Below are 60,948 nucleotides of genomic sequence, written 5' to 3'. Positions count from 1 at the left end.
AAAACATTTCGTTAAAGTTTAGAGACCTTCGACTGAGAAATTGGTAAGGTACATATGTTGTAGGAGCTGCGACAGCCCACGTGTTTTGGGTACCTGGGCAACCAACATCGGAACCACTTGCCTACCTACGTACTCCAAGCCACCTCTGCCTTTCGTCCATATTTCCGATCCTGACCTTTCAATCGCGTCATCAACCACAAGCTTGAGGCGCCTCCCCAACATCCATTCTCAGAGCAAAACAGTACTCCACTGTCAGGAACATTTCAATAACACCAAGCTACCCTCAACCTAGCACTCTCCAACCCCAAGATGCCTCCCAAGAAGACTGGAAACGTTGCGGCTGATGGTGTCGACGGTACCGCGGCTGGAGCCGTCACCGCCCTGGTGAGTCCTCCAAATATCTACCTGTTCTTGGAGACTCTTGATAAGGCATCCAGTTCAGCGAGATGAGTGCGCGCGTCGAGCGCGCCTTCGAGAGCCCTCACTTCTGGCTTGGTTCAATGAGCAAGTCCTGACCTTGACGTTGCTTTACAGTGCCACATGATCATGAGCTGCGATGAATTCAAGGCCGACAATACCAAGCTCGCTCCACGTAAGTGACTCTCAAAATGAGCCATTCCTTCCTTCCCCCTTTTTAGAGGTGGGCATTCCACGCTTAGGCAGCATCCAATATGCTTGCCTTAAGACTGAGGTGTTACGCCAACCCATCTGTACCCACCCGCCTTGATTGCCTTGTTCTTTGTTGTTCATCAAAACGGACGAGTCTTGCTAACAGCCGTTAGTTTTTGGTATGTCCGGGCCCAAGAATGTGTAAGTAAATGCCATCAGCACACGCTCCCACCACAATTTCCTTGCATGCATCTCTTGTGCCCCGACTGTTCTTGGCTGACTGACATTACTCGCACCATACAGGCCCCGGAAGATCAACTCCATCGTCAACCCGTACGGATTCAAGTTCAAAGATGGCAAGATGATCTCTCAGTCCAAAGCTCAAGATGGTGCAGCTGGTCCCAGCGACGACACCAGCGCTGCTGAGGAAGGCAAGGACGACAAGATGAAGAAGGCCACAAAGGCCCCCAAGCCCCACGCCAAGGCTCGGCAGGGTCCCGCGAAGAAGCGCAAGCTTGCTGTCAGCTTCCCCGACGAGGATGACAGCGACCATGTCAAGGAGGAAGATGGTGAGGAGGTTTGAGGGTGTCGGCCCGGCCAGGTTCACAGCTCTCGAGGGCTTTACCAGGGAAGTCATGCAAGGAGAAGGCTTTTACCAACCAACTGCTTGAGGCTTCCTTGCTCTTTCGACATCATGCCTCCTGAGCCAGCGAGGGGCGAACCATGAAACCTGCTGATGGAAGGCGGGCAACGAGGAACGAAAACTTGGAGTAGGACCTTGGTTCTGGCAATTGTAGTACAAAGAACACAGAGGAGTTTCCGACAACTACAACTCGCATACCGGGTCTTTACTTAGCATAAGTCCTTCTTCATCTGGCAGTCAAGACTTTGACACGCCCGAGATGCTCCTGGCCATAATTGCTCCCCGATCATCCACGATATTGTGTGGTATCTTGTTCAGGAAACAATCGTGACCATGCTCTGAAGTTGCATCCCGCACTAATGATGAGTGCGGATCTGGCCGATGTTTTGCCATCGTACAGGGGCAGGCCCTTGTAACGGACCCATTATTAATTGAGAGGATAAGAGAGACGTCGTCACCATTTATTAAGGCCCCTGTGACCACACTTTCTGGCCTGATGTTTCCCGGTCTGAGCTTTCAACACGAGGCGGTTGTTAAATGCATTTTGGTCGTGTCTGCTGCAAAGGCCCATTTCACTAGATGGTAACGCAACAGACAGTCTACAGCAAGATCCTCCTCCGCAAGGCTCGGGGTGTACATTTCTGCTTCTGGAGCCTTACCTCGTGGGCGAAATGACCTGATTGGTCCAAGGAGCTGTCAAATATTAGACGATGCACCTAAGCGAGTCATCGGGGCGTTTGTGCTTGTCGATTTACGGCATTTGAGACCCACTGCTTACGATTTGACGTCCCTGACAGAAATGTTTCGTTTCACCTTTCTTGCTCCCAACCCCCTGCCTGACCCGCATACAAAGCTGTTAAAAGACGCTGGGGCTTTGTTCACGCATCCATAATGGTTGTATGATCTGCCAATGGGATCTCAGGGCAGCATTGCAGACCCCTAGCGAGAGTGGAATCGGACGAACACCAAAAATTGTGGAAGAAAGAGCCGCGTGGCCCAGTGGCGCGGGATGGGGACAAGGGCTGCGGCTCCCTATCACCGCGGCCACCCTGATCCGTTACTCGGCGAGTGTCTGGTTGTCTGGCACATCGGGCATAGATTTGTCGCCTGTTCCTCCTGGGACAATGGAGACTTCGTCGTCAGTTTCTCCATAGACGTTCGTCGGAGTCCGTCCTTTCCATTCTTTCTCTCCCTCTTTCATATCCGTAGGTCGGAAGGTTTCATGCACGCTAATTTCAGAAGCTTAAGGGACGGGCCGAATAATTATTCGGCATCTACTGCTTGAAGACATGTTGATCCGGAATTATTAGACTTACCTGATGTTCTACTGTACAGAATAGCCGAATACACTCGTTCACATTCCTGCTTCTCTATATACACACATTCGAAGTGCTCTCACCGGCCGTCTTTGATCTTTTTTCCATCGTCGTGCCGCTCACTTCTGAGAATTTGAAAGAACATCAATTCAACATGCCTCAGCCATCAGCCAAAGCCTGGCTCTTGGCCATTCTATCCTTTGCTACTGGCACATTGGGTGATGCCTCCTCCAATGACACTGAGCAGCTTCTGAGTTCTGGTACAAGTATGTTACTACACTCCCTCATTCTCATAAACATTTGCCGATGGTTTATCGCTTATTCAAGCTTGGCGAGTGGCAGGATGCTTACGACAAAGCCTCCGCCTTTGTTGGCACACTGACTACGTCCGAGAAGATCTCCCTCATCACGGCCGGTGATGCCGGGAACTTCAGCGCCATGAACATGTTGGATTCAGCGACCAACCCGCTGGCTTACGACCTGGCCCGCCGGGTTGGCCATGGCCATGACGTGGGACACAGAAGCGGCTTACGGTCAGGGCAAGGGAGTGGGTGCCGAGTTCAAAGGAAAAGGCGTCCACCTTGCCTATGGGCCGACCCTCCAGCCCTTGGTTCGGTCTGCTTGGTGTGGCCGCACGGGGGAGTCGTACGGTCTGGACAGCTACCATGCTGGCATTATGGCCGGCGCCGTCGTCAAGGGCATGTCTGCCGCAGGAGTTGTCCCTTCAGCCAAGCACTACATACTGAACGAGCAGGAGACCAACCTTCCAATTCTTCCGATGACGAATCCGGTGCCTACAGCGTCCAAATCGGAGACAAGGCATTCCACGAAACTTACCTCGCGCCCTTTTACGACACGGTGAAGAACGGTATGGGAGGAGCGATGTGCGGCATGAACAAGGTAAACGGTACCTACAGCTGCGAGAGCCAGGACTTGCTGGCAAAGTATCTCAAGGTCGAGCTGGGCTTCCCCGGAATCGTCCACGCCGACGTCTCGGCACAGAAGACGGGCATCTCCGCCGCCAACGCGGGAATGGATCTGTCATCCAGCTCACACTGGTCCAACGGCACGCTCGGGGTCGGCCTCACAAACGGCAGCTTCACGTCGGAACGGCTCGACGACATGGCTATCAGAAACTTGATGGGCTATTATCACCTTAATCAAAACCAAGGCTATCCCACCCTGGCGGAAAAGACGGAACATCGAGACGTCAGGGGGAACCACAGCGCCCTCGCCAGGAAGTACGCATCCGAATCAGTCGTCCTCCTGAAGAACACCAACAATGCCCTGCCACTTAAAGACAAGACCAGCATCAGCATCTTCGGCACCCATGCCGCCCCGCGGTACGTCGGCGCCAACACGGCCCTCTCCGTGTACGACGGCGAACCCTCCACGATGCAGGGACATATGGCCACCGTTGGCGGCTCTGCGATGGGCTCACTCGCATACGTGACGACGCCGGTGCAGCTGTTCGTCCAGCGCGCGGCCGCGGACGGCTTCATGCTGCGGTGGTGGCTGAACGACACCGTCTCAGAGACGAGCAGCGGCATGGCGGGCGGCGAGGGCGCCGACCGCACGGAGCTGTACAACACGGAGCAGGACACCCTCGTCACGGCGGCGGCGGAGAACTGCAACAACACGGTAGTGATGATCAACACCGTCGGCCCCCGCCTGGCGGACGCCCTGGATCGAGAACGAGAACGTGACCGGTGTGCTCTATGCCGGCGCGCTGGGCCAGGAGTCGGGGAACGCCATCGACGACGTGCTCTTTGGGTCTGTGAACCCGTCCGGGCGGCTGGTGCACACCATAGCCAAGAACGAGAGCGATTACAACCCGGACACGATCATCAGCGACGGCGAGTTGGAGCTGAACTTCACTGACGGGAACTTCATCGACTATAAGTACTTTGATCAGTATAACATTACGCCGCGCTACGAATATGGCTACGGTCTCAGCTACACCACCTGCAACTACTCCGAGACCGTCTCAGTCGAGTCTAACAACCTCAAGTCTGGATACGCGACTGGGGACAGGGCTATTGGTGGACGAGAGGACCTATGGGACATCGTTGCCACCGCCAAAACGTCCATCAACAACACCGGCAGCGTGGCAGGAGCCGAGGTTGCGCAGCTGTACATCTCCTTCCCCGCTGCTGCTGGTGAACCTGTTAGGCAGCTCCGTGGGTTTGACAAGACTACGATCCAGCCTGGCGAGGGCGTGGATGTCACTTTCGACCTCCCGCGCAGGGATTTGAGCGTTTGGGGCGTGGCGGGACAGGAGTGGGAGGTCGTGAAGGGTGAATATACACTCTATATTGGAGCTAGCAGTCGGGACTTCAAGGCAACGGCCACTTTGACCGTCGCGTAAGGGCTGAACCTTTCTTCCAAAGTACATAATTGGGATAGCAGAATAGCACGGGGCCATGTACATGAAATCGCCGTTGATAGATGCAATGTCACGCGGAAACAAGTTGCTCTTCGCAGCTTTTGTTGACAACAGAGTGTGACCGAAACAAAGGGAGCCCAAAACTGGTGACATTACCATCCTCTGCCAGCCAGCTTCTCCTCCGCTCGCATGTTGCCGCAGTTGATGCCGACCATGGCCTCACCGAGACCAGTGCTGCACTCAGCCAGCACCTTGGGATCCTTGAAGTGTGTTGTGGCCTTGACGATGGCCTTGGCCCTCTTCGCCGCGTCTCCCGACTTGAAGATACCGCTGCCGACAAAGACACCGTCACACCCGAGCTGCATCATCAGGGCAGCATCGGCAGGCGTCGCGACTCCTCCGGCGGCGAAGTTCACGACGGGCAGGCGCCCCAGCTCCGCAGTCTGCTTCAGCAGGGTGGCGTCGGTGCCCAGCTCCCTGGCAAGGGCCCGGATGCCGAGCTCGCCCTCCTTGGCCAACGTCGCCTGCGCCCGGGCGATGTCGGCATTGACCTGCCGCATGTGCCTCACAGCCTCGACGACGTCTCCCGTGCCGGCCTCTCCCTTGGTGCGGATCATGGCCGCGCCCTCGGTGATGCGCCTGAGGGCCTCCCCCAGGTTCCGGCAGCCGCACACGAAGGGCACGCTGAAGTTGTTCTTCTCAACGTGGTAGGCGACGTCCGCGGGGGTGAGGACCTCGGACTCGTCAATGTAGTCCACGCCGAGGGCCTCGAGGATCTGGCACTCGACAAAGTGGCCGATGCGGGCCTTGGCCATGACGGGGATGGTGACTGCGTCCTGGATCTCCTTGATCATGGCCGGGTCGCTCATGCGTGCGACGCCGCCGTCCTTGCGGATGTCGGCGGGCACACGCTCGAGGGCCATGACGGCACAGGCGCCGGCCTCCTCTGCAATACGGGCCTGCTGGGCGTTCACGACGTCCATGATGACTCCGCCCTTGAGCATCTGGGCGAGGCCGGCCTTGACGGCGAAGGAGTTTTTGCTAGCGCCATTGGCACTGCCGTTGGTAGCCGGGGTGGCCAGGTTGACGGTGGTGTTGGAGGTGCCGTTTGAGGTTGCCATGATGAAGGAGGAGGGTGTATAGTGGGGGCTGAATCACCGAGAGATGTTGGGGCACGGGCTGGGGGGGACCAATTCTGGTGTGCAGTGTGTGACTACAGAAGGAGGGGAGCAGTTCTTGTTATGGCAGTGGTTGACATATATCGGGGGTGTCGGTGGAGACAATGACTAGTAGACTGCGATCTGATTTTCTAGAAGTCTTCGGTGCAGGGCTTGCCGTTATTAGGAAAAGACAGGGAAGAAGTCGAGTGCCAAGAATGCGACGCTTTGCGTTCAAGTCCCCTTGACTTTTTTCGCCACCATGCGGCGAGGAAATGGCGTCTGTGAAGGTTGGGCAGTCGCGGGCGACGAGTGTCTGGCCAGTCGACGTTGAGGCTCAGGATACACAAGGATCCGCACGATTCAGAGGGTTGCAGCAGTGAGCACTGAGTTGTCGGTCGGCATGCAAGGTGAAGCTGGGTGACACCGCTCGAGACGCCCTCCACGCGGTCAAACGCATATGATATAATATAATTGAGCAAGTTGGACGGACGGTGCCAACAACAGAGCCAAAGCCTGATGGGTACAGTCAGACCTGCTTTGACGGCTGATGACTCAGAGACACCAAGTGACAAATGACCAGACGACAGCCCGATGTCGGGACCACAGGGGCGGCGCTGCAGGGCGTCCAAGGCCATCGATCCGTGCCTACCCATGATATAGAGTTCAGATCTTCGGCACTGGCGCAAATGGCCCCGATCAAACGGCCTAGACAGCAAAAACGCCCCCCCGGAAACACTTGGCTAGCCCCCAGCCCGTGCCGGGCCACGGATATAAGTCACCGTCCATGCTCATTGGCGGCGAACCACAACAACATCGACGCCCGTCACGACTCGTCTGCCGCTGTCATCGTCGAAGGAGGGAGTCCGAGCCGAGTCAACCCACACGTCAGCCGTCAATCTTTCCCAGAAGGTTCAGACCTGTTCATAAGAACTTGTCCTCCTTGGGATTTCCTTGGGGGGCACCCAATTTGACCGTCCTGGTTATCATCCAGGCTGATTCTCGCCAGGCCCCAGGCGGACGACTCCACGAAACAATGGCGGCTACTGTCGGTGTCCTGGCCCTCCAGGGAGGCTTCCTCGAGCACCTCTCCCTCCTTCACAAATCTGCACAGCATCTCGCCAGCACATCTTCACACACGGCGAAAAGGCCCTTTGATTTCATCGAGGTCAGAAACCCTCAGGACTTGGCACGCTGCGATGCCCTCATAATCCCAGGTGGTGAGAGCACCACCATCGCTCTCATAGCGGCACAGTCAGGGCTCATGGAGCCACTGCGAGAATTCGTCAAGTGAGTCGTCCACGCCACGCGAACTCCTGCCCCCCCCCCCCCCCCCCCCCTCATTCTTTCGCGTGACCCTGGGAAAGCGGCCCGGGCTGACGGCGCCACAGAAACGCCAAAAAACCTACCTGGGGCACCTGCGCAGGTCTTATCCTCCTCGCTGAGGCAGCGAACGCCGCCAAGAAGGGTGGTCAGGAGCTTATAGGCGGCCTGGACGTCAAGGTGCACCGCAACCACTTCGGCCGTCAGATCGAGAGCTTCGTGGCAGACGTCCATTTGCCGTTCCTGGCGCAGTCGGACCTGCTGACGGGCTCGGACTCCGCGGCCCCGTTCCCGGGCGTCTTCATCCGCGCGCCCATTGTCGAGCAGCTGCTGGCACCCGGCGCAACTGTGGATTCTGTGGAGCCTGGGGCTACCGTTCGTAATGGAAATCCCGAGAAGGCGGAGGTCGAGATTCTGGCCGTCTTGCCGGACAGGAAGAAGAAGGTCAAGGGGAGCGCGGTGGACAGCACCACCGAGGTCCACGGGGGCGAGCTCAACGACATCGTTGCTGTCAGACAGGGCAACATCATGGGCACCAGCTTCCATCCCGAGCTGACCGAAGACATTCGCATACATGTTTGGTGGCTGGAGCAGGTGCTCAAGAAGCTTTCATGATGTTGGTGAATCAGGAAAGACGAAGTCGAGAACATTGAACCACATGTAGCCTGTCGCCTCGTCGCGACACGTGGCACGTGTAATACCTTGGATTTAGCGATAGACTCATAGACTTCGCATAGCTCCTTAGAACGAGGTTCTACACTTTCTGCATCGCCAATGCCCACTGGCCAGATTTATGCGGATGGTGAGCACCCTTGCAGCATCGAAGTTGTCTGAGCTGGTGTCCCTGTTTGTACGTGGATGCTGTCAGATACAAACCCTCTCGTCTCGCTGCAAAACCAGCATTCCTATACAGATTCCAGGTCGCGTTGGGCCCAACCCGTGCCTCTCATCTCTAGAATTTTACCTAGGGAGACAAGGCTTTTGCATCTGGCAGCCCAGATGCTTTTAATTCTTCAATACTGCTGGTCCGAGAAATAGAGGCATAGTCTCCATTCAGCAAGCAAGTACCTATTGATAACGTGATCAATCATATTGCCTTACTTCGTTGATAGATTTGCCATCTCTTCTAGAAGCAGTTTGAACAAGTCCTGGCTAGAATACTGGGTAAGGAAAAGTTGATACAATCGAATGTAAATTTAGGCCACGAATTGATATCCGAAGCTGTTGATACTACTCATGGAAGTACATATCTGCCTAGGTAACTTGAGCAATGTGAATTCATCCAAACCTGAAGACGAAGTTGACTATATCTTGCCTTGAATATCTGAAGGCACTACCAGTGATCACGACCCAAGAGAATATTCAGGGATTTTGATCAAAGTCGAATCCCATACCATGAACTTGAATGCATTCAGTAATGGGGACATGAATGTGTGACGCCTCAAATGGTTCAGGTGAGTCTGGATTGCCTTGGCTGAGAGGGTGTGAAATATTCAAGCAAGTTCCTGCATGAAACTACGTTTGATGGCCACCTCGTTAATGTGCACCTGCCGTATCAACTCAAACTCACTTCCAGTACCATTTACTGCCAGCGAATCAATCGCTATCGAACACAAATCTTTGCCCTCTCTCATCCTCGAACCTACCTTTCTCCCATCCACAACCACTTCTTCCATTCACAGCCAATTCTTCTATCTACAACACCTCTATCCACCCTTTGCACAACCTATCCCACTACCAACACCAACTGTGCTTTCTGAACCGGAAAAGATGTCTCTCAAGCCTCCCATCATGCAGAACCTCTTCTTATTCTTCTTGATGGCCATCATTGCCAACATGGCGATGGTCGCCTTGGCCTCGCCTCTTGCGGCTCGTGGAGATGCTCCGCCTCCCGAGGGAGAGGGCCTCACCTGGTGCACAAAACAGGATGACAAGACTTGCACCGTAGGGTAAGCATCATTCTTCTCCTTTTACAGTTCTCCGTCTGTCGTGTTTTGGAACACTGCAGAATGCATCACTCGGGGACTCGTAGCAGGTGATTGACATGTAACAGCATCCACAACAACTTCGACACTCTCGAGATCGATGCTTACATCTTCGACAAGGACTGTAAGGAGTCACTACCAACCCCTATGGCCTGTTCGTAATTATGTGTCTAATCTTAACCCCCACGGATTCTAGGTAACGTCTACGCCAGCACCGACGAAATCCTCACTGACTCGCTCTACAACATCAACTGGAAGGATGGCTCCGGCAAACAGCACACCGGCTCCATATATGTCCACGACGTTACTGGTGGTAGCGATGAGTTCTGGTTCGACGGAGGAGACCACTACGCGGATGGCTGGACCTACGAGAACCCCCTGCCTGTCTATTACGAGTACCGTGCATTTCGGTGTGAGTGAGCACTCATAGCCGGGGGACCCACGAGGGAAGAAAATGGGGCGATGGAGAGAAGATGAAGTCTGCCTCGCATTGGAGACGCACACGCTACACCCTCGGCGAACGATAGAACCATGTCCTCCCCGGCGACAAACACCAAACGGACTGCTTAGGTTGCAGATACACCAATGAAGACAAGACTGCGGTGAAGGCAAATTCCTCAAGATATTCGCGATATATTGTGAAAGACAAATGTGAACACCGCTTGACCAGCCTTTTCCCCAGCCACCAGCAGCTTTAGCTTCAACCCAACTCTTCAGATCAACCACAAGCCGCCCCCCAAACAAAAGAAGTGTCCGCACACAAAATTTTGTCTTTGCCCATGTTTTTCATTTACTTCCTACATACTATACCACCTCCCCCCCACCCAGTCAGATCAGATACTCACGCCTTGATCCCGGTTCACCTGGTCACTGGACGGTCGGCCCAGGCCGTTCCTAATGGAATCTTCAACCTGCACCAGTCTCTTCGGCAGCGCAAAGCCGATACCGAAGAAGACAAAGATCGCCCACTTCCATCTGAACGGGTTGAAAGCCACAGAGAATGTGAACCACCAGATCAACTCCAGGTACGTGAAAAAGTCAAACGCCCCGGTAGGGCTCCGGGCTTTCAGTATTTTAGTCATGTCGATCCACCGCTCCATCCAAAATGGACTCGGACGGGTGAGGGGGTCGACGAGGAACATGAGCAGGATCCGCGTGTAGATTCCAATGTGCCAGTTGCCTACCGTGCCGATCGCCGACAAATAGGTGCAGTTGATGGCGCTGATGGAAGGGTGGTTCGGTGGGAAGGTCTGGAGGTACCAGTTGGGCGCGCCGTAAGGCTCGTCGAAGCTGTCCCTCGGGAGGAACGACAGGGAGGGGCGCTGGAAGCCAGTGGCGAGGACGATCATGTCTGCTTCGATGATGTCCTCGCGCCCAGGCCCGCCAGCGGGAACGCCCTTTGCCCGACGGTTTATCTTCACTCCGTCCTCCTCGAACCCTTCGATGTCGCACCTCACCCATTCGGCCTTTCCGGAACGAATCCTGTCCATCACGTCCGTGTTTACCATGGGTGTGTCCATGAAAATTCCCTTGTTGTAAGGGGCGATGTCTTGCAGGTCGCGGTAGAACAGCTTCTTGAGGAACATCTCGGGGATCCAGGAGAACACGGTTTCTTGGCCGAAGATGTTGAAGGCGAGGAGCATGTTCACGATTGGGTTGCGTGGGATGATCCACTTGTCGGACCGGGCAAGGACGAAAACCTTGGCGGCGTCTTCATCGGCTGCGTACTCCAGGGCTTCAACTGCACTTGCTCCACCACCAATGACCACCATGACCTTGCCCTTGGCGCTCTTGCCAGTCAATTGACTGGAATGATAAATTGGGCCGCGGTAATTCTCCATGCCTGGGATATGAGGTCCTACGAACACAGTGTTAGTGGAATGTCACTTTAAAGTTGTGGCTGTCCACATACGCTTGGGATCGCCACAAGTGCCGACAGCAGCAATAAGACCGTCGAATCTCCCATTGGAGGGATCATTGATTATCCAGCGGCCTTTCTCATCTTGGTAGACTCTGTTTGCCTTGAAGTTGAATACTGTCTTCTCGTCCAGGTTATATCTCTTCCACAACTGCCTGACCTGGCTCAGGATCTGCTGGCGATCCGGGTAACCTTTTTCCCATTTTACGGACGGGTGAAATCGATACATCAGAGAGTGGATCTGGAGACTGGAGGTGTTGTTGACCCTCTTGAATACTGTCAGCTTTTGGTCATGATTGAACCTCAAGCAGGGCGTCGGAGGGCCCACTCACACTCCAGATACCGCCTAGGTTTTCCTCCCCTCCGGCCTCAAATATCGTGACATCGAAGCCATGGCCAACACAGTGTGCTGCGGACGTCACTCCGGTGATACCAGCTCCAACGATGGCTACCTTGGGTCTGCGGAGGGGCTTGCTGCTGTCCGGAGGTGCTGGAGAGAGGATCTTGTCTGTGAAATACTGGAAAATTTGGAACCAGAACAGGAAGGGATGGAACAATGGGTTCTCGACCCTCGACTCAGTAGGCATGTTGAGTGCTTCAGGGGTTTTGATTTCCAAGCTGAGGTTGACAACAGTGTTGACGAGATGGGCAAAGGAGCAACCAGACTAGGAATTGTTACCGTCCAGGACAGCTTTATACCGCAGACTCACTTTTGGTGCGCCCGGCCCATGCCATCAATTAGGGATCAGCATCGGACGTCAACATTGGCCTGTGATTGTCGCACCATTGGAAAAACGACAGCTGCAGCTAAGCTGTCGACCTAGCTAGACTAACAAGGTCCGCTACCAAGCCTGGAATTTCGATCCGAAGAGCACGACGTCATTTGGCGTGGGGCCTGATGGTTGTCTGATGCAACCGCCCCAGGTCAATTTTGGCATGTGAAGGAAGAGCCGCATCCACGTTCACCTGTCCGACAGTCCGACAGGCCGACCGGGAGATCGACGGGGGTCGCTGCAACACTGCGACGCTGCGACACCCACCCACCCACCCACCACGCCTGCGGGCACGAGGCGGGAACTCAAGCTTTCGACAGCATTGTCTATGGCCCCACGACATCACTTGCGTTGCAGTTGTGCCTTGGGCCACGTTGAAAGCGCGCCTTTCTCTGTGCCTAGACTTGGAGACGGCAAATCTCGGTATCCGAGCGTTACTCGACCAGGCCCAAGCGTAACATGCACAATGGGTAGTGTAGCTCGATGCAATGTCCCGAGGCAAAGGCAAGGAGCTAGTAAGCTTGTCTCGCCGCTAATGGAGCGACAATGGCATAGACGTGTCCTTCAGAGTCCAATCCGACGAGATCAAAAGAGAGTCCGTATGCAGGACTTTAGGTTGAGACTGCCCGTTGGTTGGTGAAATCGTGAGCCTTTTCAATTTCCTACTTTGGGTCCCATCCAACCCGATTTGACATGGGAGGTCAGATGCATCCTGAGTAGCCAGCCATCCGTCTCCCACGCAATGTCTTCTCGTGCGAAGCCGACATTGCTTCCATTCATCTCCTCTTTCCTCCTCTGTCCCGCCGACCAGACTCGAGGACTTTGAGCCGCTTTTGGTAACTTTCGCGAGCCTCTCCACTGCCTCTGGGGCCATCCACAGTATCGCGACCTCTCTTGCGACTCCTCTCCAAGAGAGCCTTTGTGCCCCGCCCGCCTTCTTTCTTGTTCGTGATCTTGTTGATTCGGTCGACGCCCATACCAAGATCCCGCCACTCTTCGCCGCCGTAGTCCATGCGGCCACTGCTTCCATCACGCGCGGCCTTCTGAGCGCGCTCCTTCTTGCTCTCCTTTGGCAATCGCGTGAAGTTCCGCTCTTCGTAGTCGCGACGCTCATCTTCTTCCTTGCGCTCCGACGCGGTCTTGAGTCTCCTGCCAAATTGGGCGATGTTCGTACCGATACTTGGCTGTGCAACAGGCGCCGCGGATAGCTCGTCGGCCACAAACTCGTCCATGGTCGCAGATTTCATTGGGCCCCGTTCCCTCTTCTCACGCCTTTCAGTGGTGGGCATGACTGTAGGGGCGACCTTGGGTGGTCGATAGACGCCGTCGCTCTCTTTGCCGTGCTTTCCAGCGGCGTTGGCGGCAGGACGCCGGGCCATGGCGCCGAAATTGGGAAGGGCATGCAGCGCGAAGTTTGGTGCGGGTACCGAGTCTTCTCCGCTCTGATCCTCCTCGTCAGAATCCTCCTCGCTAGACCCAGACTCAGATCCAGACGCTGCGGCTGCTTGCGCGGCCTTCTCGTTGCGCTCTGCATCGTCGGCAGCGCGCAGAACTTTTTCGATCTGGTAACGCAGCTTTTCCTCCAGAGGCCGGACTCCTTTCTCCAAGTATAAGCGTAGCTCGACCAGTTTGTTCACAACTTCTCCATCGTCGAATTGTTTGTTTTCGTCCTCTAGACTGCTCTGTTTTGACTTGCGCAGCTTGACCAGGATGAGGAAGATTAGGTTCTGCAGGTACGAGAGCAGGAGCTCGTTCTTGACGTCGAGTAGGGAAATACCATCCTTGGGCGCTTCAACCGATGGTATCTTGGAGGTTGCTTCGAAAACCGAGGAGAGGGATTGCGTTAATGAGTCCAAGAGGACTGGCAGTGTTGTTGCTGCCGCCATGCTTGCAGTGTAGAAATGTTTGGTAGTAATCATGAACTCTCCAAACTTTTTTTTGCGATAAGATTTCTGTAGCAGTAGCTTGCCTGCCCTTAGTACATAGCGCCCAGGTACGTACCAAGGTACGGCCAGTGAGAGGCTACCCCGGCCCTGACTAAGCCACCCCAAGGCTGAACCGGGCTCCGCGTCACAGGGGGTCGGGTCGCTAGAGCTGCCATCGATCGAAACGCTATGCAGCGCCGCGCAGTCAGTAGTTTGGTGAGAAGTTGACAACTGGCTGAACGAGAAGATTCAACAAACCGTCATCAACGCTGCGCTGACTGATTCACTGCATTTTCGACCGCAGCTCACATATGTGTCTGCCGCAGCCATTGAAAGCCATTGAAAGCATCAGATCTCTTCAGCATTGAATACGCTGGCATGCTCGGCGACACACGGCTCTGAGCATTGCGCCCCTCCCTCCCCCTTCCCTCGAGCTATCTGAAAGAGATCCACCACTCGAAGAGGCACGTTCCACATCCAGCCATAGCTCTCTACGCCTTGGCGCATTGCCTGCTTTGTATCTCTCAACGAGCACAGAAGGCTGACCTACATTATCATCAAGGACACCGAACGCCCAAGATGCAAATACCAAACCTCGCGTCGTCCTCGGCGGCGGCGCTGCTCTCCCTTGTCGCCCTGCCACAAATCGCGTCTGCCTTCTATCTGCCCGGCGTGGCCCCAACCTCATACAAAAAGGGCGATGTCGTGCCTCTATATGTCAACACAATAAAGCCGATCGCTCCTCCGGGAGACACAATGCTGCACTCGGTGGTAGCGTACGACTACTATCTTCCCATATTCAAGTTCTGCCAACCAGATGGGGGACCGCAATCTGTAGGCGAGAGTTTGGGCAGCATATTGTTCGGCGACAGAATCATGACGTCGCCTTTCGAGCTCAAGATGGCAACCAACGAGTCCTGCAAGGCCCTTTGCGACGTCAAATATACCCAAGCTGCAGCGAAATTCGTCAACGAGAAGATCGAGTTGGGCTACAGTTTGAATTGGCTGGTGGACGGACTCCCGGCCGGCCAGGACATTACCGACGAGCTCACCCACACGGATTTCTACAGCCCTGGGTTTCTGATGGGCGAGGTGTCTAATAACAAGCCTACTTTCAACAACCACTACGACATCATCGTCGAGTATCACGAAGTGGGCGGAAACCCAAACCAGCTGCGCGTGGTGGGAGTTATCGTTCAGCCTCGTTCTCTCGAGTACGGCGACAAGGAGCCCGACTGCGCCACGGAAAAATACGAACCAGTTGTGCTGTCTGCTGACGGGCAGACCAACGTCAAGTTCTCCTACGGCGTCTTCTGGATCAAGTCCGGCACCGCTTGGGCCACTCGGTGGGACAAGTATCTGCACGTCTTCGACCCCAAGATCCACTGGTTCTCGCTCATTAACTCGGCAATCATTGTGGTGTTCCTGGTCATGACCGTCATGTCCGTACTCGTCCGCACCCTGCGCAAGGATATCGCGAGATATAACCGCCTTGACTCAATCAACTTGGACGATCTGAACGGGACATCCGTGGTCGAGGATGGGGTGCAGGAGGACTCAGGCTGGAAACTGGTCCATGGCGACGTCTTCCGCACACCATCCCACCCTCTTCTGCTCTCAATTTTCCTCGGAAATGGCGCGCAACTTTTTGTCATGACTGGCTTCACCATTTGCTTTGCGCTGCTCGGATTCCTGTCCCCGTCGAACCGCGGCTCGCTTGGCACCATTCTGGTCCTACTCTACACCATCCTGGGCTTTGTTGGAGGCTATGTATCCGCGCGGGTGTACAAGTCCCTTGACGGCGAGAAATGGAAGCTCAACATCGCCCTCACACCACTCCTCGTCCCCGGAATAGTGTTCTCTATTTTCTTCGTCCTCAACCTCCTCCTTTGGGCGAAGCAATCCGGTGCCGTGCCATTCACGACGATGCTTGTCCTCGTTCTGATTTGGTTCATCATTTCAGTCCCACTCTCCTGCACAGGTTCCTGGTTGGGCTTCAAATCCGCCCCGATCGAGTCCCCGGTCCGCACGAACCAGATCCCTCGACAGATCCCCCCGGCCACTACCTACCTCAAGCCAATCCCCAGCATGCTCCTCGTCGGTATCCTGCCATTCGGTGCCATCTTCGTCGAGCTGTACTTCATCATGAGTAGTATCTGGTTCAGCAAGATCTACTACATGTTTGGTTTCCTCTTCCTGTGCTACGGCCTGATGATAATCACTTGCGCCGCAGTCACCGTTTTGATGGTATACTTCCTGCTGTGTGCGGAGAACTACAACTGGCAGTGGAGGTCCTTCCTGGCGGCGGGCACTAGCGCAGGCTACATCTTCCTGAACGCGATGATATACTGGATCACCAAGCTCAGCCTGGGTGGTTTCGTGGGCAGCATGTTGTACATTGGGTACAGCGGGCTGATCTCGTTCTTATTCTTCATCCTGACTGGTGAGTTCACATGTGCTACGCTTGGTTCATTTCAAGTTGCTGACAGCCTGCAGGTACCATTGGATTCTTCTCTAGTTGGTGGTTCACGCGGAAGATCTACTCTTCTATCAAGATCGACTAAGCATTTCAGAGGTTTGCCTGAGTCGTCAACGCTTAGTCGACCAGGAAATAGGTATCATTTGTATAGTATTTGTAGACTGTACCAACAATACGAGGGAGTGCAGCTCATGTGCCTGCCCACGGGCACATGGACGCTTCGGGCTCAAACGAATGGCACGAGGGTGCAGTCACGACAAGAATAGCTTGGCGTCAAGGTCGTATATGGTTATTCAAAGCAATTCAGGCGTGGTAGACATGACATTGGCCATGATAGCAAGATATGAAGTGGCCCAATACTTTTGCGATCGCGATGATGCTATTAGCTTCCTCACCTGCAATTACTGCGCTGATTGAAATCTTTCGTAAAGTTGGATTTTGAATAGATTGTTAGCCGCAGGGCCACACTGCCCAGTTTAAAGATCCGAGTACTCAGTCGTCGTCATCGTCATCCAGATCACCACCCATGAACTGGAACTGCTTCTTCTGGGGCTCGGTCGAAGCACCCGCGCCGCCGGGCGACGGTCCACCACCACCCGTGCTCCCCCTCCGCAGCGCCTCCTCCTGCTGCTGGCGCTCCCTTTCCCGCTGCCTCTCTCGCGCGATGCGCGCCTGCTCTTCCCTCATCTTCTTCAGGTTCTCCTCCCGCTCTAGCGCTTCCCTCTCTTCCTGCTCCCTCCGCTCCTGCTCCTCCCTCTGCCTCCGGGCCTCTTCCTCCGCGGGGGTCGTAGCCGCGGGGGTCAATGCCCTCCTCGACGAGGTTCTGGATCGACGCGAGCGCGCCGACGCGGATCTTGTCTTCTGTCGCCCACGGGAGGAAGACGTGCCCCGTGAGCGGGTCGAGGAACTGCGTCCACTCCTCGGGCAGCGCCGTCGCGCCCGAGTTGGCCGTCGTCTGGGTGCCCTGCTGGCCCTGGGACTGCGACTGGGCGGCGGGCGTCGGGGCGCCGTTGGACGCGGCGTTGGGGTTCGGGGTCGAGCCGCCTGGCACGGGCGTCGGGGCTGCCGTGGTGTTCGGGGTGTTAACCGCCTCACCGGTCGACGCCCCGCTGTCGGCGTTGGCTGCTTCGAGGCGGGAGAGTACGCTCGCTGGGGGCAGCGTCATCTTGCTGATCCTGCGCGCGTAGCTGAGCAGCTCCTCGTAGTTGACATCGTACTGCGGCCCGTCTGGCGCGGCGGTCGTGCTCGTGCTGGTGATGTCCTTGCGAGTGTTCCACAGGGTACGTATCGTGTCGCGGATCTGGGCGTCGAGGGCTGAGGAGGATGCTTTGAGGGATTCTAGGCGGCGGTAGTTATTTTGGTGGGTTTCCACTGCGAGGAGGGCGGATCTGTTAGCTATGGGGAGGATCGAGCGCGAGGACGGTAGGCAGAGGCGGAGGCATACGTTGTTTCAGCCCGTGGCCCAACTCATTGTCGGCATTTGCAAGTTCGACAGCCTGTGATGCCTGGGGATTGTATTTTGTGATCGACTCGACCAGCGTCGCTAGAGCTTTCTCGACCCGTTCGAAGCGAACATCGACGATTTTGTCCATTGTTATAAGTGCGCCTTGAGTGCCCCACACGGTGTTCATGCGACTGCCTCGAGGCGGCTCGTCAGTTTAGATTGCAGCCTCTCGTGGAGCGAAGAGGTTGAGTTGGAGCTGGAGCTGCCATTGAGTCGCGGTCGAAGCTTCCTGCGAGCAAGCTGCCGCCCGGGCCCCACACCCTGCAAGCACGGGCTGCTGCAGGGCAGCTTAGGCCCAGAGACCGGGATGGCGCTAGAGTGGCCGGCTCGGAATTGGCGCCTCAGGCACGAAAAACCCAATTCCCGGCTCGACCCGGTTTGGAGGCTCGCGCGCATCCACTGGCATCCAGTAGTCGTCGCGACATTTCCAACCTCGTCGACGACACTTCACCGGCAGAGCAGACACACTCTACACGCCGTGACACACACACACCCAAAATGTTCCCTGTATGTCCCACGCCATCAAGCCACTCTCAACCGCTCCATTGAAGCGGTCCAGCCCGCAGTCCGTGTCGCACGACTCCTACTGACGATCCCACGATGATGCAGACTCAGATCCGCCGGGCAGACCCCTACCCTCAGTACCGGAGCCCCTATGGCCCCAAGTAAGACGCCCTCGCCCGAGACGACGATGCTTTCGCAGCAGAATACAGCATCACCTCTGTCTACGAACTGCCGCCGACGCCGTTGATGCGTTCCGACATCTGGAGGGAGAATTGGTGGCTAATGAATGGTGGCAATTAGATACGGCTTCCAGCCCCACGTCGCTGGTGTGACTGGCAAGCAGGCCATCTCACTGTAAGCAGATGCTGCCCTTGTTTGCCTTGTCCGAGCCCAAACCGGAGAGAGTGCAGCTGGTCTGCTTTGAGGATGCCGAGATCTGGGAAGTGGCCTGCTGGGTGAGGCCAGACCCGTCAAGAGCGGGAAGCTGGCATCCAATGAAACTCTTTAACTTTCCAAGCTGGGGCTTTGGCCCTATGAGGGCATTCGCATTGGCCAAGTCAGTTGGGGCTAACACGACATGAACAGTGGCACCAAGGCTGCAGGACTCGGCGGTGTTGCTCTGTTCGCAGTCATCTTCTACGCTTCTGGAATCCCCAGGGTACAGCGTGATATCCTCCAGGTATGAAAAGCCTCCGAACATCTCCCGGTTTTCTCTGCTAACAAGCCCATAGAGAGTGCCTTTCCTCGGCAGCTACTTCATCAACGAGATTCCCCCAGAGGACAACGTAAGTGGCCCCGAAATCTGGCACATAGAGTTTCTGTATCAGTTACTAACAGTAGACAGCCCTTCTAATCTGAAGCTGAGAGGAGCTGTGGGAGATATCAGAGGAGCAGTCATAGAAAATGGCCTTGCAGGCCTGGTGTAAAAAAGAGCATATGCAATAGAATCAAGACACAGACGAGCCCTTTGAGACATTCCTTATCAGTCTGTCAGTCCCGTGATGGCACCGATTATGGTGATGAGAAACAATCCTGAGAGCTCATGATCTTTCCACGGCCACGGTCGCCGAGCTTTTTTTGAGCCTTAGACAGCTTGTGACGACGCCGGCCTCGTCAAGGCTGGAGCCATTTCCCATGGCCCAATCTGACCACAATATATGGAAAATTGGCCTCAACTAATAGTACGCTTTTGTTCGTCGCTGTCGTGTTTTCCGTCGCGGTTCAGGGGGCCATTGTACTGTAGCGGCTAAAGCTCGGGTCAATGCACGGCCCACCTTGATGCTGTCCTTACAGAGTACGCTGACTCTCAACTGAGCCACGCGTCGACAATTCCACAACATCATTGTTGAAGTTGTTTCCAACTATTGTCACTCCTTACCGGGCTCCATGCAAGATGGAACCCCTGGTAGCATTCCGGAAATTTGTCATTCTTGCGATTCGTCCCGCCGCTTACAGCCTCATATGTGTCTACCTCTTCCTCGTGCACCACCTCTCAAGGTACGGGTGGGATCGACCGGCCGTCAAAGTCGCCCTGCTTGCCGCACCATCTCTCACCGGCCTTGCGTGGCAAGCAGCCGTAGCCATAAGCGTTCCAGAGCCCTATCTAGTAAGTACGGGCCCCAAGTCAGGTTCTTTTGGATCTCATCACTGATATTCATCAGGACGAAGTCTTCCATATTCCTCAGGCGCAGAAGTACTGCGAGTCAAGATGGCTCGAGTGGGACGACAAGATCACAACGCCCCCTGGGCTGTATGTGCTTCCCAGCCTGCCCTCTCCCCCCTTCTGTCCCATTACCACCCGGTCGTTGACGGCATCGGCCTTGTTAACACCTTTCTAGATATGCCGTTAGTTTGCTGATTCACAGAACCTTGTGGTTCATGAATGGGAATTGCTCCGGGACTAGCCTTCGGATGACGAACTGGGTGGCCATAATCGTCCTCATCTTCACCGCGGCCGATTGTCGACGGCTGATCGAGACGAGAGTTGCCGAACGGGGCGAGCGCCGCCCCCGGCCGTCGTCCCTCAGCTTCCATGCGATCCATACCGGCATGAACACTGGCCTATTCCCGCTCTTGTTCTTCTTCTCCGCACTGTACTACACCGACGTCTTCTCCACGCTCATGGTACTTTTCGCCTTCCAAAATCACTTGGAGCGAGTGAGCCCGAAAGGAACGCCGTGGCGGAACGACTTCTTCGTGGTGTTCCTCGGCGTTGCTTCTCTCTTCATGAGGCAGACCAATGTGTTCTGGGTCGTCGTTTTTCTGGGTGGTCTGGAAGCTGTCGAGGCTGCCAAAGCTGTGCCCGCTGCTAGGCCTCAGCCTCCGGGCCAGGGAGATCTGATGGCACACATTAAATACTTCGCTTGGAGGTCCTCACTGGGAGATATCCATGATCCCGCGTTGGACCAGGCTTCTTTGGACGGTGAGTTACTGTCGCAAAGCGTTTCGCCCTCTCTTTCTTCCGTGGTCGTGCCTGTCTGGATATCTTCAACGAGGCAATGCTTGCTCAGGATTTCAGCCCTAACACTTTCTTTGTGTAGATGCGTTCTACTGCGTTGTGAGCATCGCCATTGCAGTCGTCTGTAATCCGCTCCGGGTCGCCAAGCAGATTTGGGCCCATGTTACTGTCATGGGTCTCTTCGTGGCATTTGTCATCTGGAACGGCAGTGTTGTCCTAGGTATGTCCCTTATGATCTGCTCGGCTCCTTGGATTCGTCTAATAGCTGGACAGGAGACAAGACGAACCATGTCGCGACAGTCCACTTTCCTCAGATGCTTTACATCTGGCCACTGTTCGCTTTCTTCTCCGCACCTCTTCTCCTACCTTTCTTGCCCTGGCCATTCTCTTTCAAGCCCGGACCCAGCGCCTCAGGAAGCCCTCAAAAGCGATCTGAGACACAGACACCGCAGAAGTGGTATGCCACATACTTGAGCATTGCAGGCTACTCCTCCTTGACCTTGGCGGCCCTGGTCATCGTGCACTTCAACACTATCATCCACCCTTTCACGCTGGCGGACAACAGGCACTACATGTTTTACGTGTTCCGGTACACCATACTCCGTGGGCCGTGGGTGCGCTATGCCCTCGTCCCGGCTTACGTCCTATGTTGGAGCATCTGTTGGAAAGCGCTCGGAGGGTATCATCCCACACACGAAGCCGTGGATTCCGCCAGGGAGGATGCACACAAGCAGGAGAGTGAGAGTAAGAAGTCCCGCACGAAAAATGTCAAGATCAAAGACTCGCACACGGATGCCGTTCTCTCTGTCGACCCCCCAACGCTCTCGACATCCCTCCTCTGGCTCCTCGCCACCGCGCTTTCCCTCATCACCGCGCCGCTCGTGGAACCAAGGTACTTCATCATGCCATGGGTATTCTGGCGGCTCCTCGCCCCCGCATGGCCCGCTTACATACCCTTGGTGTCATCGAGGAGAAGTGAGGGCGGTCCGGGCCACCTGGTGGACTTACTGCTATCGATTGGCCAGAAGTTCGATCTGCGCCTGTTCGTGGAAACGGCTTGGTTTCTGGTGGTACATTTGGCCACGGCGTATATGTTCATCGCCAGGCCGTTCTACTGGAGGGCTGAGGATGGCTCATTCCTCGATGGGGGCCGCGTTCAGAGGTTCATGTGGTAGAGGGGGGCCTAAGAAGGGAGTCTGGCCAGCTCATTACCAGGTATATATCCCTGCCATCTTGTACATACCACTATGAACATATCTATTTCATGCATTGTGGGGGCGTGCTGTCCTCTTGTTACTCCGCCAGCTGGTCATGTAAATTGGAAAGCCCTCCAATCACATTCGCTAATTCTGCATGTTTATGACTTGACGTAAGGCATCAAGCATTGGGTCATTGGATCCTGACCCAACGTCCCGCGCGCACTATCCTGAGTATTCGGTCTTCAGCAAATACGGGCGAGCTAGGGCTATGTAGGTCCCCGGCACTTTTGAGCAGGAGGCTGTTGGCTACACGTATCCGCCGGTGGGTTCGGCTGGGTATAACGCAGTCGGACTCATCAGCTCCAAAGCACTCTTTCCTCATCGTATGGCAGTAGAGGTTTAAAGAATTGATCCAATCATTTGAATGATGTCACCTCCAATAGCCTTTCTTGGTCGGAAGCAACCCAAGAGAGAACCCAGCTAGGGAGCGGACAGTTTCACTGGTAGTAGTCAACTTCACATTACAAGGAACACTACAGCGTTTTGACCTAGAGCACACTGAGATTCCATGGAGTATTTTGTCCCTATCATTGTAGGTTGCTATCTATTCTACGTATGGTATGGAAGTGCTCTTCGAAATACGTTTTGGGCTACCCTACCTCCTTCCCCCCTTACACGAGCGTGAAGGCAAACATCGACAAGCCCACCACAACCCACCCCATGGCGCTCATACGCACGGAAGGAAAAGCACCAGACAGTGGATAATCTACCTTCCACTCTATAAGAGGCGTGAAATCGCCAGCACAAGTGACGGACCCGGAAACTGTTGCCATTCGGGTAGGGTCTCTGGTCGTCCGCATGGCCGCCTCCACCATACTGATCACGTCCATGTTGCCGATCCTAAGAGCATATCCAGTTAGCTTATGCGCTTATGGCTATCCGCTGAAAGCCTTGGAGAGGGCTGGGGGGTGGTGATCAAATAGCGCGGAACTTACTCAAAGTGCGTATTCAGCGCGTCCTCACGAGTGACGGTGAATTCACACGTGCCACGGGTGACAAGATCGGCCACCCCGAAGTCATAATTGTAGCCGTTGACCTTCCAGTATCCGGGCCTGGTCTTCATAAAGTCGATGAGTTCCTGGCAGTCCTCTTTCAGAATGTCCTCCCTCCCGTCCGGTTGGGCGTCCGTGTTTCCGCACAGTTCCTGCTCGTCATCTTCATCTAAATGATACCAGGTCAGGGACCTGGCGAGTGCCTCGGATTCTGTGAGATTCAGCGCGTCTATGGTCTGATTTTCTGGCGTTGTGGAATTGCCCTGGGCCGAGACCCCCAGGGCAATGGTTAGAGAAGTGAGAAGTGCGCTTGTTAGCTTCATGTTGAGCTTGTGTTGTCGAGCTCCTGGCTTGGTAGTTGTTCGGTATTGGATGATAGTTACGGGAAGCACGTTTTCTTTCTGATTAGATCGATACAGCAGTCTCAGGAGCTTTGGGCGGCTATGAGATGGCCTAGGTATTTATAGCAAGGTCATGGCCCTGCTTGGAGCCGTGGCTCTCCTCCGTGATTCTAGTCGACGCTGTCATCCCAGCCGTGACACACAAGCTCATCCTTATCACTTCGTTTTCGACGTTGCTTTATCTCCTAATGTGCCAGTTGTCTTATGCACATCTGTCTTTACCTCACACCGTTGGGCTGACAGCAATCTCGGGAACTCAGTAACGCGGAGAAGGAGCTGAGATTGTTGTCTTCAAAGCTAGTAGTATCCCAGATTCGCTTTCAGAATTCAAATCACAGTGATACTCTGACTAGCACGGTGCATTCAAATTGGTGGATGATACCAGGCCAGTGACTATATCAAGGAGTCTTCAGGGCCAGTAGCAGATAAATCCGGCTATTTTCCGTTTCGATAAAGACGAACACTACACCTAGAACGTGGACTAGCCAGTTATATCGCGCAGCTTTTAGGTAACAATAAATGACTATCGAACAACACATATCACTCACGGTGGGATGCGGTATGGGAAAAGCAGCAAATACAAGTCTTCTCACTTGCAGGGTGGTCCGGGAGGATCTCCTCAGACTTCACACTCTTACTCTACACAGCATTCAACAAAGCACATCTTTGTGTCTGCCGGACCGTTCCCAGGATGATGGGCAGGCGAGTGCTCGCCGAGCAGCAGTGCTCACTACGGCCACTGCCCCTTGTGCCTGTCACCATCACATGACCTTCAAGCGGCGGAGGTAGGAAATGTCATGAGAAACCCAAGTATGCTTTTGTGGAATCGACGATGTGTCTCCGCCCATCACTCTATCCTATCATAGCAGAGGTGTGTGGTCTGTGAGACCTATTTGAGGGACACGGGGAGATGTCCTGTAGATCCGTCCCTGGAGCCGCAACCGCGGTTCACTGATTGTTTGCCTCACGATGAGCTATGCTCCAACCCATGTTTAATCCCTTTGAGTCCCATCCCATCCAGTTCCTTAACGCCCAGTACTCATGAATCAGAATGCCGCGATGTTATGCAACGTTTTCGCCCGTGCAACAGCAGTCGACCGCCCTTGTTACGGAGCTTTCTCTTTTTCTGGCCCCCTGTCTCGCATCCTTGGTCACACCAGTTTCATACCCACGGAAGTAATTGCATCCAAGGATCTTGGTTTAGTCCTGCGCTTTTTTGTTTGTATGTCGTAAGTCCTCGACCATCACTCATAAGCTCAACCGGTCGATGCTGAGCCTGTCGCCGCTCCGCACCCTCCTCACCATGCCCAGCTTGAAGTACTTCTCCTCGCCGGCGGCCGTCTTCCCGCCGATGTACATCTTGTCGGCGCCGAGCACCTCGCGGAACCCCTCGGTGGAGCTGTCGCTCCCGCGCCGCCGCGGCTGCTGGGGGATGGGGATGCCGCGCGGCGACGTGACCCCCCGGGCGGCGGCGGCGGCGGACTGTGACTGGGCGGCCGCCGCCGCCTGCGCTGCTATGCCGCGTGATGTGGAGGGTGCAGCCGTCGAGACGGAGTAGGATGTTGTCGTCGTGGATGAGGTTGGCTGCTTATTTGCTGACGACGCCTGCGCTGAGGATTGTGGCATCGAGGATGGAGGCTGTTGGCGGAAGGCGGCGAAGAAGCTGGAGAGGAAGGGTCGCTGGGGGGACATGGCGATGGGTTGGTGGTGCGGGATTTGGGTGATGTTTCGCCTCGATGGTAGATGTCCGGACGCGCGGGGCGAGTAGCCGCAGTGTCGCAAGACAGGGACTTGTCGTGAGTGGCGGTTGTGGTTATAAAGGAGGAGCAGACGCCTTGCTATGGTCCAGGCCGTCCGATATGGGAGGACTGGTGGGCTGCAGGCGTCGCTGAGGCCTCGTGCGGGACTATGACGGGTGTCTCGTCTGGCTTGTGACTGCGATGCGGGTGGTGTTTTCCCCTGAGACAGGAGAGCACAAAGCAATCATCGGCAGGCAGGCTGCAGTAGATATGTCGTTCAGAGTGGCCGTCCGGGGAGGCACAAATGGTCGGGCCAAGGAGGGGAGTATGGCTGAGGTTACTTTGATCTCCGATCCGTTCGCAGAGAGACGAAGCAGCGCGGGCAGGATGAGTCTTTGAGCAGCGGGTAGAGCAAAGAGCGCATGTTGACGTAAGTAGATAGTAGCAGTAAACGGCTATCTGGGTGCCGTCGGCGTCTTAGCAATAGTCTGGGGCACCACTGGGGCACTGGGGGGATCGGGGAGTGGGAGTGGGCCCTCTGGGACTCTTGGCCGTTGCCCGTCGGCCAATCTCGGGACACGCGATGACAGCACCTTTCTGGTTGGATGGCAGGATGGCAGGCTCGGTCAATGGTGGGGCCACTGCCCTTCCTCGTGGCGGGACCGCCTCGTTCGCGGGGAAGGCGAGGGCCAAGCAGCCTGCAGGACTGCTGCTGCAGCAGAAACTCTTGTCTGCAGCTCGATCGCCAACCGCCCTCAACCTTGGGACCGAACCCTAGCCCTGTCCCCGCTGCAATTTGCTGGCTGAGACCAAATCTTGGTGCCGTGATGTGATGCAACTCAAGATCAACTATGCATTTTACAGTAGTAGTATAGATACATCATCAATCTAGTGTGGTTGCAGCGAACGAGGAGACGGCGCGAATGCTTCTACTTCAAGCACATCCACCATTGACCCCCCCACCAACCGACATCGTCGACCACTCCGGGTGAGGCTGAATCGAGACTGCTGAAGGCAATCGAAGGACATCCGCACGCGAGGCACACGCAGAGACTGAGGAATGCTGGGGCCTCCATGTCTCACCCCGCAAAGATGGAGCAGGCCTGGGCAGCACGCACGCACACCACACATCACGGCAGCCATCGCCAGCCAGATTGTTAGTCGCGCCATCTGCGTGCGACCATGGCCTGATTCCGGCATTCCGCGTGCCTCTTCCATCTGGTCCAGGAGGGTCGGTTACCCAGCCTGTTGGTTCACCCCGCCTCGCTTCCGATCCCGCCGCTCTGGGTCACCCAACGCCGGCTCTCCTCGGGTCAACTCACCGTCAGCTGTCCACCGGGCAGACGGACGACATTGCGGATCCACAAACCACCACAACGGACTTCCGCGCTGCCTCGATTCGGAGAGAAAGCTCCTTTGTCGCGTTACCGAGGAGACACACCGCGAGGAAGCCTCGCCATTTCAAAGCTTCGGACAATTCCTCAATCCAAAGTACGGGTGTACACTCTGTCAAGCTGTCCGGTTGTTACAGACCAGGTGGTAGCCAGATGCCTTTTTCCTTCTCGTCTTGTTTATCTCCTATGCCCTACAAGCCACACTGCCTCCTCCACATTGCAGTTGTCAGCCGTCGAGCGTGACACAGAAACCCCCTTGCTGTGACATGCTCCGCGGCTGCCCATCTTGGCGTGCTTGCTTGCCCTGTCAGACTACATGGTCGAATTATGGAGCGCACAGCAAACAGACAGCTTCTGGCAAGCATGACGAGTCTGCTGCGTACCTGCAATCAGTTATCTTGTGGGAGTCAGTCGACTGTTTCGGGTCCGGGTCGGGGCCAGTGACGAACAAAACGCTCTGCGTTTCAGCCCCATGGCGCTCACCCCATACCAGAGCAGAGCCCAGCTGCTCAGTTGGCAGTACCCCGACTTCATGGAAAACATTCCTCGAATTTAATCTGAACCTTTGAGTTCTTGTTCATCTCCTGCCTGGCCCTAGTGAGCTACTTTGCCCTTGACTTGAAACTAATTCACGCTACGCGTGGTGCTGGGGCCGACATTCAGTGCGCGAACCGCGAACCAAGAACTTTTCTTCGTTCAGACGAATCATCCGTTCTCGCCCTATATAGACTACAACAAGCTCTGCTTGCCCCAAGCACTCTCATAACCTTGATTAGCATTCTTTCTCCCACTCCCACCACTTAGCCAAGGCACAGCTGCCGGCCGCCGGACGACGATGGCTACGAGGCAACCGGAGTACTCCAACATTGGGAGTCCTCATCAGGAAAACGTGCGAGACGATGCAAGCACTGATGCGAGCGAGTCACTGATGGGCCACGGGGAGAAGAGCTGGGACGAGCTGCGTGAGGCTGGCCGCCTGAGGCAGAGCAGGTGGCAACGAAGCCGCGCCGCTGTTTTCTCATGCCAGGGTCTGCTCAACACCCTCCTCTTGTTTGTGATCCTTGGCCTGCTCGTCGACCGGCGTTACCACCAGGAGAAGTATGGTCATTTCGAGGGCAGTGGCGATATCTCTGGATTTGCGCCTCAAGGTAAGCGACTTCGCCCGGATGCGGTGCTCCTTCCTGGCGCATCAAATCTGCCTTTATTGACAGGGTGAAAAGTCTCCCAGCAAATAAAGACCTTCGTGCCTGACCTTGGATTCGTCCCGGAGAACGGAACAGAGTTCTTCACGGAAGAGGTGAGGCAGAAGTGGCTCGGCATCGTACCGAAAGGTCTAGGTTACGTCGAAGTTCATGACCCTTCCAAGTACGACAACCTGCCGCCACGCCCGCTCGAGGGCCCGAACATCAAGAACACGGTCTACACTACCAGCGTCACACATCAGCTCCATTGCCTCTACAACATCGCCCAGGTCTACTCGGGCCTCAACTCGGATCCCAGCCTGATACCCGAGCAAATGCAAGGACATCTACCTCACTGCTTCGAGTACTTGCGGCAGACCATTATGTGCTGCGGCGACACGGCCCTCGAAGGCCAGCAGACTACCTTCCCCGAGGGTTTTATCGGCAGCGACGGCTGGGATGCCAAGCACGTATGCAAGGACTACGACGCAATCTACAGGCACCTGGAGGAGAACCGAGCTGACAACGAGGTCTGGATCTAAGCTGCTGCGGCATCTATCTCCATGACATTTCATCTCACCCTTTTTTGTGCGTTTCTTGGTCTCTACTGGGCCCAGCATGGCAGGCGTTTGGGACATTTTGGGCGGGTGGATCTTACAGGTCGGATTCAACAATGAAGAGACAGGGAACCCTTGGACGGGAAGCCTCCTGGACTTGTAGGAGCAACATCATACCATCATATCAGCTGCTGGCTAGCTTAATATCACACCATTTTTCTTGCCACCTGCGAGCGACCAAGCCATGCTATTGTTCGTGTAGTCGTCCCAGGCTTTACTCTTTCATTCGATCTCAGGACTGGTATCTGGGAGCCTTTTCCGAGCCAGTTCGGCTGAGAGCCAATAGCCATACGCGCAGAAAGGAAGTCTGGTGGGAGCTCGACATGTCAGCCAACTGTTTTTGAGGAGTAGATGTATACAAAAGGACGGAGCCGGATCCACTTGATCTTCAGGGCCAGCATCAGGCCTTCATCTTCACGCCAATCTGGTGGTTTCAATACAGGTCACAGCCTGCGCGTCCAAGTATGACCTTTATGACGCTTAGATCTTGCTATTTCCTAAAGCCTTCGTCTTGGCCTTGTACAGTTTGACCAGCTGGCGAACAGAAAGATCCAACAGAACGTCCTCCGAACCGCCCGGAATCCTCGCACCGGGCACATCTCGCCATATCACTGCAGGCATCGCACGTCAGTCAGAGCTCCAAATCCAATTATCGGTTGCCGAACGCAAGGGGAGGCGCGAAGACAGCACTCACTCTCGATCAGCTCCCCCTGGCCGGATCTCGTATACCCATTGCCCCCAAAGAGCAGCATCGCCGTGTCGGCACACTCCTTGAGCACCAGCCCGGCCTGCGCCTTGAGCAGGCCCGTCAGGCCGCCGAGCTCCCGGTCGCCGTCCTCCTGGGGCATCTGCGTCAGCTGGTACGCGAACTGCTCGACCCATGCCCACTGGGACTCGAGCAGGGCGCCCGCCTTGGCGAGGCGGTGCCTGACGACCGGCTGGTCCATGAGCGGCCGCCCGAACGCCTCGCGCTTGAGGACGTACTCGAAGGCGGCGGACAGGGCGACCCGGGCCTGCCTGGTCACCCCGACGGCGATCGAGAGTCGCTCGTGGTTGAAGTTGGTCATGACGTATCTCATTCCCTGGTTGCAACAGTTCGGTTAGTCTCTGGCCCACCGTGTTCCTCGGCACAGGGGCGATGCCAACAATGACGCAGGAGGACTCTCTAGAGGACCTACCATTCCTTCTTTCCCGAGGAGGTTCTCGACTGGGACCTTGACATCGTCGAGCTCGATGTATGTGGTCCCCGCAGTCAGTGAGCCGCCCACCTTGAGTTGGCGCATTGTGACGCCAGGTTGATTTTTGAGAGGCACGACCAGCATCGACAGTCCTGCGGCCCCTGAACCCTCGGGGCCGGTCCTCACCGCCATACTTGCCCAGTCCTGAAGGCTCGAAATTTAGTTAAATGCGAAACTCACGGGCGCAACGGATTCTGATGAGTTTGGAGGTCCGCTCACAGTCCATATACCATTCGTAATCCACTTCTTTGTCCCGTTGACGATGTAGTGCTTCCCATCTGCGCTCTTGACAGCCGTGGTGGTGATCCCCGCGACATCGCTCCCGGCATCCGGCTCCGTGATGGCAATGCAGCTTCTCTTCTCGCCCCTGAGAAGCTGCGGTAGGAACCGCTCCTGCAGCTGCTGGTCGCCGAACTTGAGGATAGGCGGCACGCCAAACGACATGCCCGTCGTGATGCTCGCGGCCGGCCCCACCACACCAGTCCTAGCCATCTCATCCGAGTAGATGAGCCCGTGCAGGTAGTCAAAGTCCTCGACCTTGAGCCCGCCCAGCAGCTCGTGGATGCCCAGCCTCTTGAGCCACGCGACGGGCAGCGGCGCCGGAAGGCACGGGATGAGCATGTTGGCCTTCGCGAAGGTGTCGAACAAGTGGGCCGGGACTGCCTCGGCCTTCTCCCACTCCATGGCATCCTTCATCAGGTTCTTCTCTATGAATGCCCTGATGTCTGTTTGCCACTTGCGGTGGGTCTCTTTGAAGATTGGTGAGGGCAGGCCGAGGAGCCACGGTGGCTCGGAGAAGGGAACTGGCGTGGTCATGTTTGAATTGGCGCGTTTTCGGAGCAATCGGTGACTACTGTGATGAAAAGGTCCTGGATTTTGAATCAAGAGGCAGAGTTCCGAAGAGTTCATGAGGCTGAATTAAGTACAAAGTGGTCGAAGCCCAGTGTACTGGCTGGATTGCGGGGAAAGTTGCCGAGGTCTGGGAACCTGCGGACATACACCCCAAGTACTGTAACACGGTGACTTTGGGACCGAGCTTGTTACTCATCCATCCGACAAGAGACATTCTTTGCGTTTCCAACGTTGAAGTCTTCAGGTACTGGTGTTCAAACTGAGAATGGATGTTCGCACAGAAAGAAACGGATGGTATACAGACATTTTACACGCCCACACCCAGTGCACCCATACCCAATTCACATACCAAATTTATACACCTTACATACCTAATTCACACACTTGTATACTACTCACATAATGTGCAAACTAAGCATATAAGTCAATTATACAAATTAATTAATGTTAGTATGTGAATTGGGTGTGGGTGTTGCGCTCTAGCTATGGGAATATTAGCCAAGAGGTATCTATGTACCATCCGTTTTCTTTTGTGCGAACATCCGTTCTGTTCAGACTTACAGTCGCAATCTCCTTTCGTTTGCCCGACAATCCTAGGGTGACATTACCAGCTTCAATTGTGTCCTCCTCGACCCCTTCCCTTTCCCAGTTTCTCCTCGAATGCACTCAAACCACAAAAGTCATTATTACTAGTGTATAGACTCCAAGTTAGTAAAATCTCAAGCGCGGACGGGCTCAATGCCTTGCACACGTGCGGATGGTCCAAGAGCACAAAACACAGACTGAACTGGATTGGTTATTCGTTACTCGTATTACGGTATCGTTGCCGTGTTTGTTAATGAAGCATGCCACCTCCGTGACCTCGAGTACGACCAGGTAGTATCGGTGAAATATCGTCCCAATGGTGCTGATCCACGGAGTATTCCATCGGCGCTGGCTTATCAAGCACTTCCATCTTGATCTCCAACTCGGTGGTTACCTGGATCTGCATCTTCCTCTCCATCGACAATCTCCTTTGACGGGACAGCACTCCAGGGTCGTCATCCATTGCTGCATAGGAGGCCCTCGAGGAGGTCATGGACTGCCCCGAGCTGGCCCGCTGGAACTTCACCGGCACAAGTGTCTTGTATAGCCTCCTCCGGAACTGTCGCGTTGTGCCGAAGCATAAAAGGAGGAACAAGCCTGCCACACATCCTGGAATAAATGCCGCCATGGTTGACTGTGCCTTGCTGGCAGTCAAGTCTGGCTCCGCAGTGAGAGAGTCAGAAATATCCATATGATTATATGTCACCTGAACAACGATATTGTAACCCTCAAAAGCGCTGTCATTCGAGGGTGACCCTTTAGTCAGCATTCATTTTGCAACTAAGACCTGGTACGGGCTTACCTGATGAAGACCATAGGTATCGTCACCCTCACCACCAGCCATCTGTCATGTATCGAGCTTGGTCTTTGCTGAAGAGTCCCAAACTTCGCGCCTGAGGTTTCGATCTTCCGGAGGAGCAACCGTGTCTGGATATACTCCAGGAAAATGAGCCCAAGCATGAAAAGGCCCCCAAGACATGAAATAACATCTGTGAGGACCAAGTCAGTAACAGCGTGGCGAGTGGAGCAATGCGCGAAAACCTACATAGGACGTCTGCCGTGAAGAAATACCAAAACGCAGACTTCTTCAAAGGAGTCAATTGAAGAAGACCCGCCTGGATCATGGGTAGAATAATGGCCACCGGCTTTCCAGTGCGATTGATCAAGCTGAGTGGACGGCGCATTGAGGGCGATTCCGCCAGCCCGTAGACGGATTGCATCAGGTGAAAACTCCAGCAAAATGCGAGGCCTGCCTCCATGGTGAAGCAAGCCCATCCTGCGGGCTAAGTTAGCACAAAGGTTGCACAAGATGCACATATCGGGAACGCACTCATCGACGACAGAATCCTATCCGCGCCAGTATCATAGGAATTCAACGCCACCATTGCAGGAATACCCGCCTTGGCCAAGTACTTCAGGTATCGAAGCCTATCCCACATTATGTCCTGATAATTTCTACCATGCAGAAGCCTGAGTCAGCCATCTCGCTCAGTCATGTGGCGTCTTTCTCCGTTGTGGGGTGAGCATCGTTTGGGCGGAAGAAGCGAACGGGACGAGACAATGGCTTGCTGACATTATGAGCATGATTATCTGTGCAATACTCGTGCTATTCGCGATGAGTGCCGCGGAGCTTATGAAGAAGAGATCTGGAATTTGTTCAGCAAATATTCACAGTATCAGGTTGAGTCAGCGCAGCCACATCCGGGCCGCTGCCAAAGACGGGGAGTACTTGCAGCTTCCCTTCTCCTTGCTCTGCACAAGCAGCCATATTATCAACAAATTGCAGAACAAACAAATAAACGCCCACGCCAGGACCCCATAGGCGCACCCCTCGGACCCGGAAGGCAGCTGTGTCATGCTCGTCCCGTTGCTTTGGGTGGGCCTCCGCTGTCAGCGAGCCCGGCTCCTCAGAAACGAGGGAAACAAGCGACAGAGACGTCAAACCGCCGGAGAGCAATTGGACAGGAGAGAGGAGGGAAAAGCCGGAAAAGCCACGCGGAGAGCGGACCTCTTTTGCTTCTTTTGTCTGCACGCCGCAACGCTATGGGGCATCCATTCCGGGGTTTGCATCTGGCCCACCCTGGCCGTTCGGGAGGATCGACACTGCACGCGAGACAGGCTGACAGTACTACCGAACACGGGGGTCCAGCAAATGAAGCAAATTCAAGCAGGGGAATCAAACGCCTCGCTGACGAGCTATTCAAGGCAAATCTCTTGGCCTCGGTAGAGGGCTGGGGGCGGTAGGGCTTTCACTGGTCACATTTGCCCAAATTTCAACCAACAGGCCATCGTCGAGGAGGACCCTCCCTCCCACAACGGGCCCTTGCAGCAGGCCCCCATCACGTCTCGGACATCTTTTCCGCAAGAGGACTTGGGCCAACTCAAGCGAGGCAACGCTCTTCGCCTCCGTCCCCGACTCCCACAGGCGCGCACGCGAAACAGACGAGCCAGACTGATTTTGACTTGACGAGCTGCGGGTGCGGCCGCTACTGTAGCTCGGTGTGATGGCAATAGTCCACATTTCCGCACACGATGGCCGGCAGATCTCCCGCGACTTCGTTTCCACTCGTGGCCAAGGTCTGCCCGCTCCAGCGACACAGACGAACCGGTCGCCCAAAGGTAAAATCATACCACTGCAGGCTGGATAGCCAGCCCCCGAGTTGGGACGTCATTACCGCCTGGGCCTCAGTGTCCGGGCCTAATCATGCAGATTACAGTAATTCTCCGGGCCTAGCTTGGTGCACGAGGGTGGGGACTGATTTTGCAACGGCTATTATCTTCCGGTGATATTTCCCCTTTTCTTATCGCGGCCTGTCTGTCAAATATTTCCGGCGGGAACGAAGACGTCGGCATTTGTCAAGTCCTCTCGGTGAGCTTCCTCGTTTCCGATAAGCTCAACAAGTGGCTTGAGCCGTGAATGCCCAGCTGCCTGCTCGGGAGCTCATTTCCCACCATCAGTGTGGCAATGGCCTCTGCATACGGCAACAACTCCTCGGGTAATTTTGTGCTCAAAAAATTACACAACGACTAGAATACATACATTCTTGGGCAAGGCGCAGACGCGAAAGAAATCGTTTGGTGCAGCATTATTCGAGTCGCCGCAAGTTAACAGCCTCTCAACGTTTCCCGTAAATAATCATACATGCGGAGATGCCTCAACCTTGCTGACACCCTCATTGCCGCCAAGTTGTGTTCTGGCCCTGAAAGCTGGCTTTCTACTACTTTCGCTTGATTGTTGATCAACATCATATCCAGCGCTTCCATAGCCTGCCTCCTCTTCGTTATAGATGCCCGCTAACGGCAACACTTCCATCTTAGGGTCGTAGTCTGGCGCCACACTCTTGCCCCTCTTGTAGTCGGAGGTCCGAGCCTTGTGAACCATATATTCGGCATCCACCAGATCGCAGGTGAGGAACTTGTATGACTGAGGTGATGAGTTAACTCGAGTATGCCCGCCCTGAAGTGTTCCTCGTGTCAGACCTGGGGGAGCTCCGAAAGTCATGCTGTTGTCTGCGCATGTCTCGATCTCATCTTTGGATTGTGATGAACGACGCATGACAGGACGTTCATATTGTTTAATTGCGACTAGGTCTCCATGACTGGGAAAAGCGTTCTTTCACCTAAAAATCACCCCCACGTCGCAGCTAGCCATTCCACCCGCCCTCACAGCCCCTTTTCAGACACACTTGGCCAATACCTGGACAACCGATACAGAATTTTGTGGGCGACTAGGTCCAGATGTGGCACCCGTCGGCGCATTCCCACTACAACCTCTGCACCCTGTTCTTGAGTGCCGGTGCCAATTTATGGAGCGGTGGCAAGTAGCCCATGGGGAGCCGTTGGGGGTGGGGGGGAGTGTGCCCAGAAGGAAGTTTCCTGAGTAACGACATCATCATCCCCTAATAGGTCATTATTGAGCTGTCCAATGAGTACCTAGTTTTTTCCATCACCGTAAGCCACGGCCGTGTGATTTGTAGTCGTAGAGCTTCCTTTTGTCGCCGCTATGACCTAAGTCCCTTTAGTGCTTCATGCTTGTGGCCTAAAATTCACTAGAAATGTCTCAGCCAGGTCTTCTGGCGGGTTTGCGGTCCGCACACGCTTTTGCGTTAATTTGAAGGTTTGGAGCAAACGTTTCTCCCAGTGTGCTCTGCTGAAACGGAGGTGGGCTTGTTGTTGTGCCAGGACTTCGTAACGCGCATTTCCTGTGCTGAGGCCAATCTGGATGACTACAACTAATTAGTGTATGTATTCTGATTTCAACTCAGATAGCTTTGAGTCAACTTTACTTGCAGAAGAACAAAATCCACCCAGACAAATTTCCACATCAGAAAACAAGCCCTTTACGGGATACCCTCCTACCGGATACCCTCCTATGGGATAAACTTCTGTGGTATAACCTCCTGTGGGATAACCTCATCTCATGTGGCATGATATCCTGTGTCCTGGGGGACTTTTCCATAATCCATTCATGCCCAAAGCCATATGCTTTGTACTCTCCCAATGTCCAGAAGCTGGGCGTGTACTTTGGAGTTGATATTCTATGTGTTGCACGCACATCCCTAACCCTGGTTTGCAACCACTTTCTGGAATGCTTAAATAGTTAGATTTCTTTTATTTCCTCCTTTTAAATTACTCTTAGGAAATAAATGCTTTTATAATTATGCTTTTAAACCCCTTATAATACTTATAGCCTTTTATAATTATAAGCTTAGTTTACATAAAATAATTTTTCCTTTTTATAAGCTATAAATAAGTTATATAAAGCGCATCTTAATTATATTTATTTTATATTATTTATTTTCTTTTATTTTTAAGCATATATTTATATAATAGCTATAAACGCTTCTTTAAACTTTATTAATTAAGTAATTTATTTAAATATTTATTCTTTTTTTATTTAATTCGCTATATTATAATTTCATTGCTAAATTAAGGGGTATTAGGAATTTATAAACCTTAATACATTAAATATAGCCCTTTTTAAGCAATTAAATATAATCTTAAAACTAAATTTTTAGTTTATATAGCATAAGAAAAAGAGAAGAAATATTTGGAAAGCTTTATATAATAAGTATTAAGAGCGTTTAAGTAATAATAAGCTTTTAAAAGATAAAATAGCACCTACTTTATTTTCTTCCTTATCCTTTAACAAATTAAAAAAGGGATATAATTAGTATTTTTAATAATAAGTTGCCTTAGCTCTTAATAAGGCAATTAAATTTAATAAAAAATAAAAAATTTAAAAATAAATATAAAAAATAATATTTAGCTTAATTCTTTCTTTATATTTAATTAAAATAATAAATACGGAATAGTTTTTTATTTAATAAGTAGTTTAAAATATTAAGAATAATCTTTTACTTTTTAAGTTAAGTATAATAAATATTCTTTAAACCTAATATTAGCAATACTTAAAAAAAGTAAAGAAATTAAATATTAAACTATAATAATAATATTAGGATTTTATGAATTTATATTTATAAGCTTGCATTTATAAGTTACTTAAGATTAAGGGATTTACTAGTTTAAATAACTTTTTGCAAATAATTGCAATATATATTATTCTTAATTAAGTAATTTTTAAGCGCTAAGAACTTATTAAATAAAATGCATTAAGAAATTTAATTTATCTCTTAAAAACCCTATTTAAAGGATTAACGGCACTCTTATATTATAATAAGCTTGTATTAGCCTTTAGGAATATTGCAATATTTATTATATTAAGATTAAAAATATCTTTTAAAATGGGGAGTAATTAATTAAGGAAATAATTAAGGAATAAGAATGTATTATCTTAATTACGTTAATGAAATAAAATATATAAGTGCCCTTACTAAAAAACTAATTAATAAAAGGAATATACTTAACCTTTTATTAATTACCGCCGTCTTTATTTTATACTTTTAAGGAAATAAATCTTAAAGTTAAAAATACCTTTAAGGAAACTTAAATATAATAAAATTAAAATATAATTATAAAAAAATTACTATAAAAACTTAATTTAAAAGCTTATTTAAAAGAACCTCTTGCTTAAAGATTAAATGCAAAGCTTATTAAAAACATTAAAAACCCCCTTAAGCGTGTTTTTAAAAGCTATTAAGGGATAAAATCTTAATTTCCTTTTTTAATTTTATTTTTTTTTATAAAGTAAACTTATATTTTCTTAAACCTTAATTTTAAAAAACTAATTAATTAATAATATCTTTATTATATTTTTATTAACTTTTTATTAATTTATTTATGCTTTAATTAATTTATTATAATTGCTAATTATAATTAATTTCTTAAAAATATATATAACCCTGGATTTTACGCTATATTCTTTATTTTTAAGTATAATCTTAAATAATTATGGCGTTATTTATCTTATTAACTTAGTTAATTATTTAGTTTTAAGCACTTTTAAAAAAGCTATTAAGATAGATATTATTAAAGCAAGAACCTTATCCTTAAAGGTCTTAAGCTATAGGATAAGGCGTTTTAAAAATATATTATATAGAATAAATAGAAAAAGGATTAAGGATTTAATTCTGGAAAACATGGTAATTATAAATAAATTTTATATTAATATAGTATTAAAAGCGCTTTTATAGAAATTGGGCGTTTAATATTATGGAATTAATTTAATGCTATGCTTTAAATTACTTAAATAAAGTATTATTTTTCTTAAATTTGTTTAATAATATAATTTAGTTTTTTTTAAATATATATTATTGCATTTCCTTTATTTTTACCTTTTATTATAAATACTTATAAGTATTATGAATATATATAGGCTTGCAATTTTTTTAATAAACTTAATAAAACCTTTTAAGCCCTTTTAATACTTAAATAAGAATTAAGAAGACTTAATAACCCTTTAACATCTTTAATTTAAATACTTAAGGGCTAATGCTTTTAAATTGCTAATTTAATATGCTTAAGGCATAAAATTTAAGGGAATTAAATAAATTAATTATAAGAATTACTTTAAAGCCTTTGCTAAAAAAGTAATTTAATATAGGCCATTAAAAGGCAAGAATTTAAAACTCTTTTTTTAAATCTTATGGGACTTATTTTATTATTTATAAGCATTAAATAAGTTAAATTATAAGCTTATAATAATAAATAAGTTCTTAGGATTTATTTATATCTTTCCCCTTATATTAAAAACTTAAGAATAAGTATTTAGTATTCTTTATATTTATAAGAGCTGGGTAAAATGGTAATATGGTTTAAATATTTATAAAATTAAATAGGATGCTAAGGCTGCAGTAATTAGCTAATTTATAAATATTAAATATATTAAATAGGTAAAACGAAAGGGTATTAATTTAAAATTTGCTCCCCTTTAAATTTTAAAAGTAAACGGTGCTATGGAAAGAGCTGGTAAAGTAATAATTAAATATGCCTTAGCTATGTTATTAGGGGCTAATTTGCCTTTTAACCTTTGGTTGGAAGCAATGCAGGTTGCAGCTTAATTGCATAATATATTGCTTGCTTTAAGAAAAAAGGGGCGCGCCTTAAATACTCTTTTATATGCATGGTTTTCCTATTATTTTTAATAGTTTAAACTAGCTTAAATTTACCATTTTATAGCTTATTTATTGCCCTATTAAGGTAGTATTTATGCTTATAAGTGCAGAGCATATATGCTTAAAAAGGAATGTAAAAATAATATAAAGAAATGCCTTATAAAAGGGGAATTAAGGGCTTATATTAAGTATTTAGTTAATTATATAGCGTTTAATGTTTTTTAAATCTAAATTTCTTTACTTAAGTAAATAATCTTTATAAGAAATATATAGTTTAATAAGAATATGTTTTATAAATTAATAATAAATAAAGTAAAAAATAAGCTTTTAATTTTTAAAGTAAAATTGCTAAATATTAAGATTGCTAATATTAAGGAGATTTAAGATTATATTTATATTATACCCTTAATACTTTATATAAAAAATAACTTAATTAATTTAAATAATGAATTTAATACTTATTTTATATTAAAAAAGGATAAAATTAATATTTTTAATTAAAACTTAAGGGTAAGGACTCTTAAATTTAAAAGGTAAAGTCCGCTATATATTACTTTCTTAAAGAGCTTAGGAAATTAAAAATAAAAACTTCCAACCCTTAAGAAAACCTTAAATATATTAAAATAAGGCTTTTATAAATAGAAATATATTTTTATTAATAAAGTAAGGGTTAATGGATTTAAACCTTTCTTTTAAGAATTGCATATGCTTAAAGCTATAAGAAATTAAAAATCCTTTTAATTAATATAAATAAGGAAGATATAAAAATAAATTTAAGGGTTTAAACTTATAAGAAGATCTTTTTAAGTATATAATTAAGATAAACGCCCTTAAAAATCCTTTAATTAATTATTATATTTAATAAACATAATTATATTTTACCTTAATATAACCTTTTAAAGTAACTTTATAATTACTTTTTTGCTTAATTAGCTTAAAAGATAAAAATAAAGGATATTTAAGGACTTATATTTTTTAACCTTAAATAATATAATAGCAGCTATTATTTAAGCCCTTAAGATTAAGTTTAAGCCTTACTTAATATAGCGATATTATAAAAATCTCCCTTTAAAACTAATTATATAAAAAAAGGCTTAAAAAAGCCCTTTTTAAAATAAATAACTTAAGGTAATGCATTAAGAAATGCAAAGCCTTATTAAGCTTAATATTTAAAGGATCATTAAGCGCTAAAAAGTAGAATTAACATTACTATTCTTAAAATAAGTATATAAATATAAGCTTAATAAGGATGGAATAATTAAATCTTTTAAGGCGTAAATTTGCATTTAAGGAGATTTATAATTTTATTTTATTATAAAAAGTATATATGCCGCAACCCTAGCTATAAAATCATTTTATATAATAATGGTAATTACTGCACACTTTAATTTAAAGATTTAATAATTTAATATTATAATTACATTCTTAAATATTAGCTAAAAAAGGTTAAATTAAATTTATTGCGAATTGCTTAATAAATTTAAGAACTTAAGGAAATATAAAATACTTTTAAGGGTACTTTATAAATTAAGAAACTCCTTATCTTTTTAATATAAAGATTTTAGCTATATATTATAAAATTTAAGCTTAAAACCCTTTTTAAAAAAGCTATGCCTTTTTATTAACCCGGCTTATAAGGTAGCAATTCTCTTTTATATAAACAATATTTTAATTATATATTTTAAAAATAAATATAAATTCTTTATAAGAATTAAAAACGGGATTTAGTTTATATATAAAATAAAGGATTAAGGAAAGGCTTAATAATTTTTAAGCATATAAATTCTTAAAAATTAGGAAAAGCGCATTATAACATTCCTTTATAACTTATATATTAAAAAAATAGTAAATAAATATAACTTATTAAGAAGTAAAAACTTTTTATTATTTACCTTAATGCTTAAAGAAAAGCTTAAGCCTTTTTTTAAATAAGCCTTAAAATAGGAAATTTAAGAGTTTTAGGAAAAAGTTAATTTTATCTTTTATATAATAATTATAATATGCTTAAATATAGCATTCCTTTACTTTATATTATTAAAATTCCTTATAAACTTAAGTTTAAATTACCTTAAGGCGGTAAATTACGCGATTTAATATTTATATATTACTTAATTCCTTAAATTATAATTTAAAGGGAATTAAAAAGCCTAAGCGCTCTTAATAATTAAAAACGCTTTATTTATTAATAATAAGGAAAACTAAAGATTTTCTTAAGGGTATATAATAACTCTTTTTAAAGGCTCCATATATTAAAAAGCATATAAATAAGCAATTATTTTTACTTTAATTATTAAGGCTAAATTATTAGCTTTAAAGCTTATAGCTAAAGAAATAATAACTTTAAAACGCTTATTTAAAGATATAACCTTAAATTTAAGCAAGCTTTAAATTATTTATTATAATAATTAAATAATTATATACTTAATTATTAATAAATATAAATAGCTGAAAATAAGGCTTAAGCATATAAATATTTAATAAATATAATTAAAATAGGAATTTAAAAGGGGTACCTTTAATATTATATACTTAAAAATTAAGAAGATATTAATAAATAAACTTATTAAAGTTTTATTATATGCTTAGTTTAAATATTTTAAAGTTTTCTTAAATTTTTAAAATATAAGAGAAATAATAAAAGGGAATTAATTTATTTATTAATTATTTTTATTATTAAGTTTTTATTAAAAATTTTAAAAATTATACTTTTTAAAAACCATAATGCAATCCTTGCATAAAAATTATTTTATAATTAAAAATTACTTTTTAATCTTTGCAATAATATGCTAATTAATTTAAAACCTTCTTTTAATTATTATAATAACCTTTTAACTTTTTTAAAAAACTTTCTTAACCTTTAATTAAATTCTTAATTACGGTTTTAAACTAAGATTTAATAATATTTATTCCTTAACGTTATCCTTAAAATTAAAAGGCTTAATTATAATAATAATGCAATCCTTATATTTTTTTATAATTTTTAAGTTATTAATAACCTAGTTTTAAAGCTCTTAAGCCTTTATATTAGCCTTATTATATTACTTTAAAGCAATTATAATTTAAGCTTTAAGATGCTTTATTATATCCTTATGCCTATTCTTTTTAGCTTTTAAAAGCTATTATTATAAGGTAAAGATTTTTTAAGTATTAAAAGGAATTATAGGAATATAATTAGCATAAGCTAAATTAAACTTTCTGCGCTTATGCATATTTAAAGCTTCCTTTTAAGTATATTAAGATTTCTTAAATGCTAAGGAATTGCTAAATTAAGCATAATAAAAATAAAGCGTAAATAATAAAAAAGATATTAAAAGCAGCTTGCAAGAATTACCTTAAGTATAATGATAGTAATAATTACCTTTATTATTATAGTTTATATAGGAATTATTATTATGGCTATATACAAGGCTTTTAATATAGGGGAGATAAGGAATATAATGCTTACTAATCTTTTTAAGCTTTTTTATATTTTTTTTTCTCCTTATGCTTTATTTTAACCTTTTCCTTAAAAAGGCGTTTTACCTTAAGCTTTAAGTTATTTAAGTATGCTTAAAAAATTTTTAAAGTTACATTAAGAATTAATATATGCTTTAAAATTAGTTTTTAAATTAATTAAAAAACTTACTTTTAAGCATATTATTTAACAATATCTTAATAAAAGTATTAAAGCTTTTGCTATCCTTATTAATAAGCTTTTTATTAATTTAGCCGCGTTTATGTTTCTTCTTTTAAACCTTAGGGGTGGAAGGAAGCGGAATAGCTTATAGCTTAAAAGCTTATTTTCCATTGCTTTTAGCTATTTTTAATGCAATTAAAAAAATGCTTAAAATTAATAAAAGTAAGTATTTTTAAATATAGATTTAATTAAAAAGTTTAAAAAAGAGCTTTAATTATTAATTATAGGCTGCGTTATAGGGCTATAAGTAACTAAAGTTTAAGTAATAAAGTATATATATTATAAAAAAGGTTAAATGGTTAACTGCTTAGCGGGCTGCAGTTAATATTTTTAAGTATAGATTAGCCGCTTAAAAAAGTAGGGCAGTTAATAAGGCAGGAACTGCCTTTTAACTGGGGGGTGTATTACACATATATCCCTAACTTTGGTTTGCAATTACTTTTTGGAATGCTTAAATAGTTAGATTTCTTTTATTTTCTCCTTTTAAACTATTCTTAAGAGATAAATGCTTTTATAATTATGCTTTTAAACCCCTTACGATACTTGTAGCCTTTCACACTATGGGCTAATTATGCAATTTGAAGTCCCCTTTTAAGCAGGCTGAAACCATTGAGACCTGAGTATTAACTTGTGGGTATCTCGGTATGTTGTATAGAAATCAGTTTCATCCAGAGGCCAAATTGAATATAGTTCAATCTTTAATGATAATAAGTTGAATTCAGCTCTACAAGGCATTCACAGCTTTGAAAATGTTAGAATTGCCTTTCCTGATTTCCCCAGAACAGCAACTAGACATTTATACCTGAGACTTTGCATCATGATAATGCCAGCCCAGTCGACTGAACAAGCCCTTGCCATAAATGGCAAGAGAGGAAAGTAAGACCCCGATATAGGGTTGCAAATTCACCTATATGCCAATCAGCAGGGAATTCATGAACTTGAGGTACTGAAGCGACTAATTATTCAATATGTATTTTGACATCAGTAGACTAGGCAAGGTGGTATCTACGGTCTTCCTTTGTGCAGAGTGTACAAAGCAAGCCTGACACACAGCAATAATGACTGACAATGACTTTCACCAGGGAAATCTGAGCAAGCCCCAAACTGAGTAGCAAGACTCTAGCTCCTACATTTATGTCTGCCCAATATGGCATGGGTTCCCGTGGTAAAAAAGCTAATGGCCAGGCGGGAATCAATACATGCCAGGACTGATGCCACCCCGCTGAGTATGTTAAATGCAAACATGACATTAGACCCACTTCCACCACCCAAATCACCTCCAGTCATACCGGCGACGAACTACCGGACACCATCACTGTGTTCCCAGTCGCGTTGATCTTGGTCTCAGTCTTATTCCGCGAGTCGTTTCGGTAACCCTGCGCACCGGCGGCTTGTATGAGGTGTTTCTCAGACCCCGTCTCGTCGATGTGATACGCCTTCATCTCGATAGACTGCTCGACCTGGATCTCCAATCTCGTCCCACGCCGCTCGTCGTCGTCGACCTGGCTCCTCAGCACATGGCTCTGCTTGCGAGATGCAGACAAGCCGTATACGCCGTGCGACGGCGTCGAGCCGGGCTTGTTTCCGAAGACGACCCGTGAGACGAAGGCTTTCAGGGACGGCACCGAGCCGCAGATGATGGCCACGTTGATTTCCACCACGGACCACAGGGCGATAGGAACGCTGGTCACTATACTTGTGATCAGCAGACTGATTCGTCTCGATTCACGTTAAGAATCTCGCTGAGCGTACCTGATTGTTCCTCATACGGTCCATTCAGATTCTGGTATAGCGCTCGAAGTCTGATGATGGACACAATGGTCGTGCTGCCACGAATTCAGCTACTCATATGTCACAGATGGAAAAAGAAAAGGAAATAAGCTTGGAGAGACTTACAATAGACCACAAGCAAAGACCGAGATAAGGATGATACGCTGCTTCCGAGGTAGTTGCAGTTTTGTAAGGAACGGCAGCGGGATGATGAGCAACATTATATCGTTTACGATATTAAAGCCCGCAACTGAGTAGTTCAGTGCGGGTCTGTTCACGCACCAGCCTGGCACCGAGTCGTCCCACGCCTTCGATACCGGAAAGCAAAAGAAGAGGGCAGCACAGAAGGACATGATGCCACAGGCACAGACCCAAACGATGGCTGCTTTCATGATCCTTGCCGCAGTAGTCGTCGTGAAGAGCCGTGCGGCTTGCGTCGTGAGAGAGAGCTTGTAGAATGTCTGGGTAAGGTTGTAGAATGGCACAGTGACAAAGAGTGCCTGATACTGGGAATCAGTATTCACGGGACACATCGCATCAGGCGCGAGTAACCACTCACTGTCAGGAAGCTAGCAAGGTTGGCAGGATCCACAGCCTGACCAAGTCCCCATCTGATTTCTTTATCAAGCGTTGTTCTGTCAGCAACGAATGTCGTGAGACTCGACTGGGTTTGAGAGTCTGGTCGAGGCTATTTGACATACGGTACATGGCAGCCACGAGAAAGCCTATTGAGCAAACCTGGTCACATGGTGAGTTTCCAGTTCTGGAAGTGAGTCAAAAGAAGGCTGCGCAATGATGTGTTGTGGTAGCCATTGTGATATGAGCCATGTATGAGATGGGGATTCAAGTCATATTTTGAGAGCTCATGGGTCAGAAACCCTCGACGGCATAGCGAAAAGCCGACTGGAAGGGTGGTGAAAAAAAATTGAGAAAGTACTCACCATTGCAGACGCCATTAAATAATCATCCCATCCCATCCTCTTCACGATAAATCCTCTTGTGAACAGCCGGAGCCCAACCGCGACGAAAGCCAAAGCCGTCCACAATATTGCGTTGACAACCAGGTCGTGGCACTCGTCCACGACCTGCATGGTTCCAATGTGCCACATCTTATGAGCAGTTCCTCGGGCCGAGGACTGGATTATGAACCTCTGTGTAGCAAAAAGAGAAAAAAGTTATGGGAATACAATAATTAGTACGGCCTCGAGCTGAGAACCAAAGCACGCTGAACATCATCGACGACAGTCAGACTTGATAGAAAGGGAAGTCCGGCTCTCCACACTGATGTATGTATGCCACAAGGACTCCGGGGTGCAAAGCCCGTTGGCTGTGGTTGATCTCGGCTCGATCCTTGACAGGCAGTCAGGGGCAGCAACGCAGACAGGCCTGCCCGTGAAAGTCTCGCCACGACTTGCAGGTCCGCGTGTTGCCCTGTGGTATTGCGTGAAGGTTCCTACAGGGGGGGCAGAGGGGGGGCCGGGAGGGGGCGGGCTGTGGACGACTATTAGACAGAAGGGCCGTCCCGCCTCGCCTCTCACTCAGCAGAGGTGGTCAGAACCTTGGATGGCCATTCCGTGGTGCTTCTGGACGAACACCCGGCTCTTGGCCACCCCCCGGAACGCCGGTAGGTTGTCCTGTCACCGTGCAGTAGTTTCCTTCCCCCCTCCCCCAGGCTTTTCAATGCATGGATCTACATTGAGGGGACGCCGTCAAGGCGAATTGTATCTGTCAGACGCCTGTCCGAAAAAGACGTTGAGCGGGTTGCTTGCTTTGACAGGTTGGCTGAAACAAAAGTATGGCCTGAAATTGACAGGCGGGCAAATTAAGTTACAAATAAAACAACCTTCAGTTCACGATATGACACGTTATACTCTAGCACTTGAATCAGATCCCGGGTAATCAACGATCATAGCTGCGTCAAGTCCAGCGAGTGTGCATCGGGAAATCTGACTGCCTGCCAGCATGCTAGCTGCGCATGAAATGGTACTGCTAATGATGCACTTCATGCTGACCGAGGGAGGTTTTCTCGATTTCGATGACCAATGGAATGTTGTGTGGCGATTACTGCCGGTGCCAATGATGTTGGCAGTATTTTCGATAGTCGTTCAGGTCTGGGCCAGCAATCTCCGTGACAAGCCTTTCGATATTCAATACAGAAGACACACCAAGTGCGGCTTGGGATTTTTCTTAGGATTCGTTCTTCATCCTATTCACAGGCCACCAGATGAAATCAGCAGTGGCTGCAAACGTTCCCCTCTGCGATGTCTGTTGAAGCACTTGTCCGTCGACAGACACTTTCCAACTTTCAAGGCCCCTGCAGGCATTGGATACACCGCAGTGGGCCCAACAACCCATCGTATGCAGCAGCACCAGTAGAGCGTCGGGACTAAAGCGGCCGGTGAGCAAGACCCCGGAAATCCGGCGCCCTTCCAGCCTCCCAGAGAGGTACGTGTCACTCGAGACAGCTTGGTGGTAGCGTCAACAAATTTTGGAACTCCCTCTTCCTTGGCCCGACGAAACGGCGAGGGATGATCCGATTCCCAACGGTGCGTGCGGGCAGGCCGATGCAGCCCCGGCGGATTTTGTCTCTCGTATCAGAATGGCCTCCCGGCAGCGACCTTCTAGAAATGGCGATTGACCCAAGGAAAAGCTTAGCTTGGATCCTTCGTTTGGCCACTGCCCCTCAACCCGACCGGTTGTCATTTGCAGGCTGTGAAACTCACCCGGGCCTCAAGTGCTGGTCTCGGGGGGGGGGGGGGGGTATTTCACATGGCACAACACAGGGGCTGACCATTTGTACTACACTCCCATTGCTGCACGGCCTGCATGAGAAGCTGTGGATACGACAAGTCGACTTTTGATTTGGAAGCAGTTTAGTGTGATGCCCGCTCGCTTGGTGGTATAATGCAGCCACTGTGATTGCTCTCACTGGCGTGCATGACGTGTGAGAGCTCACACCGGGGGTTTTCGCCTTCGAGACAAGACGCCTAGCACTTGAGCGGCTGATAGACTCGGAGTTTCGAGAACCATCCAAGTTTTGAAGCTATTTTAACGATGAGAAAACATGAGCTCTATCTTCATGACTTGTATGGACAACAGCGCAACTATCTTCACTTTGAATAGAGTTCTTTCCGGTCCTCCACCGGAGCATCAATGTGGTTGTTGAAGTCTGCAGTCGGGTCAAACAAGAACACAGCGGCTACGCATGTGATGTCAGCAACCGTGTCACGCGAGGTACTTCTGGCGATGGGGGTCGTACAGATAGCAGCGATACCCAGAAAGGGAATCGCGGTGAGCCAGACGAGGCGGAATGCCGCGGCGTAGGTGTCCAGAGCGGCGTCGGCACCAGCAGAGATGATCTCGGGCGTGGCGCCAGCGATAGTCGCGAGGCCAGTCTCGTTGTGCGCGACAATGTAACCGACAAACTCGTCGACCGAGCCCGACGGCAGGCCAGCCTCGAGCGCGGCGGACGCCACGTTGCTGGGGATGTGATTGGTCTCGGAGATGAAGACGGCGTTGTCTGCGGGTGAAGCACACCACGGTTAGCCACGTGACGCTTACGCCTTCCATGGACGTGAAAATATATGTGTGCTCGTTCTTACAGATAGCGATACCGATTGTCCCGCCAAGGGATCGCATGGAGATCATAATACCGCTTGCTACTGCGATGAGCTCAGGGGGCACGGAGAGCTGTCCAGCCGCAACCAGAGCGATCAACGTCATGCTCAGCCCGGCGCCCATAAGAACGGGGAAGCCCCAGACCTCGTTCCTCGTGTGAGCGTTTGTTGTGCTCATGCAGGCGAAGAAGATGATGAAGATGAGAAAGGCGCAGACTGTGATCCAGCGCACTCTTTTCGTCTTGGTGCAGTAAAGCCCAACTGCCATGCTGGCGGGGATATACGTAAGGAACACAATCCCAAAGTTGAGTCCCACGATTAGTGTGTCCGTTGAGTACAAGACATTTACCTGACCATATTTAGTATGACTACTGTGGTTGCTACTGTCTGGAATGGGGGCGGAAAATGATCTTACTTGATAGGCGAAGTACTGATTCGCGGCGAAGAAACCGATCCCCTCGCAGAATATACAGAGAAGGCTGATTGCAAAATTGCGGTTTCTCTTGAAGAGTCCGTGGTGGAACATACCGTCCGTCTTGAACTTATACTCATACACGCACAACGCAATCGCAAGGGCCAGCCCAATGGCGAACGGTGCCGAGACGTGAGGGTCAGACCATGCGTATGGGTTCTGCGAGTACGAAAGCCCAAGACAGAACAGGACGAGGCCGGACCCGAGGAGCCCATAGCCGACAAAGTCCAGCTTCGCGACCTTGTCGCCGAACGGCAGCTTCTGCAGCTCCCTCTGGGGCGGGCGGTACGCGAAGATGCAGATGATGCCGGTGGCGAGGAAGAAGGCCATGCCGATGTAGAAGAAGTAGCGGAAGCCGTCCGGGTCGCCGCCCCGGTTCAGCCCACCGCCGATGACGAGGCCGCCGAAGAGCCCCAGGGCGTTGGACATCATGACGATGGACTGGGCCCAGCCCCTCCAGGCCCGGGGCAGGACCTCGGACACGACCGCGTGGAGGAGGGGCTGCATGCCGAAGGCGGTCCCGATGAGGCAGCAGCCGGCGATGAGCATGTTCATGCTGGTGGCGAGGGCGGTGACCAGCGCCCCGAGGGCGCCCGAGAAGCTGAGCCCGACGAGGAACCACTTCCGGCCCCAGTAGTCGGCCGCCTGGCTGACTATGGGCCCGAGCACGACGGTGAAGATGGCCATGGCCCCGGAGAGCCATGACGACTGGGTCGCGGCATTGAACTGGGCTGCGATCGACGCGCCTTGCTGTGTGGCCAGTCAGGAGTGGGCGGCCCTAGGGTGGGAAAGCGACGGTGACACTTACGGCCCCAGCCCCGACTAGGCAATATACTTGGGCGAAATATATGCCAAACACAGCAAAGACGGCCAGGAACGTCTTCGCGTGGAGGTGAGGTTTGGGCTCTTCGCCGACTTCGCTCAAGGCTGTGTTGTGACTGGCAGCGACATTGTGCATGGAGCTCTCCTTTTCTGATGCGGATGATGGAGCATCCCCTTGGAATTCTTGATCACGTGTGCTTGGTGCAGACATCTTGATGGTGGGTAGGGGAGTATAGAAAATCTGCGGAGGGTGAGTCTGGGAACTGCCGACCTGGTGGGCGTGCTCGAGGGAGGGCATTGAGCGGGGATTCGCAGCTTATCATGTCTGGTACGACTATAAGCTGTTGAAGGAAGCAGCCATTCGTCTCTGCCTCCAGTCCATCTTCCATCGCCCGCAGAGGGTGAGTAGCGTTGCTGCAACATGGATATGGGGTAAGATTTTGGGACAGGTGGAGTGCTTCCGGGCCTCCCTCGACTCGGCCTCCTCGATGCAAGTCTCGGGGCCGAGAGGTTTAGCCTACATGTGATTTGAAATGATCGCAGGACGTTGAGCGTTGGTACAACGTTGGACCTGAAACTCTTTGTGCATCCCTCGCCATCTGGCAAGCATGGTCTAGGAGCAACCGCCGTTGCACTGCAGGCAGTCGCAGGAACCCCATGTGCACCTGGCCATGTCGGCCAAGGCGAGCTCTTGTTGATGTCTTCTTAGATGGCGACTAATTCCAAACATGGCGCTTCGGGCCGAGCATTGCTATCTGAGTCCGGGGATATCGAAAGATTTCGAAGGGCCTTGTCGATCTGTGGATCTGTGTGATCAGACAAGGGAGAGGTCGCAGCTGGATCAGGCTAGATATGCTGGGGTTATTTGGTATGGGCGCCGGAGTCACGGCCGGAGAGGCTTGACCTTTGGTGTGCCGGACACGTGTAGATGCAAGAAATGCCTCGTGGTTCTGCCACATTGTACCACGCGAAATATGCGTATTTTGGCTCATGCACCGTCCGCATGTGAAGAGATGCGGCATCGGATGCCGTGATCCTTGAAACCCGAATGTCCGTGGTCCTCATTGTCCAAGATGGTACCAGGACTGCAAATTTCGGTCAGCACATGTCAAGGGTAATAAAACCAAGAGCCCTCAAAGACTCGCCAAGCTGCAGGATTGTCGCCCCTGCAGAATACACCACGGGCAAGGCACTAGCCCGCAAGACTGCGCGAGGAAAACGGGGCTGGCCTCCGATATGTGGGTTTTAGGTGTGTGGATATTAGGTATATGGGTGTTTTGGGAGTGGGTGTTTTGGGAGTGGGTGTTGGGTGTGTGGGTATGCAAATAGGCCTGGGGGTGATGTGCTCTGATTACTGGGTGTACTATCTGTTTTTGCAGGTGCGAATATCCGTTCTCATTTGTAACATTCTTTGGAAAAAGCTGCCTGCTCATGGCTTGGTCTCCGTGTTTGCGATACCGCTTCGTTCACGTGTTGCCCCACAGCATCACCCGAAGGCTGTCTGTGAATCGCACTTCCAGCACATCTCGATGTTTTCCGCTCAAGATTTCGAATTACGTCTCTACCAAGAGTACCTTCCGCGGCCTCTGCGCGGTAGGCCTTCTGCTGTACACGCGGCCGTTGCGATGTAATCAAACCGTTGCCGCCGCCCCTTTAGATTTACCCGCCTCGTCCGTGAGGGGCCACGCCCAAGTGTGATGCAGTGACACACGAGGACCATACCGAGCCAGGTGGAAACAGCCCCTTCTCCATCGGGCCCCAGCAACCTCGCCTTAGTGTGGCGTCTGCCACACGAGATGCCGTCCCCTGAGCGACCTGCCATGCTGGAAGATGCCCATGAGGGTGTTGTCGTCGACCTTGAAGATGCCCGGCCAGAACGAATTCGGGGGCTGTACCGTCTCTGCAGGCTGGTGGAACTGGATCCTCCCATTCACCGGCGGGCCAGCGAAAACGGCCTTGATCTTGGCGCTGCTGGGCCACGCGCGCTGGCGTTCCGGTGTGTCCTCGTCGGTCATGAAGACCACGGCGATGGAACCGTCGCCAAAGGCCTCGATCTGGGGGCTGCCTGCGTGGCGTCCGCGTGGCGAGGGCTCGTACACGACTTGCCTCCAGCCCCAGGTGTACCCGTCGTCGTACGACAGCACGCACTCGATCGAGAAGCAGCGGTTGTGCCTTGTCGTCTCGAACACCATCACGCTTACCTCGCGCCCTTGGTCCATTGTGCGCACTATACCGGTCACTGGGAATTTCCGGGTCAGCAAGCGAGATTCTAGAAAGCATGAAGAGACGGAAATACACCCTCGACGCCACAGGAACGGAACGCCTCTGCCGGAGCCACTTACTGCCATCCCTCAGCTGCTCGCCAACGCCCGTCACCGGCCTGGGCTGAGACCACGTCTTTCCCTGATCGTCGGAAGTAAGAAACATGGTGTCCTGGTCGATATGAGACAGCTCCTGGGAGAAGGTCATCTGGATCTCGCCCCTCCGGCCGATTCGCATGAAGGGCTCCCACAGGCCGTTCGGCGCGGTGGGCTTCTCGGCCGCCTGCGAGAGGTAGGTCCAGTCCTTGCCGCCGTTGAAGGACTGGCACACGGTGATGCGGTACCAGCTGTGGCCGCCGCCCGGGGCGAAGTCGTGGTTCCGGAACGCGGCCAGGATCTTGGGCCGCCCGATGCCGTCCGTGGTGGGCACCTCGAGCAGGAACATGTTGTCGCAGTCCCGGGGGCAGCGGTCGACGACGCCGTGCGGCTGGAAGGTCGCGCCGTTGTCCGTGCTGCGGTGCACCGCCAGCACCCGCAGCTGCACCTTGGGGTTGGCCGGGTTGGGCTCGAAGCGCGTGAAGCCCAGCAGGATGGAGCCGTCCGAGAGGCGGCACATGCGTGGGTATGTGCCGCCGTCGGCGTGGAGCATGTGTTCCCTGTCGAGGACGCGCCCGTGCCCGGCGTGGTCGAACATGACGCCTGGCTGGCTTGGGAGTTGTTGTTGTTGGGCTTGGCCCTGGCCGTGCTGACCTCCCTGGTGGAGCAGGTCACCTACGCCAAGCTTTCCGGCAATCTTCTGGGCGAACTTGTCCATGTCGGGTATGAGGCAATCTGGATTGAAAATGCAAATGGTGATGACCACAATCAGAATGTACGTTGCGCAGACCAGTTTCCTGACAGTGAAGTCCGAGACACTCCGATACGGCCTGGTGGAGCCCGGGAAAGGAGGCGGTGTTAGGGACCATGACGTCGTTTGCACTCGACCCATCAACACCAAACCATTGCACTTTCAAGTCGTAGATGTCCAGCCTTGTTTCGAGGTGTAAGACACTTTTAGAGATACAGGATGAGAGGGGTTGTTGGGCCTGTTGGAAAAATGCCAGCTCGACATGTTGCAGACGGTCTGTTTATTTTGTATTGTCTGGTTACGTGCAACGGGACTGCCTCTCCCGTCGATCTGCAGGTCCAACACAGCGCTGAACCCCTGACAATCCACACTCTAGCGTCGCCCTCGCCTGGAGCGAGGGTCGGAGAGAGAAGGTGATGTAACTGATGAATGAAGGACAGCCACTGTTAGAGAGGTATCATTGCGTGATGAATACTCGTAGTTGTCTACTCTATCACAATCGTCGTCTCATCTCGAGCCCTCGAATCTACAAGGCCCACTGTTGTGAGACAATCGTTGCTGGAGTAATTCCCTCGGAGAAAAACGCTCCAGTAGCACAAAGGTGGATAAACAGCAATGCCTACCCATTGTGTCCCTCTCATCCTGCTATAGGGTTGAACAACTACCATGATTATTCGTGCGGGTCGACCTAGAACCTGAAGATGGGGAACGAGAGTCCCGATTTTAGTGTCCGGTTTCACGCAGGCCGGGCCGTACAGTCGCCCAGCGACAAACAACATATAGCTGCCAGTACCGCGTGGGCATCCATATGCCCATACGCAAAGAGGCATGACATCAAGGAAACTGGTTTCAGCTGGCACGGGCCGGTGCGGCTGGACGGCAGGTGCACAAAGTCGGACTGCCCGTCTTCGGTCGGTCTGCGGTGTTCGATCAGTAGCTGGTGATGTCACTTCTCCTGGTTGATTCACAGTGTCCTGTCCATCTTCAGTCTCCAAAATCAGGCCCTGCTGCCGTCAGTGAGCCATGAGCCTGATGAAGGTCGACAGGAGAGCGTTGAGCTGTAGTAGGTCATAATCGGTGGGATCTTCAGCCAGGTTCAGTGACACTGGCGATCCGGCAGACCCTCTGAACATCCATGTCCGTCGCAATGTCGGCGCATTGCGAGATGCTCGCGGACAGGCGGTGAAATACGATGTGACTGAAGTAGCGCAGGCTGGGAGCGGCACATTGTTTGCCCCTTCTTTGAAGCATCGACACGGGACACGTGCTGGTTGCAGCTCTGGATTTTCATCATCTTCGGGGCCGGTTCTCTGAGCTGCATCTTCTCCCGTCTGAGCCCACTGAGATGAGTCTGGGGCTGGCTTGATGAGGATTTCTCCTTTGATCGTCGAGCCCACTCTTTCCCGCTGGGATGTGGACCGGCCACTTCCCTGTGCAAACGAATGCCTCCCTCAACTAGCCTTCTGCAACATAGCGCAGTCTTTCCGCTTGGAAGACACCATGTGCCGAGCAATTGACGTTGAAAGAGCAGCCGTTTCTGGACGGAGAGCCCAAGGGCGCGATCCGGCACCCTGCTCACTGGCGTGGAAGCAACTACCTGTTGCCTTATCTGGCAGCAGTCGAGCCTCGCATGAGGAATTCCCAGGCACAGGTCTAGAACCGGATGGCTAGCCGATATGCCAGGCCATCGACTTGGTGCTCTCGTCCACGGTGGACGGATCTGGCCGGGCTGTGGAGCGTGGCGCCACAACACAGACTTCCTGATCTGACTCGATGCGCTCTCTCGTCCGCGTAATCTCCGATGCAGGGCGGGAAATACGACGAGTTGATTGCCGCCTTGCGCCTAATATTTATTCCCGCCGGCACTGCACACAGATGAGGATCTTAGGTTGTGGATACTGCGTGGCCTCTTTCGTGTTCTGGATCGTGACAAGAGTCGAGCAGAGGAGCGAAGTGGGTGCGCTGGTAAGCAGAGGGGAGCTGAGTGGCCCAAAAGGCTCGGAGGGGCGGGCACGAGGCAGGGGCCCTATCTCTTGGGCGGCGAGAGTGGGTCACTGTGGATCCCATGGCGTGTGCCTCCCGTCTGGGGAAGCGGGGAAAGCAGAAACGCTAATCGACCCACCCAATCCGCCTGTAAGTCCAGAAGGGTAAGGGGTCTTGCTGCTTGTTACAGGGGAAGGCGTCAGCATGGCTCCGAGGTCAATTCGCCCTGCTGAAGATGTCCTGGAAATAATTCTCAGAGAGCTGTTCTCTAAACCATCAGTGTTGTTCAGTGATGAGACAGCCCCTCCAGCGGTAGGCTACAGAAGCAGTCAGGCCATGTCAGGGCCCTTCTGGCGCCACGGGCGCGGTGTTGCAGCGGATGGTGCAGGATGGCATGATGCCCCTATGCATCGACACGGCCCTGACGTCGCCTGCCTGGTCATGATTGGGCAGACCTGGCCACCAAGCAGGCATGTTGCTGCGACACGACCCCGCTTGCTTGGGCGACTGGTCTGGGGAAGAAGGGCTGACTGGCTGGCTGGGCACACACCTCCCAGCAGCCTAGCATCCCAGCATCCGGGGGCTGTGTGTGAATTTGGAGAGAGAGAGAGAGAGCAGAGACGTGACGGGATGAGCACCAGCAATGGGTGTTGTTGTTGGAGAAACGATGCTTGCCTGGGACGTGTCCAGCTGACCACCCAAGCTGCCAGGGGGGATAGAACGCAATAAGAGGACCGTTATCCTGCATTCTTGCTTCATCGTCGTCTTTTCCTCCTGTCACACAAGAATCAAACCGTTCATCTTGGAATTACTCAATTCGTCCGTCATCAACATAGAAGTTAGAGTATAGATGAGAAGTAGAGACAGCTATTACTGAACCCCAAGGCAAGTCAGCCCCTCCTTCGTTGTTCAGCTCACGTTCCAAACCATCCGTTCCCCTTTTCTAGCTCTTTCCCCTCATGTTCGCTCGAGCTCCTCCCTGCTACCAGCTCGTCGGAGCGAGGTCATCGAGAATCATCAATTGAGTTCCCTCAGACAAGTGACCCGGCTGGGATTCCCTCCATCAGACACTCCTCCATAAATCACCGATACGTCTTTCAAATACCTCCGAATACAATTCAAAACACTCAGTCCGACCCCTTCTAACACTTAGAAACAGTGCTATCAACTGCCCTCTCCAAATCCAATTATTGCTGGCGTTCCCACCAGCAAACCAACAAGACACTACACACCACAAACAAACACCGCCCAACATGCCCGTCCGTATCCCCGCAGCCCGCTCAACAGAGCTCCTCACCTTCGCCGGCGCGGGCGCCTTCGTCCTGACCCCGCTGTACATGCTCATGCCGGGCGCCACGGAGCGCATGGCCACCCAGACGGCCCGCTGGGCGCCCCGCTGGGAGCGCAACATCGGCTACTTCGCCGCCCCCGTCGAGCGCACCACCCAGCGCATCGCTGTCCCCGTCGAGCGCACCGTCAAGCGCATCGACAACCGCCTGCCCCTCGGCCCTGTCGCCCGGGGCGTCGACAGCCGCATCAGGCGCGGCATCGACCGCGCCGGCGGCATGGTCGGCTGGACCCCTCCCCGACGGGCCTGAGCTCGGGGGGATGTTTGTCTTGTCGGAATGAGAATGCAAATGGAATTGGGTCTCTGTCCTGAGTGGACGCTTCGATGAAATCCTGCATTGGAACATAACAGGCGTCATTGGTGATGTCCGTGGTGGACATCTATGAAGGGGAGGCGAGGGGCAACACACATGCATCAGCCTTGTTGCTTGACCCTCGTTACAAGCTATGGGGTCCCCACCCCTTGGTAGTTCCAGTATTGCACCTGGAATACCCTCACCGTCATGAGCATTGAGCCTCAGACAGGAATATAGCTGACAGAAATACACCAATGTCAAATTATCTCCCTGTTTTCCACCTTCCTTGCTCATTCTCGATCCTGATCTCCCGGTGCCAGTGAATGCTCTCGCATCTTATTTTCAGTTTACCATCATACTCGTCAGTGCAGGACCTTGATCTGACATGGGCACACATTTACCCATGCTGGGTCCAACCCAGCAAATTTGTGAACAACTAAGAAGTTATTTGTCACTGCCATTGTGATATCCAACGCTGACCCCAAGAATCACGGAGATCTTCACGCTGTTAGGTGCCAGGAGACATGAATACAAGCAAGAAGGCTGCCAATGAGCCAAGTGATCATTCAGATTACAACCTTGCAAACAAGCCAACATAGCTGTTCGCCGGACCAGTGAAGCTCAGCTATCGGTCCGTCACCGTACGGTTACCATCCACCACGACCCCACCATCATGCCTGCTCTTGGCCTCCTTGCCCACAGAGCATACTCGTACAATACTCCTGCCTCCAAGCGAGCCTGTTGTGGGAGGCAGTCATAGATGTTGGAGATGCGAAAGTCCAGATAACAACCCAAAACCAAGTAGACCGACGCCTTGACTGTATAGACAGTCAAACTTCCCAATCGATTCTCTCCGTCGACCATGGCCGATGACGCAGCCCAGCCCGAACTAAGAGGGCACCCGCTTGCTCGTGCCCATCGCGTTCCCCGGTGCAAGGCCCGAGGACTGAGAGAGAATGCCCCGCTGCACCATCGTATCGCGGGGTAGACAACAAGCACAACAGAGGAAGGACTCCAACACACCCAATATTGAGTACAACGGCCGTGTCTCCTTCCAACCCACCGTGTATCCGTGGCTAAATAAGTCCCTTTACCAATTCGAAAGGTCCCCCGACAACGCCAGAGTGGGTACGCCAGCCAAACAATGAAAGCAAAACACCCTTTGGTCTCTTCCGAACGAGGCCCCTAGATATATTTTTGCGTGAAGAAAACGCCAAAATCAAGAGAATCGCTTATTTGGGGGCAGGAGCCCTACGACCGTCAGAAAATTAAGATTCTGGTCATCAAGGCCGCAATCGAAAGGTGAGGGACGAACTCACACTCCGCCTCCCATAAACGCGGCAAGATCGTCCAGCTCGAGGAGTTGTCGCTCGAAAGCCGCACAGAGTTCTACCGGTGTCATATCGACTCCAGAACCGCTGCTTTCCTTGGCAGGGGGAGGGGCCGATCCCGAACCGCCAGCGTTCGAACCGTTGGAAGCGGGAACTGGGGAGTCAGGCTTGTATTCCGGCTTGACGTCCTGGGGAGCTGCTGGGGGGGATCCTAGAGCCGCGGGAGTGGAGCCCCCAGCAGAGCCTCCATTGATAGTGGTGACTCCGGATGGCCGAGGTCTCGGAGGCTCGCTGTCGCGGCTGTCCATGGGCGCAGGAGGCGCGGCCTGAGGGGGATCCGGGGAAGAGGCACGTGGAGCGCTACCCTGTGGTGCGGACTGGGATGCGCCTGACGCTGGCGCCTGTTCGTAGTCCATTGGTTCATGGTGCGCATCAGCACGGCTCACCCTCTCGTCCTTAACCGATGGTGATCGCTGAATTTGCATGCGGCTGTCCTCGCTCACCCTCTCCTGCTCATCTCCAATGTTGATATCGTTCAGGACTCTACTCATGACGCTCAAGTGACGGTGCCATGGCAGGACCAGGTTCCAAGACTCTGCACCGTCCTTCATGAGATGGAGGCACTTGTCCACCATAAGGTGAATAGAGTCGTGTGTGTGAGGTGGAGACAGCCCTTTGAGGGCCAGGTATGCCACGGTTGATCCGGCCGTAAAACCAGAGAACAGCATGAATATCGGCAGGCAGCATACTGCCGTAGGCTCAGTGGCCCTCTCGAGAGCCGTAAGCATGGAAATGATACTGTGGGAAGATTCCAGAATGCGCTCAACATATTGCATCTGGCTCTGGCTAGACATGCGCCACCCTTCCATGCTGAAGTTCTCTGAACTGACGATCTGAAGTATGCGACGCCGGTTGATGAAGATGGCGGCGCAGTGTAAGAGGAGATGTATCATGGCATAAGTCACGCCACTACCCATGGTGATATGCAATTCCATCTGACCTGGCCTGTCGGCAAAGGGATGAGGTAGGTTAGCCCGAACCTGGGCGACCTTGACCTCGAGCATCTGACACTGCTCCTCGCTGAAAGTCTCGAGGGTGGTGGTGGTCATCATCTCCACGACCATGCGCCACGCCTCGGTGGCTAGGACGATGTGCCCAAATTCGCCGACGGGGGCCATAATGGCGGAATTAGGGGCGGCGGGAGGCGCACTCCCGTCCAGGGTTCGCACGTAAACCGGGTTTCCGAAGTTAAAGTTCATATCTTCACACGGAAGTGCCACATCCTTGACGTCGAGTGCGGAAAGTGCGGGAAAGCGCCCAGGGCTGCTTGTCAAAAAGCAGTCAAGGATATAGATGAGCCACAGCGTCCGACGGAAAGACTCTTCCTGGAGGAACCGGTCTGGATCGGTCGAATGGCCGTTGGAATGGACAACACGGTACATCTGGGCCATGCGAGCAGCTTGGCCGAGGTAAATGTACGCGCGCACAGCGCTCCTGGAGCCCCATTCATGGATGACCATCAGGCAGAGGGCCTGGATATCTGCAAGCGTGGGATGGTCGAGCGAAAGCCAGATGAAATTGCTGGCCTTGAGGCCAAAGTGCTCAGCTGCCTGCGAGGAGCCCTGGCCCCTACCGAAGCGCTGAATAAGGGTTGGCGAGTGTCTGTCAGAGGGGGCGGATGTCAGCGAAACGGAGTGGGTCCCGGTCGGGCAGGGTAAGTCCGTACCGAGCAGCAGTGCACAGGAGCGCATTGACCATGACGCTGTCAACACCATTGTTCCTGAGGGACTGGATGAATGATGGCCTGTGGAAGGCGACACATGCCGGCAGGACCTTGTTGATGACCCTCTCACACTGCTCGAGCATGTCCGGGCCGAGCCTGTTTGAATTTGGCGTTAGTGATCACGAGTGCCAGCATCATGAGAGCGGCCAAGTAAGAACGGCAGACGCTAATTGGCCTCTGAAGATGGAGTTGTCCGACTGTCGGCCACACAATCTCGCGTTGGCTCATTGAGTGTGCGGGCATAGTGGAGATCAAGCACGATGTGGTCGTATCCTGGCGATTGAGGCGAGGCAGATGGACCGTGGATACTTCCAGCTCTTAGCCGCGGCCGATGGCCACCGGGCCTTGTCCGGCAGGGGGAAGGTGCGGAAAAAGTGGAGATGGGCCGTGCACACAAGCTGGCTACTCCCGCGCCAGGGAGGGTGGTCTTGTGGCAGGCTGCCCCGGAGCATCAAGTGTCGGAGCTATGACCTCCAAGGATGGGGTGGGTTCGAGTATGGGATGCTGCGTGCCGGAACTGGCGGCAGCTCGCCTGGCACAGTGGCAGCCGGGGAAGTAGGGAAATGAGATTGAGGTCGGGGCCAGCCAGAGAAGACACGGGTGCACGAGTCCACCTCGATACGATGCATCATCTCGGATCCCTTGGACCACGGCAGATGTTGTGAATATTGCGGAGGGTGGTGTATAAGAATGCAAAATATGTGAACATGATTTGTGTGTCTTTGTGTGTGTGATGTGGCTCTCGAGAAGGGCCAGCGCGACGGAGAGGAGCCGAGCTGAGCGGAACTGAGGTAGACCCCAGAGCTTGCGCAAGCAGTCCTGGCAGAGCCGGCGTCGACGGCGGATGCGTCGCAAGGGATGCGAGCCGGGAGCGTAGACATGACACACACAACCACACGCCGTGGATGACAGGACAGATGGATGCGAAAGTGACCAAACAAAAGCACAAGCAAACAGAGCGGAAAGGCAGACGTACTTTTCGGTTGCAGGCGCCGAGTTACGCGAGGCGACTGTGGTCGGGTGGGCAGAGCCGTGGCGGTCGCCGGTGGCAGCTCCGGATGCTCGCTCGCTGGGCAGAGTCTCGCGTGCGCGAGCAGCGCGCGCGGGAGAGACGCCATGTCCACCGTGGCTCATGGACTCGGACGGCAGGTAGCACTCGTGCATGCCCTTTGAGCAGTTCTTGCAGGGGGCGCGCCCGTTTTCGTAGACGCATTTGGTCTTGCCCTTGCGACAGCGCACACAGGCGCCGCCGGCTCTGAGGGCCGTCGCGCGGACAGCCGACATGCTGTCTTTGGGGGCCGGTCTGGGCGAGGTGATGCGACGCGACGCCCTCGCTGGAGGTTGACGATGTGTTTGCTGGTGGTTTGCAGGCTGGACCGAGGAGCCAGCTGCTCGTTAGTTGCTGCTGTGGTGTTGTTGTGGTGATGTGTGTCGCTGCCGACAGAGGGTTGGTTCGGAGATCCGGGGAACAAGAGGCGCCAGAGTCCGGGTGTTTGAGCCCGACGGGATGGGATGCGACTGGAGGTTTCTGACGCCCGCAGATGGAGGAGTGGGCCGACCAGAAACAAACAGGAGGGAAGGGAGGAGGGAGAAGACGCGAGCAGAGTAGTCCGGGAGAAAAGAGAAGGGGAGAAGGGACGGCAGCCGAACAGGATGGATGGATGACAATGGGCAGGATTTTTGCTCGCACGGAACGGCGAGACAAGATGGTGGCTTTTTTCGGGGCGGTCGGTCAATGGGGGAGGGGAGGGAGGACGGAAGGGCAGGGGCAGGGCAGGGCAGCAGGGCAGGGCTGGGCTGGACTGGACGGGACTGGGGAATGCGAGGGTGAGTTGCAGGTGGGCTGAGAGCCTGGGAGGGAGAGAGGGATGTAGGGTGGTGGTGGCCGACACAAAAAAAGAGGCGGCAGCTTCTCGGGGGAGGGTGGGAGCTGGTCGGTGGTCGTGGCGCTCCACAGGCATCCGAGATTCATGGCATCTCATGGATGGGCT

At 51.2% G+C, this 60,948-nt stretch overlaps 22 protein-coding genes across 22 annotated transcripts; 9 read left to right on the top strand and 13 right to left on the bottom strand.

Moving 5' to 3' along the window:
- Nucleotides 1-309: 309 nt before the first annotated feature.
- Nucleotides 310-1,192, top strand: INS49_001156 (uncharacterized protein; the record flags this gene model as incomplete). The annotated part of the gene is made up of 4 exons (XM_043161989.1): nt 310-384; nt 535-592; nt 776-788; nt 913-1,192. The coding sequence occupies 4 exons, from the start codon at nt 310-312 to the stop codon at nt 1,190-1,192; spliced, it is 426 nt and encodes a 141-aa protein (XP_043030495.1).
- Nucleotides 1,193-2,874: 1,682 nt separating this feature from the next.
- Nucleotides 2,875-4,936, top strand: INS49_001155 (uncharacterized protein; the record flags this gene model as incomplete). Its single annotated transcript, XM_043161988.1, has 4 exons — nt 2,875-3,060; nt 3,107-3,270; nt 3,369-4,209; nt 4,262-4,936. 4 exons carry the CDS (start codon nt 2,875-2,877, stop codon nt 4,934-4,936), a joined length of 1,866 nt encoding a protein of 621 aa, XP_043030494.1.
- A 170-nt stretch (nt 4,937-5,106) lies between these two features.
- Nucleotides 5,107-6,075, bottom strand: INS49_001154 (uncharacterized protein; the record flags this gene model as incomplete). Its single annotated transcript, XM_043161987.1, has 1 exon — nt 5,107-6,075. The coding sequence occupies one exon, from the start codon at nt 6,073-6,075 to the stop codon at nt 5,107-5,109; it is 969 nt and encodes a 322-aa protein (XP_043030493.1).
- A 1,072-nt stretch (nt 6,076-7,147) lies between these two features.
- On the top strand, nt 7,148-8,049 carry INS49_001153 (uncharacterized protein; the record flags this gene model as incomplete). The annotated part of the gene is made up of 2 exons (XM_043161986.1): nt 7,148-7,401; nt 7,503-8,049. 2 exons carry the CDS (start codon nt 7,148-7,150, stop codon nt 8,047-8,049), a joined length of 801 nt encoding a protein of 266 aa, XP_043030492.1.
- A 1,155-nt stretch (nt 8,050-9,204) lies between these two features.
- Nucleotides 9,205-9,839, top strand: INS49_001152 (uncharacterized protein; the record flags this gene model as incomplete). The annotated part of the gene is made up of 3 exons (XM_043161985.1): nt 9,205-9,383; nt 9,488-9,543; nt 9,616-9,839. The coding sequence occupies 3 exons, from the start codon at nt 9,205-9,207 to the stop codon at nt 9,837-9,839; spliced, it is 459 nt and encodes a 152-aa protein (XP_043030491.1).
- Nucleotides 9,840-10,252: 413 nt separating this feature from the next.
- Nucleotides 10,253-11,924, bottom strand: INS49_001151 (uncharacterized protein; the record flags this gene model as incomplete). The annotated part of the gene is made up of 3 exons (XM_043161984.1): nt 10,253-11,277; nt 11,332-11,605; nt 11,670-11,924. The coding sequence occupies 3 exons, from the start codon at nt 11,922-11,924 to the stop codon at nt 10,253-10,255; spliced, it is 1,554 nt and encodes a 517-aa protein (XP_043030490.1).
- A 962-nt stretch (nt 11,925-12,886) lies between these two features.
- On the bottom strand, nt 12,887-13,996 carry INS49_001150 (uncharacterized protein; the record flags this gene model as incomplete). Its single annotated transcript, XM_043161983.1, has 1 exon — nt 12,887-13,996. The coding sequence occupies one exon, from the start codon at nt 13,994-13,996 to the stop codon at nt 12,887-12,889; it is 1,110 nt and encodes a 369-aa protein (XP_043030489.1).
- A 618-nt stretch (nt 13,997-14,614) lies between these two features.
- Nucleotides 14,615-16,599, top strand: INS49_001149 (uncharacterized protein; the record flags this gene model as incomplete). The annotated part of the gene is made up of 2 exons (XM_043161982.1): nt 14,615-16,478; nt 16,532-16,599. The coding sequence occupies 2 exons, from the start codon at nt 14,615-14,617 to the stop codon at nt 16,597-16,599; spliced, it is 1,932 nt and encodes a 643-aa protein (XP_043030488.1).
- A 407-nt stretch (nt 16,600-17,006) lies between these two features.
- Nucleotides 17,007-18,106, bottom strand: INS49_001148 (uncharacterized protein; the record flags this gene model as incomplete). Its single annotated transcript, XM_043161981.1, has 3 exons — nt 17,007-17,282; nt 17,332-17,885; nt 17,959-18,106. 3 exons carry the CDS (start codon nt 18,104-18,106, stop codon nt 17,007-17,009), a joined length of 978 nt encoding a protein of 325 aa, XP_043030487.1.
- Nucleotides 18,107-18,516: 410 nt separating this feature from the next.
- On the top strand, nt 18,517-19,375 carry INS49_001147 (uncharacterized protein; the record flags this gene model as incomplete). Its single annotated transcript, XM_043161980.1, has 6 exons — nt 18,517-18,525; nt 18,628-18,683; nt 18,823-18,876; nt 19,108-19,201; nt 19,254-19,307; nt 19,367-19,375. 6 exons carry the CDS (start codon nt 18,517-18,519, stop codon nt 19,373-19,375), a joined length of 276 nt encoding a protein of 91 aa, XP_043030486.1.
- A 540-nt stretch (nt 19,376-19,915) lies between these two features.
- INS49_001146 (uncharacterized protein) lies at nt 19,916-22,155 on the top strand (the record flags this gene model as incomplete). The annotated part of the gene is made up of 5 exons (XM_043161979.1): nt 19,916-20,128; nt 20,184-20,272; nt 20,361-20,944; nt 21,063-21,200; nt 21,254-22,155. 5 exons carry the CDS (start codon nt 19,916-19,918, stop codon nt 22,153-22,155), a joined length of 1,926 nt encoding a protein of 641 aa, XP_043030485.1.
- Nucleotides 22,156-22,850: 695 nt separating this feature from the next.
- On the bottom strand, nt 22,851-23,554 carry INS49_001145 (uncharacterized protein; the record flags this gene model as incomplete). Its single annotated transcript, XM_043161978.1, has 2 exons — nt 22,851-23,079; nt 23,175-23,554. The coding sequence occupies 2 exons, from the start codon at nt 23,552-23,554 to the stop codon at nt 22,851-22,853; spliced, it is 609 nt and encodes a 202-aa protein (XP_043030484.1).
- A 1,326-nt stretch (nt 23,555-24,880) lies between these two features.
- Nucleotides 24,881-25,324, bottom strand: INS49_001144 (uncharacterized protein; the record flags this gene model as incomplete). The annotated part of the gene is made up of 1 exon (XM_043161977.1): nt 24,881-25,324. The coding sequence occupies one exon, from the start codon at nt 25,322-25,324 to the stop codon at nt 24,881-24,883; it is 444 nt and encodes a 147-aa protein (XP_043030483.1).
- A 2,276-nt stretch (nt 25,325-27,600) lies between these two features.
- Nucleotides 27,601-28,488, top strand: INS49_001143 (uncharacterized protein; the record flags this gene model as incomplete). The annotated part of the gene is made up of 2 exons (XM_043161976.1): nt 27,601-27,913; nt 27,986-28,488. The coding sequence occupies 2 exons, from the start codon at nt 27,601-27,603 to the stop codon at nt 28,486-28,488; spliced, it is 816 nt and encodes a 271-aa protein (XP_043030482.1).
- Nucleotides 28,489-29,043: 555 nt separating this feature from the next.
- Nucleotides 29,044-30,617, bottom strand: INS49_001142 (uncharacterized protein; the record flags this gene model as incomplete). Its single annotated transcript, XM_043161975.1, has 4 exons — nt 29,044-29,174; nt 29,258-29,645; nt 29,742-29,945; nt 30,021-30,617. 4 exons carry the CDS (start codon nt 30,615-30,617, stop codon nt 29,044-29,046), a joined length of 1,320 nt encoding a protein of 439 aa, XP_043030481.1.
- Nucleotides 30,618-31,488: 871 nt separating this feature from the next.
- On the bottom strand, nt 31,489-32,677 carry INS49_001141 (uncharacterized protein; the record flags this gene model as incomplete). Its single annotated transcript, XM_043161974.1, has 4 exons — nt 31,489-31,975; nt 32,041-32,227; nt 32,284-32,514; nt 32,569-32,677. The coding sequence occupies 4 exons, from the start codon at nt 32,675-32,677 to the stop codon at nt 31,489-31,491; spliced, it is 1,014 nt and encodes a 337-aa protein (XP_043030480.1).
- A 1,697-nt stretch (nt 32,678-34,374) lies between these two features.
- Nucleotides 34,375-34,794, bottom strand: INS49_001140 (uncharacterized protein; the record flags this gene model as incomplete). Its single annotated transcript, XM_043161973.1, has 1 exon — nt 34,375-34,794. The coding sequence occupies one exon, from the start codon at nt 34,792-34,794 to the stop codon at nt 34,375-34,377; it is 420 nt and encodes a 139-aa protein (XP_043030479.1).
- An 8,917-nt stretch (nt 34,795-43,711) lies between these two features.
- Nucleotides 43,712-45,289, bottom strand: INS49_001139 (uncharacterized protein; the record flags this gene model as incomplete). The annotated part of the gene is made up of 6 exons (XM_043161972.1): nt 43,712-44,118; nt 44,181-44,254; nt 44,325-44,698; nt 44,758-44,816; nt 44,900-44,936; nt 45,140-45,289. 6 exons carry the CDS (start codon nt 45,287-45,289, stop codon nt 43,712-43,714), a joined length of 1,101 nt encoding a protein of 366 aa, XP_043030478.1.
- Nucleotides 45,290-47,308: 2,019 nt separating this feature from the next.
- INS49_001138 (uncharacterized protein) lies at nt 47,309-49,320 on the bottom strand (the record flags this gene model as incomplete). Its single annotated transcript, XM_043161971.1, has 5 exons — nt 47,309-47,397; nt 47,458-47,718; nt 47,801-48,031; nt 48,344-49,037; nt 49,096-49,320. The coding sequence occupies 5 exons, from the start codon at nt 49,318-49,320 to the stop codon at nt 47,309-47,311; spliced, it is 1,500 nt and encodes a 499-aa protein (XP_043030477.1).
- Nucleotides 49,321-50,881: 1,561 nt separating this feature from the next.
- INS49_001137 (uncharacterized protein) lies at nt 50,882-52,184 on the bottom strand (the record flags this gene model as incomplete). Its single annotated transcript, XM_043161970.1, has 2 exons — nt 50,882-51,348; nt 51,452-52,184. The coding sequence occupies 2 exons, from the start codon at nt 52,182-52,184 to the stop codon at nt 50,882-50,884; spliced, it is 1,200 nt and encodes a 399-aa protein (XP_043030476.1).
- Nucleotides 52,185-55,453: 3,269 nt separating this feature from the next.
- Nucleotides 55,454-55,798, top strand: INS49_001136 (uncharacterized protein; the record flags this gene model as incomplete). Its single annotated transcript, XM_043161969.1, has 1 exon — nt 55,454-55,798. The coding sequence occupies one exon, from the start codon at nt 55,454-55,456 to the stop codon at nt 55,796-55,798; it is 345 nt and encodes a 114-aa protein (XP_043030475.1).
- Nucleotides 55,799-57,075: 1,277 nt separating this feature from the next.
- INS49_001135 (uncharacterized protein) lies at nt 57,076-60,241 on the bottom strand (the record flags this gene model as incomplete). Its single annotated transcript, XM_043161968.1, has 4 exons — nt 57,076-57,094; nt 57,163-58,836; nt 58,901-59,053; nt 59,934-60,241. The coding sequence occupies 4 exons, from the start codon at nt 60,239-60,241 to the stop codon at nt 57,076-57,078; spliced, it is 2,154 nt and encodes a 717-aa protein (XP_043030474.1).
- Between the last annotated feature and the right edge of the window lie 707 nt (nt 60,242-60,948).

The sequence above is a fragment of the Diaporthe citri genome (assembly GCF_014595645.1).
Source record: "Diaporthe citri strain NFHF-8-4 chromosome Unknown scaffold_1, whole genome shotgun sequence".
Taxonomy (NCBI): domain Eukaryota; kingdom Fungi; phylum Ascomycota; class Sordariomycetes; order Diaporthales; family Diaporthaceae; genus Diaporthe; species Diaporthe citri.
Note: the sequence above shows the minus strand (reverse complement) of the source record. Positions and strands in the feature narration are given on the sequence as shown.